Here is a 71,031-nt window from a genome sequence, read left to right on the forward strand (position 1 = left end):
CTTCGGCGGTAGAAAGAGCTACGGAATTTTGCTTCTTTGAAGCCCAAGACACCAAGGATCTTCCCAAGAACTGGCAAGTCCCCGATGTGCTCTTTCTATTAATCTTACACCTCGCCCAATCGGCATCCGAATAACCAATTAAATCAAAAGTGGAACCCCTAGGATACCAAAGCCCAAACTTAGGAGTATGAACTAAATATCTCAAGATTCGTTTTACGGCCGTAAGGTGAGCTTCCTTAGGGTCGGCTTGGAATCTTGCACACATGCATACGGAAAGCATAATATCCGGTCGAGATGCACATAAATAGAGTAAAGAGCCTATCATCGACCGGTAAACCTTTTGATCGACGGATTTACCTCCCGTGTCGAGGTCGAGATGCCCATTGGTTCCCATGGGTGTCTTGATGGGCTTGGCATCCTTCATCCCAAACTTGTTTAGAACGTCTTGAATATATTTCGTTTGGCTAATGAAGGTGCCCTCTTGGAGTTGCTTCACTTGAAATCCCAAGAAGTACTTCAACTCCCCCATCATCGACATCTCAAATTTCTTTGTCATGATCCTACTAAATTCCTCACATGTAGATTCGTTAGTGGACCCAAATATAATATCATCAACATAAATTTGGCATACAAACAAATCATTGTCAAGAGTTTTAGTGAATAGAGTAGGATCGGCCTTTCCGACTTTGAAGCCATTAGTGATAAGGAAATCTCTTAGGCATTCATACCATGCTCTCAGGGCTTGCTTGAGCCCATAAAGCGCCTTAGAGAGTTTATAAACATGGTTAGGATACTCACTATCTTTAAAGTCGAGAGGTTGCTCAACATAGACCTCTTCCTTGATTGGTCCATTGAGAAAGGCACTTTTCACGTCCATTTGGTAAAGCTTAAAGCCATGGTAAGTAGCATAGGCAAGTAATATGCGAATTGATTCAAGCCTAGCTACGGGTGCATAGGTTTCACCGAAATCCAAACCTTCGACTTGTGAATATCCCTTGGCCACAAGTCGGGCTTTGTTCCTTGTCACCACACCATGCTCGTCTTGCTTGTTGCGGAAGACCCACTTGGTTCCTACAACATTTTGATTAGGGCGTGGAACCAAATGCCATACCTCATTCCTAGTGAATTTGTTGAGCTCCTCTTGCATCGCCACCACCCAATCCGAATCTTGAAGTGCTTCCTCTACCCTGTGTGGCTCAATAGAGGAAACAAAAGAGTAATGGTCACAAAAATGTGCAACACGAGATCTAGTGGTTACCCCCTTATGGATGTCGCCGAGGATGGTGTCGACGGGGTGATCTCGTTGGATTGCTTGGTGGACTCTTGGGTGTGGCGGTCTTGGTTCTTCATCCTCCTTGTCTTGACCATTTGCATCTCCCCCTTGATCATTGCCGTCATCTTGACGTGGCTCATCTTTTTGATCTTCTCCTTCATCAACTTGAGCCTCATCCTTATTTTGAGTTGGTGGAGATGCTTGTGTGGAGGAGGATGGTTGATCTTGTGCATTTGGAGGCTCTTTGGATTCCTTAGGACACACATCCCCAATGGACATGTTCCTTAGCGCGACGCACGGAGCCTCTTCATTACCTATCTCATCAAGATCAACTTGCTCTACTTGAGAGCCGTTAGTCTCATCAAACACAACGTCACAAGAAACTTCAACTAGTCCTGAGGACTTGTTAAAGACTCTATATGCCCTTGTGTTTGAGTCATATCCTAGTAAAAAGCCTTCTACAGTCTTAGGAGCAAATTTAGATTTTCTACCTCTTTTAACAAGAATAAAACATTTGCTACCAAAGACTCTAAAATATGAAATATTGGGCTTTTAACCGGTTAGGAGTTCGTACGATGCTTTCTTGAGGATTCGGTGTAGATACAACCGGTTGATGGCGTAGCGGGCGGTGTTGACCGCCTCAGCCCAAAACCGATCCGAAGTCTTGTACTCATCAAGCATGGTTCTTGCCATGTCCAATAGAGTTCTATTCTTCATCTCCACTACACTATTTTTTTGTGGGGTGTAGGGAGAAGAGAACTCATGCTTGATGCCCTCCTCCTCAAGGAAGCCTTCAATTTGAGAGTTCTTGAACTCCGTCCCGTTGTCGCTTCTAATTTTCTTGATCCTTAAGCCGAACTCATTTTGAGCCCGTCTCAAGAATCCTTTTAAGGTCTCTTGGGTATGAGATTTTTCCTACAAAAAGAACACCCAAGTGAAGCGAGAATAATCATCCACAATAACTAGACAGTACTTACTCCCGCCGATGCTTATGTAAGCTATCGGGCCGAATAGATCCATGTGTAGGAGCTCCAGTGGCCTGTCAGTCGTCATGATGTTCTTGTGTGGATGATGAACACCAACTTGCTTCCTTGCCTGACATGCGCTACAAATCCTGTCTTTCTCAAAATGAACATTTGTTAGTCCCAAAATGTGTTCTCCCTTTAGAAGTTTGTGAAGATTCTTTATTCCAACATGTGCTAGTCGGCGATGCCAGAGCCAGCCCATGTTAGTCTTAGCAATTAAGCAAGTGTCGAGTTCAGCTCTATCAAAATCTACTAAGTATAGCTGACCCTCTAACACTCCCTTAAATGCTATTGAATCATCACTCCTTCTAAAGACAGTAACACCTACATCTGTGAAAAGACAGTTGTAGCCCATTTTGCATAATTGAGATACGGAAAGCAAATTGTAATCTAAAGAATCTACAAGAAAAACATTGGAAATAGAATGGTCAGGAGATATAGCAATTTTACCCAATCCTTTGACCAAACCTTGATTTCCATCCCCGAATGTGATAGCTCGTTGGGGACCTTTGTTTTTCTCATAGGAGGAGAACATCTTATTCTCCCCTGTCATGTGGTTTGTGCACCTGCTATCGATGATCCAACTTGAGCCACCGGATGCATAAACCTACAAAACAAGTTTAGTTCTTGGTTTTAGGTACCCAAACTGTTTTGGGTCCTTTGGCATTAGATACAAGAACTTTGGGTACCCAAACACAAGTCTTTGATCCCTTGTGTTTGCCCCCAACAAACTTGGTAACTACTTTGCCGGATTTGTTAGTTAAAACATAAGATGCATCAAAAGTTTTGAATGAAAAGTTGGAATCATTTGATGCCTTAGGAGTTTTCTTCTTAGGCAATTTTGCATGCGTTGATTGCCTAGAACTAGATGTCTCACCCTTATATATAAAAGCATGATTAGGGACAGAGTGAGACTTCCTAGAATGAATTCTCCTAATTTTGCTCTCGGGATAACCGACAGGGTACAAAATGTAACCCTCGTTATCCTGAGGCATGAGAGCCTTGCCCTTTACAAAATTAGACAATCTTTTAGGAGGGGCATTAAGTTTGACATTGTCCCCCTTTTGGAAGCCAATGCCATCCTTGATGCCAGAGCGTCTCCCACTATAGAGCATGCTTCTAGCAAATTTAAAATTTTCATTTTCTAAGTCATGCTCATTGATCTTAGCATTAAGTTGAGCTATGTGATCATTTTGTTTATTAATTAAAACTAGATGGTCATGGATAGCATCAACATTAATGTCTCTACATCTAGTACAAATGGAAGTATGCTCAACGATAGATGTAGAGGGTTTGCAAGATTTTAATTCAACAACCTTAGCATGTAGTATATCATTTTCACTTCTAAGGTTAGAAATAGTAACATTGCAAACATCAGTCTTGAGCCTTAGCAAGCAATTTTTCATTTTAAATCCTAAGGCTAGCAAGAGAGATGTTCAACTCTTCAATCTTAGCAAGCAAATCAACATTATCATTTCTAAGATTGGGAATTGAAACATCACAAGCATTTGAATCAACCTTAGCAATTAATCTAGCATTCTCATTTCTAAGGTTGGCAATTAAATCATGTGATGTGCTTAGCTCACTAGTTAATTTTTCACATTTTTCAACTTCTAGAGCATAAGCACTTTTAACCTTAACATGCTTTTTGTTTTCCTTGATTAGGAAGTCCTCTTGGGTGTCCAATAGTTCATCCTTTTCATGGATGGCACTAATTAATTCATTTAATTTTTTTTGTTGCATGTTTAGGTTGGCAAAAAGGGTACACAAATTATCCTCCTCATCACTAGCATTATCATCACTAGAGGACTCATATTTAGTGGAGGATTTGGATTTAACCTTCTTCCTTTTGCCGTTCTTTGCCATGAGGCACTTGTGGCCGACGTTGGGGAAGAGAAGACCCTTGGTGACGGTGATGTTTGTGGCGTCCTCGTCGGAGGAGGAGTCGGTGGAGCTCTCGTCGGAGTCCCACTCCCGGCAAACATGGGCATCGCCGCCCTTCTTCTTGTAGTATCTCTTCTTCTCCTTTCTTCTCCCCTTCTTGTCGTCGCCCCTGTCACTATCACTAGATAACGGACATTTAGCAATGAAATGACCGGGCTTACCACACTTGTAGCATACTTTCTTGGAGCGGGGCTTGTAGTCCTTCCCCCTCCTTTGTTTGAGGATTTGGCGGAAGCTCTTGATGATGAGCGTCATTTCCTCGTTGTCGAGCTTGGAGACGTCGATGGGTGTTCTACTTGATGTAGACTCCTCCCTCTTCTCCTCCGTTGCCTTGAATACGACCGGTTGTGCTTCGGACGTGGAGGGGTCATCTAGCTCGTTGATTTTCTTTGAGCCTTTGATCATCAACTCAAAGCTTACAAAGTTTCCTATCACTTTCTCGGGAGTCATTAGTGTATATCTAGGATTACCACGAATTAATTGAACTTGAGTAGGGTTAAGAAAAACAAGTGATCTAAGAATAACCTTAACCACTTCGTGGTCATCCCATTTTTTGCTCCCGAGGTTGCGCACTTGGTTCACCAAGGTTTTGAGCCGGTTGTACATGTCTTGTGGCTCCTCCCCTTGGCGAAGTCGGAAGCGACCGAGCTCCCCCTCGATCATCTCCCGCTTGGTGATCTTGGTCACCTCGTCTCCTTCATGTGCGGTCTTTAGCACGTCCCAAATCTCCTTTGCGCTCTTCAACCCTTGCACCTTATTATACTCCTCTCGACTTAGAGAGGCGAGGAGTATAGTGGTGGCTTGGGAGTTGAAGTGCACAATTTGGGCTACTTCGTCCTCATCATAGTCTTCATACCCTACGGATGGTACATGTACACCAAACTCAACAACATCCCATATACTTTTGTGGAGTGAGGTTAGGTGATATCGCATCATATCACTCCACCTAGCATAATCTTCACCATCAAACGTTGGTGGTTTGCCCAATGGGACGGAAAGTAATGGCGTATGTTTAGGAATGCGAGGGTAGCGTGGGGGATCTTACTAAACTTCTTGCGCTCATGGCGCTTAGAAGTTACGGACGGCATGTCGAAGCTGGAGGTGGATGGCGACGAGGAGTCGGTCTCGTAGTAGACCACCTTCCTCATCTTCTTCTTCTTGTCACCGCTCCGACGCGACTTGTGTGAAGAGGATTCCTTTTCCTTCCTCTTCCCTTTGTTGTAGGACTCTCCCGATGGAGCCTTCCCGTGGCTTGTAATGGGCTTCTCGCCGGTCCCCATCTCTTTCTTGGCGTGATCTCCCGACATCACTTCGAGCGGTTAGGCTCTAATGAAGCACCGGGCTCTGATACCAATTGAAAGTCGCCTAGAGGGGGGGTGAATAGGGCGAATCTAAAATTTACAAACTTAAGCACAACTTCAAGTCGGGTTAGCGTTAGAAATAGAAACGAGTCCGAGAGAGAGGGCGCAAAACAAATCGTGAGCGAATAAATAGTGAGACATGATGATTTGTTTTACCGAGGTTCGGTTCTTGCAAACCTACTCCCCGTTGAGGTGGTCACAAAGACCGGGTCTCTTTCAACCCTTTCCCTCTCTCAAACGGTCACTTAGACCGAGTGAGCTTCTCTTCTCAATCAAACGGAACACGAAGTTCCCGCAAGGACCACCACACAATCGGTGTCTCTTGCCTTGGTTACAATTGAGTTTGATCACAAGAATGAAGAAAGAAAAGAAGCAATCCAAGCACAAGAGCTCAAATGAACACAACAAATCTCTCTCTCTAATCACTAAAGCTTTGTGTGGAGTTGGGAGAGGATTTGATCTCTTTGGTGTGTCTTGTATTGAGTGCTATAGCTCTTGTAAGGTGTAGAAGTGTAGAAACTTGGATGGCATTGAATGTGGGGTGGTTGGGGTATTTATAGCCCCAACCACCAAAAATGGCCATTGGAAGTGTGCTGTCGCATGGCGCACCGAACAGTCTGGTGCGCCACCGGACACTGTCCGGTGCGCCAGCCACGTCAGCGGACCGTTGGGGTTCGACCGTTGGAGCTCTGACTTGTGGGGCCTCTGGGCTGTCCGGTGGTGCACCGGACAAGTCCTGTAGACTGTCCGGTGCGCCTCTCGCGCGTGCTCTGACTCTGGCGCGCACTGTAGCGCATTTAATGCAGTTGCAGTCGACCGTTGCGCGCGAAGTAGCCGTTGCTCCGCTGGCACACCGGACAGTCCGGTGTGCACCGGACAGTCCGGTGAATTATAGCGGAGCGCCCTCTGTCTTTTCCCGAAGGTGAAGAGTTCGGCCTCGAGTCCCCTGGTGCACCGGACACTATCCGGTTTGTTTGAACCCTTTTCTTGGTATTTTTATTGGCTTATTGTGAACCTTTGGCACCTGTAGAACTTATAGACTAGAGCAAACTAGTTAGTCCAATTATTTGTGTTGGGCAATTCAACCACCAAAATCAATTAGGAAATAGGTGTAAGCCTAATTCCCTTTCAGGGTCCTTTGTCATTACCTCATTGGTGTGTCTGCCTTTGCCTCTCTGTCTGCAGGAGATATTGTTCTGCACGACTCAGAAGGCTGTACAGGTCTCTCAAGTTTTTGCATGGCGGAGGTAAATACAACAAAAGGAATATAACCGAGTCAATAGTCACATATGTGAGGTGTGGTCCCTTCTGCTGATAATATGCTATATAGCATGTTGCTTTTCTTCATAATTCTCTTTGCAGTCTTATATAAACCTTGTTTGATGTTTTGAGCAAGGACTATTACAATTTGTTTAAACCTGGAGAGGACTTCATGAAGCAATTTAACATGTGATAGCAGATTTCTCCATGTAGTGTTTTATATGGCCGAGCGAGCATGGAGTCATGCCATGGAGAAGAAAACTTCTGGTACAAATGCAAACACAATGTATCTACATGTTGGATCGATTTCGGAAAGCAGTTAAATGGGCATCACTTTTCACAATTATGTTCTGTAATAGGAGATTCTAGGACATCTCTAGAAGCTGATGTATATTTTCTTTCCCTTTCTATCAACTGCATTTTTAATAGTGTTTAAACTATTTTGAAGACAAATCTAAAATATTTTCACCAAAATGCAATTGTTTCTCAGACATATGCTTCATATATGAAAGGTGCTTTGTTTTCTGAGCAAGACAAGAATATAGATGCTGCAATAATAAATTTCAAGAATACAAGGTTTGTATAATTCTGCTTGTTTTGTCAGAATATATGATCATTGCATCATGTCGTTTTTTATTGTGTGAATATTTTTATTATTGTTCCTTTTTGAATGAGTAATTAGGGTGAGTTTTTTTTAATGATTTTGAGTAATATATTACCTGTTTCTCTATAGGGCTATATATGAGGAGCCTAGGAAGTATGGCAGTATAGAAAATGAACTTTTATGCTATCAGTGCATTGAAGAAGTGGAGCCTATGATTGATTTATGTTCTCATAAACTAGGTGGATCATATTTACAAGCACATGAACTCCTGGATACTGCTAATGATCTTCTCAACGAAGATGGATGTATTTATTTTCTTACTGCTCCTCTGACTTACCTTGATTTCCTTTTAAGAGTTAGTTAGGTAGGGGCTCTCACATATTGCAATGGACCATAAACTTAAATGTTAGTTTGATATGGTTTTATCTTGAAGAGTCATTTTTTGGAATCAATTTTCTTATCGTTCTTTTAGTGGTTCTGCATAGGAGCTACAAGGTTGGAGAGAAGGGATTTTATACTTGCACAGGAGTTGGGTTTTTTTACTTGCAGTTTGAGGATTGCACCCATTTTAGGAGCAAGCTTGCCATATTTATAAGCCCACAACTGGTTTACTATGTATCTAGACATAGTGCATATTTAGCTGCATAACAAAATCTATGAACCTTGAAAAGACAACGACTTACGATTTGGAACATAGAGTACATTTTTGAACCTTTTGAGTTTTATCAGGCCCTGCGATCCACAAAGTTTTATTGGAAGTGCTTTTCTGTATAAGTCATGCTTATGTATATCATGTCTGTTGCAATTTCTTGTTTAGCGAATCATCATGTTACTGTTGTTTTTTTTTCAAAATTGCATGCAACTGCATTTGTAATTTTTTGATATTCAGTCAGCAGATGGGCTCGAGGGCTGTGTGCTTCTTGGACATGTATATCCTCTCCTCTCCCCCTCCCTCGTCTCGCGGTGGTAGCGATTACTCTCCCACACGCACGTACACCATACCTTGGGTGTCTGCCATGTATGTCACCATGAAACTGGCTAAATTGTCTTGTTTGTGGGCCTTTTGTGCCAGCGGTTCAGTTGGCAGTTTTACATCCTCACCAGCTTGCCCTAAAAACGTGTGAGCTGTGACTTGCTATCAGTTGCATGTCTCGTTCAAACTATCTGCCAGTTCTGCTGTCTCCTGGTGTAACTTGACCCAACACCAAAATTCCATCAGCACACTGGCCCAATGTGTTTGACCCACTTTTCCACTTCGGGAAATAGAAAGAAATAGGAAAGTGAACCATTACAAGCTGTAAGGCGCAGAGTGTTAGTTCCTTGGATTCCATATATGCTATCGAACAATTTCTGAATTCATATATGCAACTACACCTGTAAATGACAGGTGCATCCTGCCCCCACGTGTCATTGATACAAGCAATGCCATATATAGATTTCAGGGACTATTCCATGATACACACAGAATTTCACCAAAATAGAAATTCTTCAGCATGTACTTAAACTCTGATGCACTTTAGTGTACTTAGCTTTAGTGTAATGTTTTATCATTGTATTTGAGCCAATAGTTGGTTGGTTTGTGCTGGCTTTCTTCAACATATACTTAAACTTTTGGGAAACCTGTTTTACAGGCCCACAACCTCATTGGGTGTTGCCTTCAGCTATATATGAACCAGAAAGAAGTGGTGGACACCCTATCTCTCTAGGCAAAAAAATGCAGGTGACTTTACCAGAAGGATCCCTTTCCAACCTAAATCTAAGATAAATGGTGTTCAAGAATACTAAGGTGTGTACATGAATGGTTTTACTATTTAGATTGAGTCGTGATTTTTTAAGTCTGATGCACTTCCTCTTTCCCCTTTCTTTTATGTCTACTTTGTTAGCACATGTTTATTCTTAGTTCCTGAGAAGTCAAACAGTTTCAACTTAAATAAAAAAAAATATATAAGAAAATATTAAAATTTATGATGCATAATTAATACCGTTCGGCTGTCACTTAAGTGGCGTCTGTTTTCAAGTGCATCATAGCTTTGTAGCGTAGAAGAAATCGATCACACCATGACTATCTTTGTATCATCCATATTTATCAAGCACAACAAGCTATTAGCATTAGTATACATAATGACTTGTTGTGTTGATATCTTCTGCCTTTCTGCAGATCAACAAAAAAACTCACTATGAACCAAGTTATGTGGCGCCAGACACTAAGAGATATAGAAAAAGCTGTGTTTGATTTTTGCAAATAGGAAACAATTTTCTAGGAGGAGCTCACGGATGCGCTGGGGCCGTCCCCAAGTTCTACATCATCAGCATCTCCCTTGGCTACCATGCCATCTGGGGCGCCCTCAAGTACATCCCCGACAGGTGAGCAACCACATGCATTGTGTGTGTGTGTGGAAGAAAGGAGAAGGTCCAATGTGTGTCCAGTGTCCACCCCCTACTCACAAAGCTCTCTGCGTGTCTCCCTGCATGATCGCCGGCGCGACGATGATGGCGTCGATGGTGAACTACTGTTGGTCGGGGTTCCCGCCGAAGCTCTGGACATTTTCTCGCCATCCTGGAATCTAGATTATGATTCATATGTTAACATTGATACTTATCTGCAACACTGATATATAACACTAACTATATAACCTTTAAGTGTTAATGTACATTTAATGTTAGCATTTATAGTTAGTTGTCTTCTCAATCATGTGATTGTTGCATCCTTCGTAATCTTACACTTCGCTGTTATCTTTGTATTGAACTATTTGACGCATGGCATCTAATAAGATGTTTGCAAAACAATTATTTTTACCATGCTCATATTGGTGTTGGAAGTCTGTAACTCACATGTATTTGCCATTTTTCTCTATAGGATATCCATGCTGAAGCTGTCAAGAAGAGGCGCTGCCCTACCAAGAAGCCATACTCCAGGTCAATTGTGGGTGCTTCCTTGGAAGTGATCTAGAAGAATAGAGCTGAGAAGCCAGATGTTTGCGGTGCTGTTAGAGAAGCTGCTCTTTGGTATGTTTGCCAAATGTTTAATAAAGCCATCATTTGTGCGAGTGATAGTGATAACCATTTGTTTGGTATAACCAATAAAATCGGCTTTGTACTCTCATATTATTTTTTACATAAATGCAATAGATACAGATGCTCGATACCTCTCAACTCATTTGAAATGTCATGACCTTGCAACAAGATCAAGAAGTGTGTCAAGAAGACCAAGGATGAGAAGAAAGCGAAGAAGGCAAAGGTGACCAATTCCCTGAAGACGCAAACAAATGGCACAATCCAGAAGGGTTCCAAGGCCCCAAGTCGGGTGATGGTGTAGGAAGCACTATTTTCATTGTTACTGTGTTTTTTTATCCAATGTTGTGATTTGACTACCTCAATGCTCGAGTTGGTTTGTGTCCCATGTAATTAGTCAAATTAGTGGAAAATGTGCATAAGTTTTACCTTTTTAATGTAGAAGATAGATTCATTTTTTGAGCTTCTAATGCCACAATACAGTTGCATCTCTGAATTCCTGCAACTGCACTTTGGATTTCAATGTCTGCCTGCATCGGAAAAAAGAAACAACATCCAAATGCTTTGCATTCTACCATTTTATCGATAGATTGGTTTCACATCTGAATTCCTATAACTGCAGTATGGACATGGAAATCCTTCATTGAATCAGACCAATGGTGGTTAATTGTAATCTACTGCTAGATGCTAGAATTTGGACTTTTAAGCATAAGATAAAATACTAGGACAATTTTATATTGTCTCTAAAATTTTATCGAATATCTATGTGTCATAGCAACGCACCGGTATATACATATCATATATAGAAGTCTGTATGGTACTGATGATTGCAATATAGTGGTAAAATAGTCAGACTAAAATAACAAAGTTGTCGGGGACCATAATTAGGGGTACCCTCAAGGCTCCTAATTCTCAGCTGGTAACCCCCATCAGCATAAAGCTGCAAAGGCCTGATGGGTGCGATTAAGTCAGGGATCAGTCCGTACGAGCGACTCGATCATGCCTCGCCCGAGCCTGGCCTCGGACAAGGGCAGCCGACCCCGAGGGATTTCCGTCTCGCCCGAGGCCCCCCTCCAACGGCGGACACATCTCCGGCTCGCCCGAGGCCTTGCCTTCGCTGAGAAGCAACCCTGACTAAATCGCCGCACCGACCGACTGAGTCGCAGGAGCATTTAACGCAAAGGTGGCCAGACACCTTTATCCTGACGCACGCCGCCCGGCAGAGCCGAAGTGACCGCCGTCACTTCGCCGCTTCACTGACCGGCCTGACAGAAGGACAGCGCCGCCTGCGCCACTCCGACTGCAGTGCCACTTGACAGAGTGAGACTGACAGGCAGTCAGGTCCTGTCAAAGGCACCATAGGAAGCTCCGCTCCGCCCGACCCCAGGGCTCGGACTCGGGCTAAGACCCGGAAGACGGCGAACTCCGCTCCGCCCGACCCCAGGGCTCGGACTCGGGCTAAGACCCGGAAGACGGCGAACTCCGCTCCGCCCGACCCCAGGGCTCGGACTCGGGCTAAGACTCGGAAGACGGCGAACTCCGCTCCGCCCGACCCCAGGGCTCGGACTCGGGCTAAGTCCCGGAAGACGGCGAACTCCGCTCCGCCCGACCCCAGGGCTCGGACTCGGGCTAAGACCCGGAAGACGGCGAACTCCGCTCCGCCCGACCCCAGGGCTCGGACTCGGGCTACGACCCGGAAGACGGCGAACTCCGCTCCGCCCGACCCCAGGGCTCGGACTCGGGCTCAGCCCCAGAAGACGACGAACTCCGCTTCGCCCGACCCCAGGGCTCGGACTCCGCCCCGGCCTCTGCCGAACGACCTCCGCCTCGGCCGACCAGGGGCTCGGACTCGGCCTCGGCCACGGAAGACAGACTCGACCTCGGCTTCGGAGGAGCCTCCACGTCGCCCAACCTAGGGCGCAGGCCAGCCACGTCGACAGGAAGCGCCATCATCACCCTACCCCGAGCCGACTCGGGCCGCAGGGAACAAGACCGGTGTCCCATCTGGCTAGCTCCGCCGGATAGGCAATGATGGCGCCCCGCAAGCCCTATGACGACGGCGGCTCTCAGCTCTCTTACGGAAGCAGAAGGACGTCAGCAAGGACTCAACCACTCCGGCAGCTGTTCCTCCGCCAGGCTCCGTCGCTCCTCCGACAGCCACGACATCACACCAGCTGGGTGCCAAGATCTCTCCGGCTGCCACATCGGCATGTACTCAGGGCGCTAGCTCTCCCCCGCTAGACACGTAGCACTCTGCTACACCCCCATTGTACACCTGGATCCTCTCCTTGTGCCTATAAAAGGAAGGACCAGGGCCCTCTTAGAGAAGGTTGGCCGCGCGGGGACGAGGACGAGACAGGCGCTCTCTTGGGGCCGCTCGCTTCCCTCACCCGCGTGGACGCTTGTAACCCCCTACTGCAAGCGCACCCGACCTGGGCGCGGGACGAACACGAAGGCCGTGGGATTTCCACCTCTCTCGCGCCCGTCTCCGGCCACCTCGCTTCCCCCCTTCGCGCTCGCCCACGCGCTCGACCCATCTGGGCTGGGGCACGCGGCACATTCACTCGTCGGCTTAGGGACCCCCCGGTCTCGAAACGCCGACAGTTGGCGCGCCAGGTAGGGGCCTGATGCGTGTTGACGAACAGCTTCCCGTCAAGCTCCAGATGGGCAGTCTCCAGCAACCTCTCCGACCTGGGACGGTGCTCCGTTTCGGGAGCCTCGAGTTCATGTCCTTCGACGGCAGCTACGACATGATACTCCTTCCACTGCCGCGCGACAACGACAATGGCGGTCGACAGCCCGCCCACCGGTGGCGGGATCGACGACGTCTTCCCCGCGTAGTGGAAGAACAACATTCGAGCTCGCCCCGTCCTCTCCCCCGCCAAAGGAGGAGGAGGCGGGGCAACCAAGGCCAAGCAGGAGGCCACGCCTCGTCGGCTGTCGAGCGAGTCGACATCCCCGGCGCCCCAACGGGGGGCGCGTCGGGCGTCGACCTCGCGTTTGCGACGAAGGCGAGCGCCGTCTCCCCGCGACACGCCAATCCTGAGCAAGTGGACGACGCCAGCGCGCTCGCGGAGAGCTTGCAGGACGTTGCCCTCGTACCTAAGACGACGGAGCAATCAGTCCCCGACGTGACTATGTCGCTGCTCGTCGACCAAAAGGTACCGACCGATTCCCATCCCACGTCATTTCGACTCAGCCTCAACCCGCCTAGCGACCTTGCTTTGGCGGGCGCTCTCGTAGAGGCGAGTGCAACCCCTCTGGGGTTTCGCATGCGGTCGCCTTGGGACCGGCTGACGGACGTCTCGACCTACGGACCCTCTGGGTCCGAGGAAGATGACGATCCCAGCATCTGTTGGGATTTCTCTGGATTTTGGCAACCCCAGTGCCATGCGGGACTTCATGGCCGCATGTGACTACTGCCTCTCCGACTGTTCCGACGGTAGCCGCAGCCTCGACGACGAGGACTGCGGCCCAAGCCGCGAATGTTTCCACGTCGAGCTAGGGGATCCCACCGAAGGCAATCATCTCGGCATGCCGGAGGACGGTGATCTCCCTAGGCCCGTGCCTCGCGCTGACATCCCGCGGGAGCTAGCTGTGGTCCCCGTTCCGGCGGGGGGTCACGACCCATAGCTCGAGCAAGTCCGCAGGGCGCAGGCCAGGCTCGACGAGGGAGCAGGAGCGCTTGAGCCGATCCGCCGGGACGTCGGGCAGGTATGGGCGGGCCAACCCCCGGCCGAAGAAATACGTCACCTGCCCCAGGGTCTCCAGCACCGCGTCGCCAACGACGTCAGGGTCAGGCCGCCACCCGCATCCAGTGGGGTCGGTCAGAACCTGGCTGCCGCAGCGATGCTTCTCCGCGTGATGTCGGAGCCATCAACCACCGAGGGTCGGCGAATCCAGGGAGAGCTCAAGAATCTCCTGGAAGGCGCTGCGGTTCGACGGGCCGAGAGCTCTGCCTCCCGAAGGCAGGGATACCCCTCGGAACCTCATGCCGCGACTTCCCGATTCATGCGGGAAGCCTCGGTCTACACCGGGCGCACGCGCAACACCGCGCCTGCGGCCACGGGTCACCTCGACAACGAGCACCGTCATCGCGACCGTCGGGCCCACCTCGACGAGAGGGTGCGCCGAGGTTACCACCCCAGGCGTGGGGGACGCTACGACAGCGGGGAGGATCGGAGTCCCTCGCCCGAACCACCCGGTCCGCAGGCCTTCAGTCGGGCCATCCGACGGGCACCGTTCCCGACCCGGTTCTGACCCCCGACTACTATCACAAAGTACTCGGGGGAAACGAGACCAGAACTGTGGCTCGCGGACTACCGCCTGGCCTGCCAACTGGGTGGAACGGACGACGACAACCTCATCATTCGCAACCTCCCCCTGTTTCTCTCCGACACCGCTCGCGCCTGGTTGGAGCACCTGCCTCCGGGGCAGATCTCCAACTGGGATGACCTGGTCCAAGCCTTCGCCGGCAATTTCCAGGGCACGTACGTGCGCCCCGGGAATTCCTGGGACCTCCGAAGCTGCCGGCAACAGCCGGGAGAGTCTCTCCGGGACTACATCCGGCGATTCTCGAAGCAGCGCACCGAGCTGCCCAACATCACCGACTCGGATGTCATCGGCGCGTTCCTTGCCGGCACCACCTGCCGCGACCTGGTGAGTAAGTTGGGTCGCAAGACCCCCATCAGGGCGAGCGAGCTGATGGACATCGCCACCAAGTTCGCCTCTGGCCAGGAGGCGGTCGAGGCTATCTTCCGAAAGGACAAGCAGCCCCAGGGCCGCCCATCGGAAGAGGCTCCCGAGGCGTCTACTCCGCGCGGTGCCAAGAAGAAAGGCAAGAAGAAGTCGCAAGCGAAACGCGACGCCGCCGACGCGGACCTTGTCGCCGCCGCCGAGTATAAGAACCCTCGGAAGCCCCCCGGAGGTGCTAACCTCTTCGACAAGATGCTCAAGGAGCCATGCCCCTACCATCAGGGGCCCGTCAAGCACACCCTTGAGGAGTGCGTCATGCTTCGGTGCCACTTCCACAGGGCCGGGCCACCCGCGGAGGGTGGCGGGGCCCGCAACGACGACAAGAAGGAAGATCGCCAAGCAGGAGAGTTCCCCGAGGTCCGCGACTGCTTCATGATCTACGGTGGGCATGCGGCGAATGCCTCGGCTCGGCATCGCAAGCAAGAGCGCCGGGAGGTCTGCTCGGTGAAGGTGGCGGCGCCAGTCTACCTAGACTGGTCCGACAAGCCCATCACCTTCGACCAAGCTGACCACCCCGACCACGTGCCGAGCCCGGGGAAATACTCGCTCGTCGTCGACCCCATCGTCGGTGACGTCAGGCTCACCAAGGTCCTGATGGACGGGGGCAGCTGCCTCAACATCATCTACGCCGAGACCCTAAAGCTCCTGCGCGTCGATCTGTCCTCCGTCCGAGCAGGCGCTGCGCCCTTCCACGGGATCATTCCCGGGAAGCGCGTCCAGCCCCTCGGACGACTCGACCTTCCCGTCTGCTTCGGAACGCCCTCCAACTTCCGAAGGGAGACTCTGACGTTCGAGGTGGTCGGGTTCCGAGGAACCTACCACGCGGTACTGGGGAGGCCATGCTACGTGAAGTTCATGGCCGTCCCCAACTACACCTACCTGAAGCTCAAGATGTCGGGCCCCAACGGGGTCATCACCGTCGGCCCCACGTACAAACACGCGTTCGAATGCGACGTGGAGTGCGTGGAGTACGCCGAGGCCCTCGCCGAGTCCGAGGCCCTCATCGCCGACCTGGAAAGCCTCTCCAAAGAGGTGCCAGACGTGAAGCGCCATGCCGGCAACTTCGAGCCAGTGGAGACGGTCAAGGCCGTCCCTCTCGACCCCAGTGGCGACACCTCCAAGCAGATCCGGATCGGTTCCGGGCTCGACCCCAAATAGGAAGCAGTGCTCGTCGACTTTCTCCACGCAAACGCCGACGTCTTTGCGTGGAGTCCCTCGGACATGCCCGGCATACCGAGGGATGTCGCCGAGCACTCGCTGGATATTCGGGCCGGAGCCCGACCCGTCAAGCAGCCTCTGCGCCGGTTCGACGAGGAGAAGCGCAGAGCGATAGGCGAGGAGATCCACAAGCTAATGGCAGCAGGGTTCATCAAAGAGGTATTCCATCCCGAATGGCTTGCCAACCCTATGCTTGTGAGAAAGAAAGGGGGGAAATGGCGGATGTGTGTAGACTACACTGGTCTCAACAAAGCATGTCCGAAGGTTCCCTACCCTCTGCCTCGCATCGATCAAATCGTGGATTCCACTGCTGGGTGCGAAACTCTATCCTTCCTCGATGCCTACTTGGGGTATCACCAAATCAGGATGAAAGAGTCCGACCAGCTCGCGACTTCTTTCATCACGCCCTTCAGCATGTACTGCTATGTCACCATGCCGTTCGGCTTGAGGAATGCGGGCGTGACGTATCACCGGTGCATGAACCATGTGTTCGGCGAACACATCGGTCGCACGGTCGAGGCCTACGTCGACGACATCGTAGTCAAGACGAGGAAGGCTTCCGACCTCCTCTCCGACCTTGAAGTGACATTCCGATGTCTCAAGGCGAAAGGCGTCAAGCTCAATCCCGAGAAGTGTGTCTTCGGGGTGCCCCGGGGCATGCTCTTGGGGTTCATCGTCTCCGAGCGGGGCATTGAAGCCAACCCGGAGAAGATCGCAGCCATCACCAGCATGGGGCCCATCAAGGACTTAAAAGACGTACAGAGGGTCATGGGATGTCTCGCGGCCCTGAGCCGCTTCATCTCACGCCTCGGCGAAAGAGGTCTGCCTCTGTACCGCCTCTTAAGGAAGGCCGAGTGTTTCGCTTGGACCCCTGAGGCCGAGGAAGATCTCGGGAACCTGAAGGCGCTACTCACAAAGGCGCCTATCTTGGTGCCTCTAGCTGATGGAGAAGCCCTCTTGGTCTACGTCGCCGCGACCACTCAGGTGGTTAGCGCCGCGATTGTGGTTGAGAGGCAAGAAGAGGGGCATGCATTGCCCGTTCAGAGGCCAGTTTACTTCGTCAGCGAGGTACTCTCCGAGACCAAGATCCGCTACCCACAAGTTCAGAAGCTGTTGTATGCGGTGATCCTGATGAGGCGGAAGTTGCGACACTACTTCGAGTCTCATCCGGTAACTGTGGTGTCATCCTTCCCCCTGGGGGAGATCATCCAGTGCCGAGAGGCCTCGGGCAGGATTGCAAAGTGGGCGGTGGAAATTATGGGCGAGACAATCTCGTTCGCCCCTCGGAAGGCCATCAAGTCCCAGGTCGCTGATGAAGACGGGAGCCGGCGCGGGCCTACTCTTCATCTCGCCCCTCGGGAAACACCTACGCTATGTGCTACGCCTCAATTTCCCGGCGTCCAACAATGTGGCTGAGTACGAGGCTCTGGTCAACGGGTTGCGGATCGCCATCGAGCTAGGGGTCAGACGCCTCGACGCCCGCGGTGACTCGCAGCTCGTCATCGACCAAGTCATGAAGAACTCCCACTGCTGCGACCCGAAGATGGAGGCCTACTGCGATGAGGTTCGGCGCCTGGAAGACAAGTTCTACGGGCTTGAGCTTAACCACATCGCTCGGCGCTACAACGAGACTGCGGACGAGCTGGCAAAAATAGCCTCGGGGCGAACAACGGTTCCCCCGGACGTCTTCTCCCGGGATCTGCATCAACCCTCCGTCAAGATTGACGACTCGCCCGAGCCTGAGGCGCCCTCGGTCCAGCCCGAGGTACCCTCGGCACAGCCCGAGGCACCCTCAGCTCGGCCCGAGGCGCCCTCGGTTCAGCCCGAGGTACCCTCGGCCTCCGAGGGCGAGGCGCTGCGCATCGAGGAGGAGCGGAGCGGGGCCACGCCTGATCAAAATTGGCAGACCCCGTACCTGCAATATCTCCGCCAAGGAGAGCTACCCCTCGACCGAGCTGAGGCTCGGCGGGTAGCGCGACGCGCCAAGTCGTTCGTCTTACTGGGCGATGAGAAGGAGCTCTACCACCGCAGCCCCTCGGGCATCCTCCAGCGATGCATCTCCATCGCCGAAGAAGGCGCCCGGGGGCTACACGCACCTGCTGGTCGCCATCGACAAATTCTCTAAGTGGGTCGAGGTCCGACCTCTAAACAGCATCAGATCCGAGCAGGCGGTGGCGTTCTTCACCAACATCATCCATCGCTTCGGGGTCCCGAACTCCATCATCACCGACAACGGGACCCAGTTCACCGGCAGAAAATTCTTGGATTTTTGCGAGGATCACCACATCCGGGTGGACTGGGTCGCCGTGGCTCATCCCATGTCGAATGGGCAAGTAGAGCGTGCCAACGGCATGATTCTACAAGGGCTCAAGCCTCGGATTTACAACGACCTCAACAAGTTCGGCAAGCGATGGATGAAGGAACTCCCCTCGGTGGTCTGGAGCCTGAGGACAACGCCGAGCCGAGCCACGGGTTTTACGCCGTTCTTCCTGGTCTACGGGGCCGAGGCCGTCTTGCCCACTGACCTGGAATACGGCTCCCCGAGGACGAGGGCCTACAACGATCAAAGCAACCAAGCTAGCCGAGAAGATTCGCTGGACCAGCTGGAAGAGGCTCGGGACAAGGCCTTACTACACTCGGCGCGGTACCAGCAGTCCCTGCGACGCTACCACGCCCGAGGGGTCCGGCCCCGAGACCTCCAGGCGGGCGACCTGGTGCTTCGGCTGCGGCAAGACGCCCGAGGGAGGCACAAGCTCACGCCCCCCTGGGAGGGGCCATTCGTCATCGCCAAAGTTCTGAAGCCCGGAACGTACAAGCTGGCCAACAATCAAGGCGAGGTCTACGGCAACGCTTAGAATATCCAACAGCTACGTCGCTTCTACCCTTAAGATATTTTCAAGTTGTTCATATACCTCGCACCCACGCAAAGTTTAGTCATCAAGGAAGGGTCGGCCTCGCCTCGGCAAAGCCCGACCCTCCCTCGGGGGCTAAAAGGGGGGGAACCCCCTCTGCGTAGAAATTTTCCTCGAAAAAAGATCTCTTTTGCCAGAATCTTTCGTGCTTTTTGACTACTTCGAAAAGTGGATCCTGAAAACGACGGAGTACACGTAAGCAGCCAAGGCTGACCGAGCCGAGGGACTCCTACGCCTCCGGGATACGGATACCTCACTCATCACCTTCTGCGATAAGTAACTCGCGTTCGGATGAAGCGATTCCGCGGACCGAACAAGTCTTCACGTTCGGAAGCTCTTCTGCCAAAGCGATCCTTCGAGCCTTCTCGACTGAGTCGGTGACAGGGCCTCATGGACGGGTGAAAGTACGCGTAAGCGGCAAGGCCGACCGAGCCGAGGGACTCCCACGCCTCCGGGATACGGATACCTCACTCATCACCTTCCGCGAGAAGCAACTCTCGCTCGCACAAACATCCCTGTTACCGACAAAAAGTCCAGATACTCGAAACAAGAGGAAAAGAGACGCAGCTTTACAACACAGCGAGGGTGTGTGTTCTGGCCTCGGCGGCCGCACAAGGCACACGCTACAAGACAATCTGATCCTGCAGGCTCGGGTCTTGACGCTGGAAGGGGGCAGCAGCACCCTCGGCATCGATGACAACTTCGGCGAGGTTCGACCTAGCCTCGGACGGCGACGCGGTCCGAAGACCTCCACTCCGAAGGACGATGTCATCACCACGCCCGGGCCATCACCGCCAGGGTCTTCTCCGGGAATCCGGCCCGAGCAGGCGGTTCGGCCGGTCACCTCTGGGGCCTCGGCCGACCATCTTCCAAGGGCGCCAGCCCGACCCGAGGCCTCGGCTGGTCAACTCCGGCGTCGGTCCCGCTAACGGACAACCCGGCTAGGCTCCGGCCAACCAGGTTTTCATTTTCGAGCCAACTCCGCCTCTGTTCATGCTGATATCGCTACCCCTGGCCTCGTCTCGACGAAGAGCGGCCAAGGGGTCTCTTTAACTAAGCTAGAGGAGCCTCAGACAACAAGGCCGACCGAGCCGAGGGACTCCTACGCCTCCGGGATACGGATACCTCACTCATCACCTAGACACGGGGCGACTCATGCTTGGTGAAGCGGTTCAGATAATCAACAGGTGAGTCTTAATGCTCGAAAATGAGGAAAAAACACGGCTCCGTGCCAAAATTACATACATGTTCAGGCCTCGACAGCCACAATGAACAAAAAACCCTGGCATTCAAAGTGCCGTTACAAACGGAACTCCGGTTCCCCTCCGCAGGTACGAACAACCCCACTCCATGGGGGAAGGCCTGCGGAGCAACAGAAGACTGACGAGCGGCTCGCCGCCGCCCGCTCTGACTACGACGACAACGACCCCCGCTCCGGATGGCCGAGCTGCAGCAGCGCAGGCCTCAGGGTGGGTGCTGCTGCAATCTTGCCCTTGCCCACACCGACGCTCGAGGGGCGAGGACAAGTACGAAGAACCGGAGGCCCGAAGCGCGGATGGTGGCGGTGATCCCGTCGGTGACGGGGACTTCTCGAGCCGCCTCCGCCTCGGCACCGATGGCAGGGGCCATCAGCCCCCCGGCAGATCCCCACTCAAATCCTCCCGGGCGAGTGGGGCACGGACCTCCGCGTGAGGGCGCCATCCCGGTGCAAAGGCAGGACCACCCCAGAACACGAACGTCGCCCTAGCAGCACGCGGCATCTTGGGTGGTCCTCCCGTGCACACGGCGCGGCAGCCGCCCTCCGGCAGGAGGGGCCGCCGGGAGCCAAGCCGACGAGCTCGACATGCTGGAGGTGACGACGCCCGCCGTCGACCAGCCCTGCGTTGTCGAAGTCCGGGCCGCCCGCAGGGCCAGTGAGCGCCCTCTCCCTCGAACGCCGCGGGAGAGGGTGACCCACGAACCCGCGCGGGAGATAGAGCGCCGGCTCAGCCCGGCCCCCACCCCAGCGAGGATGATGAACATCCTTGAAGCTGAGGGTGGGACCAAGATCGCAGCCCGGCTTGCTTCTCCCCACCCAGGAACTGGTGGTCACCGTCTGGGGTGACCACCGCGGGGGGGGGGGGGGGGGGTACAGCCGGGCTGCATGATGAAAATCCTTGAAGCCGAACGATGGCTGAAAGGTACCAACTCCCACGGAGTTGCGTTCCTCCAATGATGAGGTGAAAAGACGACGGGTATCCCCCATCCGGGGGCTTGGAAGGTGGAAAGACGCAATGCATAAGGGAGAGAGAAGACATGGTCGCCTTCCGAAAGGGGTCGCCCTCCCTTTAAAGGCAACTCTCCCTACGTGCGCCCCCAACCGTCACGGGCTGAGTCTTCTCCAACACGCTCCAAGGCCCTCCCCTGCGGCGCGGGGGCTGGGTCCCGCATGTCATGCAAACCGGCTCAGAGCAGAAGAAGCCAAACCGCCGCGCGTGGTGCACACAACCGCCCAGCGGTTGCAACTGACCCCTCACTTTTGCCCAGACCAACGGGTGGAAGGGGCGGGCAGCCATGCAGGCGGCATGCAACCACTCCAAGTGGACGCGCTTCTCCGACTCCCAACACGCCAGCATGGAGGCCCAGGCCCACGCGTCACACAACCGGCGCGCCGGATGCTGCATGCAAGCAACCGCACCGCCACTTGCGCCACCACCACACCTCCTCAATTGCGGAACCAATGCCGCGACTCGAGGCGACCCAGCGCACGACTCAGCAGCGCCAGCCTGACGCGGCGGTCAACGCGGCCAAGAGTGGGCCGGCAGTAATGACGGTGGCAGGCGGGCGGGAGCAGCGGTCACGTCATCAGCCAAGCTCATGTCCCATCCGGGGGCAGCAAGAGAACCCCCTCTCACGGCGTGAAGACAGCGCGCCCGTGATCCATTCCTCGAACGGCTCGCGCACGCGCAACGACCGCCCCGCCAACCACTCGCCCCGTCGCATTAACTCCGCGGCAGGACAGGCGGCGCTTCTGGCGGGAGAGGCGGGCGACGCTTCGCCTTCGCCGTAATAACCGCGCCAAAAAAGGTACGCCGCGTCGTTCGATTTCGTACCCTTTTCCGTTTTTTCCTCTTTCTCTATCTCTTGCAACAGGGACCGGGAAAGGGGGATACCCCGAAAAGGGCCCTTCCCCGTGAAGGAACCAGGCTCCGAGCCTCCTTACTGATCAGGGGTTCGAAGGCTAGCCCCCTGAAGGGTTCCAACAGCCGTCTCAGATCGCGTGGGCCCTACACCCACTACTGGTCAAAGGTTCGAAGGCCGCCCCCCCGAAGGGTTCCACGGCCGCCTCAGGCTACTCGGGCTCCGCGCCCATTACTGATCAGGGGTTCGAAGGCTGGCCCCCGAAGGGTTCACAGTCGCCTCAGACGCCGAGCGAGGGATGACCAGGGGTACGTTCGATACATAACCAAGGCTCGGGCTGCGCTCCCGAGGTACCCTAGGACATTTCCGAGACCAGCGGGAGCGATCTTGTAACGGAATCCCATCGGAGGGAGGCATCGAGCCCTCGGACCCCGTCGCCAGGGGACCGGGTCCGGCAGATCACCCGCAGGTACTTTTGGGCGTGCCTCTGGGCCCCTAGCCGACCCCTAACGAACGGGGCACGGACGTCCACTCGGATTACCCGCTTGCAGCTCACCGGAGACACCATGTTCGGTGCCCATCGAGGGTAACATGGCGCTCTCCCCCCTCCTCCTTGCGGAAAGGCGACGTAGGGGCGTATGTAAAAAAGCCGAGTCTGTCCCTGATCGCCCTCTCGCCCTGTGCGGAGGCTCAGGGGCTGCTCTCGCAAACCCGGCTCCGGCCGAACCGTTGACAGCGTCAACGTACCAGCCCGAGAACTTGGGCCCCGACCGTACACCCGGGCTACAGCCAGTTCGCATGAGGGAACGACCAGACCAGCCGAAGCATTACGCGAGACATTAAGACCTCGAAGGAGTGAAACCACTCCTCCGAGGCCTCGGGGGCTACACCCGGCGGGTGCGCTCGCGCGCACCCACCAGAACAAAATGCAACCGAGAAAGGCTGGTCCCCTTGCAAAAAAGTGCGACGAAAGCCTCCAAGCGAGTGCTAACACTCCCTTCGAGGCTCGGGGGCTATTGTCGGGGACCATAATTAGGGGTACCCTCAAGGCTCCTAATTCTCAGCTGGTAACCCCCATCAGCATAAAGCTGCAAAGGCCTGATGGGTGCGATTAAGTCAGGGATCAGTCCGTACAAGCGACTCGATCATGCCTCGCCCGAGCCTGGCCTCGGACAAGGGCAGCCGACCCCGAGGGATTTCCGTCTCGCCCGAGGCCCCCCTCCAACGGCGGACACATCTCCGGCTCGCCCGAGGCCTTGCCTTCACTGAGAAGCAACCCTGACTAAATCGCCGCACCGACCGACCGAGTCGCAGGAGCATTTAACGCAAAGGTGGCCTGACACCTTTATCCTGACGCACGCCGCCCGACAGAGCCGAAGTGACCGCCGTCACTTCGCCGCTTCACTGACCGGCCTGACAGAAGGACAGCGCCGCCTGCGCCACTCCGACTGCAGTGCCACTTGACAGAGTGAGACTGACAGGCAGTCAGGTCCTGTCAAAGGCACCATAGGAAGCTCCGCTCCGCCCGACCCCAGGGCTCGGACTCGGGCTAAGACCCGGAAGACGGCGAACTCCGCTCCGCCCGACCCCAGGGCTCGGACTCGGGCTAAGACCCGGAAGACGGCGAACTCCGCTCCGCCCGACCCCAGGGCTCGGACTCGGGCTAAGACCCGGAAGACGGCGAACTCCGCTCCGCCCGACCCCAGGGCTCGGACTCGGGCTAAGTCCCGGAAGACGGCGAACTCCGCTCCGCCCGACCCCAGGGCTCGGACTCGGGCTAAGACCCGGAAGACGGCGAACTCCGCTCTGCCCGACCCCAGGGCTCGGACTCGGGCTAAGACCCGGAAGACGGCGAACTCCGCTCCGTCCGACCCCAGGGCTCGGACTCGGGCTCAGCCCCAGAAGACTACGAACTCCGCTTCGCCCGACCCAAGGGCTCGGACTCCGCCCCGGCCTCTGCCGAACGACCTCCGCCTCGCCCGACCAGGGGCTCGGACTCGGCCTCGGCCACGGAAGACAGACTCGACCTCGGCTTCGGAGGAGCCTCCACGTCGCCCAACCTAGGGCGCAGGCCAGCCACGTCGACAGGAAGCGCCATCATCACCCTACCCCGAGCCGACTCGGGCCGCAGGGAACAAGACCGGTGTCCCATCTGGCTAGCTCCGCCAGATAGGCAATGATGGCGCCCCGCAAGCCCTGTGACGACGGCGGCTCTCAGCTCTCTTACGGAAGCAGAAGGACGTCAGCAAGGACTCAACCACTCCGACAGCTGTCCCTCTGCCAGGCTCCGTCGCTCCTCCGACAGCCACGACATCACACCAGCTGGGTGCCAAGATCTCTCCGGCTGCCACATCGGCATGTACTCAGGGCGCTAGCTCTCCCCCGCTAGACACGTAGCACTCTGCTACACCCCCATTGTACACCTGGATCCTCTCCTTGTGCCTATAAAAGGAAGGACCAGGGCCCTCTTAGAGAAGGTTGGCCGCGCGGGGACGAGGACGAGACAGGCGCTCTCTTGGGGCCGCTCGCTTCCCTCACCCGCGTGGACGCTTGTAACCCCCTACTGCAAGCGCACCCGACCTGGGCGCGGGACGAACACGAAGGCCGCGGGATTTCCACCTCTCTCACGCCCGTCTCCGGCCACCTCGCTTCCCCCCTTCGCGCTCGCCCACGCGCTCGACCCATCTGGGCTGGGGCACGCGGCACATTCACTCGTCGGCTTAGGGACCCCCCGGTCTCGAAACGCCGACAAAAGTTTATGTATAGCTAGGATTATAAATGGATTATAAAACATTTTCTCGTGACAGTGTAACACATTTGTACATAAGTTGTTGTGGTAATATGTTTATGTTGCAACGCACGGTCACTCACCTAGTTAAAATATAAGGCTCAATTTAGAGAAAAAAGTCCCAACAGTAAACTATAGGACACCTCTTAAAGTGTCACAAATATACTACACGTTATTGTACTGCCCTATACCTTGAAGTACCACAAATATACTACACCTTGTTGTATTGCCCCATATGCCATAGTAAACCTAGCTGGTGAGGACATAACACCAACCTCTTCCCCATGTTCCATGGCTATGGCTTTCCTCCGATTGTAAAGTGTCGCATGTCTTTGTTTCATCTTAACTATTTATTGTTGTCTTAAATCCTTGAAACATGACAGTTTTAAATTTATAGAATATTTTTTATAGAAAACCTCTTAGAGATACTCGATATATATAAATTTTAGGGAACCGATTGGAGATGCTCGATATATCTGAATTTTAGGGAACCGAAGAGTTGGAGAATCTTTTTATATTTATTTTTACGAATCTTGGGAGCTGTCCGGATTCCGGAACAACCGCTTCCGGCCCCGACCCGACCTTCCCGATCTGAGCCGCTACGAAACCAACCAATCCAATACCGCCACGCGTCCCCTCCCCGCCTTCGGCCTCGGAGCCCCGCGTCCCCCGCGCCGCTGGCAGTATAATAACTCCCGCGCCGCGTAACTGCACGAGCTCGCCCGAGCAAACCGTCGCCGGTGCCTACCGTTCCCGTCGCCGGTGCCTACCGTTCCCGTCGCCGCCCGTCCTCTCTACGGAGGTACGTGATTCCGGCTCCTCAATCCCGTTGTCTTCTCCCTCCTCTGCCGCGGTTTTCTTTCCCGCTTGGTCAGGTTCGCGCTTCCCGATTAGTAGATGTTTCCTTTTCGCGTCATCTTTTCCCGTTTTTTTTCACCTGAAAACTCTGTTTCGCTAACCATCCGTGGGGGTGGTGCGCGCTACATCTCCTGCGATCTGGTTTTGTGTCAGGATTCGTCTGGGTAATTGGAGCTGTAGGGATTTATTCTTCCACCATACCATGGATCTGCTAGAGACCATACCAGGGGCTGTGGATTTGAGGATTTACCGTGTGGGTGGGAAGGGAGGGTATTTTTTATCGTAGTATGTATATGCCTAAATTTGTGTAATTTAGGTTATGGAGTGTAATTCTGTGTGTAGCCTACCGGAATATTTATCGATGTGCTCCTAGGTGATACAGATTCGTTGCAGATGAATAAGAATGCCAGTGCTGATTGGGCCCAACTTTAATTGACAGGTCCTTTTTCAGATATCGCTAGGGATTGGTGAGTTGTACGGTTCAGAGCGCTTCTACCTGAGTTTTCTGGTCTTTGATCAGCTGTGTGTAAGGGACTAAAATTTGGAAAGTGTCATCCTTCGAAGTTGACAACCAACCAATGTAGCATGTTTGACAGGTTGACAAAAAAATATTTCACAGTTTCAATCTTTGATCAATTGTTCTACAGTCTCAATTGTACCTTTCTTGCACTTACGATGTTACCATAATTTGTCATTTGGGCATTTCCCTCTATAGAATCTGAATACATATTAAATACTCCCTATGTTCGTTTTGATTTGTCATATTTTAGTTAAAAATGAACTAGTGGACGATAAATATTCGATAACAGAGGTCATACATGTCTAGCATCATTCTCGCGCGTGTGTGTGTGAATTCCTCCTTATCATGTGAATACGCTTAACCATATACTCTACTTTATGCTCATGCATAATTGTTATCAGTTTGTTCGACTAATCACGATTAGTTGGGCTGATTGATGGCATGGCGATCATCAATTAGTCATGATTAATCACGACTAATCTTGATTAGTTGGGCTGATCAGTGCCATGACAACTAGGATCTATCGGACGAATTGATAACATTAGTCTACTTGCCATAGCTCCCACAAAATCAAAATACATCAAAGTTTATGAGAACGTAAGTTGCTTCCATTTTTTTGGGGTGAAATGGTAAGTTGTTTCCAGTTAAACGTGAGGTTGTAGGCTCACTATATGAACATTTACTGTATGTTATAATAATCGTATGGTTTGTGTGTTTTGAACTGAAAACTGAGACCAATTTTATGCCTAAGCATTATCCAATAATCATCCTAGCCTGAAGCTATTATTTACTGATGTACCCTCTTCAATGTTCATCAAGCAAGCTGCCCATTCTGTAAAATAAAAATATTATTATTCTGCCTGCTGCCCATAGAAAAGTTAATCTCATGAATTCAGGAATTGTTTTGTACTGAAGACTGTCACCAATTTTATGCCCAAGAATTATGCAACAATCATCCTAGCCTGAAGTTATTAACTGATGTACCCTCCTCATTGTTAATTTAAGTAAGCTGCCCATTTTGTAAAATAACAATACTATTATTCTGCCTGCAGCCCATATAAAAGTTGATCTCATGAATTCGGGAAGAACAGCGGCATCCAACGTTTCCTGTTCAGCGGGAAACAGCGGCAGCTTCCCTCCCTGCCTCCTTCCAGGATTTCTTGGGTTCCCAATTGTTTTCGTCAATTTCCACTTGTTCAAGGCCATTGTTCGCAGCCCTGCATCTTCCGTTGTCTTGGGAATGTGTGGAAGGAGCCTTCCTTAAATTGTGGCCCAAGACTTCCTAGTCATCTTGCGGAATCTCATAGGTTCTCGAAGATGGTTTCCTCTGAGATGACCTCTGTCACAGTGACGCGTGCACAGGGCTCCAAGCTTTTTAGAGGGAAGATCCTTCTGCCAGGGGGATCCTCAGATGTTGTGCCTTCTGAAAATGTTGAGTTCGATTTTTCTGATGTTTTTGGGCCTAGTGCTGTCCATACACACACAGAAGTGAGTGTTCTCACTCTGGGCAGTCCAGCACCTGTGGCTGAGTCCAACGATGAGGTTTACAATGACCCTGATGTCATTGTCAAACGATCCCATTCCCTTGTTGGTCCATCATCTCTTGTTAGTCAATCTTTGCCATTTAGCAAGCTTACATTACACAAGAAAGACAGCTCATTGGAAATTTCAGAGTGCCTTTCCAAAGAAAAACAAATCAACCAAGGGTCCTTTAGTGATGATGAGTTTGATGATGTAAAAAAGGAGAATGAGGGTGTTGGACTTGACGACTTCGAAGTTCTGAAGCTCGTTGGCCGAGGGGCATTTGGCAAAGTATATCAGGTGAGAAAGAAAGGTACTTCTGAAATATATGCAATGAAAGTTATGAGGAAGGACAAGGTTGTGGAGAAGAATCACACTGAGTACATGAAAGCTGAGAGAGATATACTGACAAAGGTTGACCATCCTTTCGTCGTGCAGCTGAGGTACTCCTTTCAGGTAGGCCATGTTCAGATGCTATACATTTTGTAAAATATTGTCATTTACGCGCTTCTGAAATATTGTCATTTATCCTTCTGAAATATTGTCATTTATGCGCTTATTCTTTGTTGCCATGTTCAGATGCTATACATTTTGTAGTATCCTTTTGGCCAGTATTAATCACTCACCTATTTTGGCAGACAAAGTACCGACTTTACCTTGTCCTGGACTTCATAAACGGGGGTCATCTCTTCTTCCAGCTTTACCACCAGGGTTTATTTAGGTAGTTAGTTTCATCTACTTTGTGCCTATCAAGATTTTACTGGTTTTAGTTTTATTAAGTTACCACTTATCTTGTAGGGAGGAGCTTGCACGCATCTACGCTGCTGAAATTGTATCTGCCGTAGCCCACCTCCATGCCAATGGTATTATGCATAGAGATTTGAAGCCTGAGAACATCTTACTGGATGCTGATGGTCATGTAAGGATCTGTTAATATACCCTCTCCCCATCCTATATCACATTCTGCTCATACACTAATTGGAATTTCCGCCCTTCTTGACATGTCGACGGTTTAGGCTATGCTGACCGACTTTGGCATGGCAAAAGAATTTGATGAAAACACTAGATCAAACTCAATGTGTGGTACTGTTGAGTACATGGCCCCAGAAATTTTTCAGGGCCGAGGTCATGATAAGGCTGCAGACTGGTGGAGTGTGGGAATCCTTCTTTTTGAAATGCTTACGGGAAAGGTGATTTTTTTTTTTTTGAGCTGGAAGGTTTAGGTACAGATGAGATTTTTTTTAGTCTCATCTTTTACATCCTTATTCTTTTGCTACGTGTTGCAGCCACCGTTTGTTGGTGGAAACAGATGCAAGATTCAACAGAAGATAGTAAAGGAGAAGATAAAGCTGCCAACTTATTTATCTAGTGAAGTTCACTCTCTGTTGAAAGGAGTAAGTTGCTGCTGTGTCTACCTTGCTTCTATGTATTTTGTTCAGCCAGCTTTGTAATTTTTGTTAGAACCTACTGTTTGGTAAACTTAAAAATTCTGAAATCTTAATAAGAGCGATGATGTATGATGTGCTTGTGGAGCCCCAGATTTAGGTGGATTGATCTAAAGATGCCCATCACGCTACCATTCCATCTCAGGATGTTTCCCTTTTTCGGGTATTCATCTGATTGTTGGCAACCGAGTCTATAGGTGCAGCAAACTGAGTTTCTTTTCATTTTCCAAGCCAACTGGTTACAACTCTAGTTTCTAGCTAGCCACCAGCTGCAGGGTACACTAGTACACTACTTTTACTGTAACTACTTGCTACAGTTACCTACTATTGGGCTGAGATCAGCCACTATTTGGCACCATTGCCATGCTGCAACAGTAGATAGAGGGACAACAGAATTGGCCTATTGTGTAAAACTCCTGCTGCAGCAAAACAATCAAGGACAGCAGCAGATTGTCTTACAATGATCACGTCATATTTCTCAACACCGTGTTATTTATTTCAGTTACTGCACAAAGAAGCTGGCAGGCGGCTGGGAAGCGGACCAGGCGGCAGTGATGAAATCCAGAAGCACAAGTGGTTCAAGTCTGTAAACTGGAAGAGACTCGAGGCCCGGCAGATCGAGCCAAGCTTCCGGCCGAATGTTGCTGGCAAGACCTGCATCGCAAACTTTGACAAGTGCTGGACGAACATGTCCGTGCTTGACTCTCCAGTGGCCAGCCCTGTTGCAGCCAACAGCAACTTTGTGGGGTACAGTTATGTGAGGCCCGCACCGTTCCTCCAAAAGCCGAGCCCACTTGGCTGAGGAACTGCTTCCGTGGTCTGAGATCTGCCCCGGAGTTCAAATATTTATCTTTTTGACTCCGAATCCTATGTATTTCATCAAGACACTAGTGTTGGAGATCTAACCTTATTGAGGACAACAACTTGGTTGGTGATTCCCAAAAAGTTCCTATTGAAGTGCCATGGTTATTATCCTCTGTTTTTGCTTATTGCCATTCCTTGTTTGTGTATCTTCACTGGTGAATATTGTGATAACTAGACACCGTCAAGCTGATCCACACTTTCGGTGTGCGGGGCATGCGTTGGTTCTACTTCCCGTGGCGCTGTTTGCCATTTGTGACGGGTTGATATGTAAGTTTAGCATCTAGTTAAAAATATTAAATATAATTAATTATAAAACTTATTATATAGATAAAAACTAAATGATAAGATGAATTTATCAAACTTAATTATTTTATGATTTACTAATGTGATGCTACAGTAAATATTTGATAATCATAGATTAATAATTTAAAAAAGCTCTTTTTAGTTTTTACCTATATAATTATTTTTATAATTAGACTATATTTAATATTTATATTTGACATCAAATATTCGATGTAACATGTACTGAACTTTAGTCCCTAGAACTAAACACTATGTAAGGCCGAGCTAGGTAAGATATGTTAAGGGCTACTAAGCTAGTTTGGTGACAAGGTAATTGGAGGCTATTCATAAGGAGGAAGAAATCTTTTGAATAACAAGGGATTTTCTCTCCTATGGATCACCTTCAAATCCTTTGTCATCAAATTAGCTCTAAAACCATATGTGGTGATCCATCTTCGATAAATCGTGTAAAACAGGGGATGTGATACTGTAGATAACACTATTTGAGAGTGAAGTTTAAAATAGAAGATGATATAGAGACAGTCTAAAGGTGAGAGTGGCGGAGATCATTGGATTCCATGGGATTTAGGCTATCTTCAGCACCGTACCTCCCCTATTATATCTCCTATCTCATTCACTATTTAAAATTTCACTCTACAAATCTAGTATTTTACATGGACCATAGCACCATTTTGTTTGATTGGCGTAAAAGAACACAAGAAAACGCGCATTGGCAACGCGAAAAAGAAGCAAGAATGTCAGCCACCGGGACGGACGATGGACATATCTCCCAGACTCATCCATGAGTGTTCTCACCGCCATGTCATTGTCAGCTTGATACAAGATGTGACCGAAAGTCGCAAACTCAGCTCAAAAGCTCGGTAACTTTTTACTCCACAGTCACAACACACGCTCCCAGCCGCGAAAACAACGACGACGAATGCATCGCAGTAGTTACAAAAACAAAATGGTAGCGTTGTCGCCGAGCTGGGCACTCGCGTTCCTGCAACGGGCCAGCTTCGCTGGGATTTGGCCTACCTGCCCCGTTGGAGCGCCTTCTCGGCGGTGTCCATCTCCTCGAGGATGCGGGCGCGGCGCTTGGCCGGGATGGGCGCCGTGGGGCCGAAGCTGATGTAGTGGCCCGACACGGCGTTGAGCGCCGAGTACATCTCCCGGAACGACGGACGCCCCAGCAGCGACTTCTCCCGCCGGTACTTGGCCACCCACGAGTTGGACAGGTCCCGGAGCTCCGCCACCGCGTCGGCCACGCTCGGGTCCGACTTGTCCAGCCCGATCGTCGACCGCACCTTCCCGATCACCTCCTTCGTCTCGCTCACGTACTCCTCGTCCGCCGCGCGCGCCGGCCCCAGCGCCAGCAGCAGCGCCGCGCCCAGCCCGGTACCGGCGGCAAGCACGTCGCGCCTGCCTGCTGTGCTGCCTCCGCCGCCACTCGCTGCGGCACGAGGTTTCACTGCTACGGCGGCGGAGGAGGGGGCGACGAGGACGGCGGCGGGCACTGGGGACGATGTGGCCCTCATCTCTACTGGCGTGGGGTCGGCGGAACAAGAGAGGGGAGGACTGAGCAGTGAGATTATCACTTTGGTTTGTGGGAGGGCGACACGTCAGCTTATCCCCTTATCCCGACTACTCTTCTTGGCAGGCTTTGTATGGGCTCGCAAGATTTCGGGGGATAGGGCGGCGGCCATAGTGCATGCATGGCAGCAAAACACGTCTCGTCCAACTCAGGAAGCTCCCATAAAACACAAATCCTCTCATCGCATGTAAATTCACAGCACAAATCCAGTAAACGGTGGAGGAACAACAACTTTGGTGAGAACGGCAAACTAGTTGGCGTTGTCATGATCGGGAAGCGGGTCCATACGCTAGCAGGTTCCTTAAGATCCAGCCTTACGAACCCAGCCTTGATGGGAGCAACAGCTAACAGAGCGACCGTTTGCCAAACAGCCTTGATGGGAGCTGACCAAACAATGTAGGCAACTCCAGAAGAGTTGAACGAATGTACCAGCAGCGTCCAAGCTCTGCAACTACTATGTGCTCACTTGGAAATGAAAATGCACACATGAAGATAAATTACGACCATGTTTGAAGCCTCAGCTCTTGCAATTATTATCATACAGGTCATCACAGGCAAAGTTTATAAACAAAAGACTAATGCGCTTTTGGGTTTTGGTTGCCTTTTGTCTGAACTGAACCACGGGAATTCAGTACAACTGGCAGTAAGGTGATGCCTCAGATCATGCAAGTCATCAGAGGCAAGATCTATAGCAATCACAATGCAATAGATATAAAGTAGGTGGTAGCAATGCACATGCAAAGTCAGTCCATGGTTACCCCTTCTGTAGATGTACATAATCTCTAATTCCCCTGGCTGAAAAAACCAAAATCAAATATTACATCCGTTCTCAAATATTTGCCGTCCACTATTCATTTTTAACTAAAACACGACAAATAAAAAAACGAAGGGAGTAGCAGGGAAAAATTAAAAGTCAGAAACAGTGACTCCCATGAACTATCACCAATATTATGCCTTAGGCTGGTGCCAGTGCGGGCGGCAGCGCGGGCGAGAAGAGGCCGCTGCCGCCCGCGCGCGGGCGATAGGCGGGCGAGAGGCCGGCGCCGGGCGATGGCGCTGGCGCCCGGCGAGAGCGGGCGATATCGCCTCGCTCTCGCCCGCGCTGGAGCGCCCGCCCGGGCGAGAGGCGGGCGAGAGGGAGGCGAGGCACTGGCGGGGCGAGAGCGCGGGCGAGAGCGACGTGGCGCGATCTGACTGGTCCACGTGTCGCGATCTGATTGGTCCACGTGTGCTAGCCGTTGCAACTAGCCGTTTTTGACCGTTTGGAGTCCAAAAAATTCGAAAAAAATTGCAAAAAATTACAAATTTCATCCCCAATCCCTCTATATATATCCCTACCCGGGTGGAGCTCATTTCACACACCATTTCATCTCATTTCTCTCTTCCAAACTCGCCTTTTCTACTCATCTTCACGTCATGTCTTCCTCGAGCACAAACTCAAGTGAAGGAGCCGAAGGGGCAATCTGCAATGCATTGCAAGCAGCCATGGAGGAGGCTATGCTCAACCTCAATGAAGAGTCGTCGAGCAGGCCCAAGCGTCGTTGACGCTACATCAACCGACGGCATCTACCCTTCCTGGCCGGTGTTCATCAAGGGTATTCCGCTTCCACAAAGTGAGAAACATCAGTTATTCACAAATGCTCAAGCAGCATGGCGCAAAGATGTTGAGTGCGCTTTTGGAGTGTTGAAATCTCGGTTCAACATTATAGCAGTTCCTGGACGTTCTTACTCTCAACGTACTCTTGGTTTGATCATGCGTGCATGTGTCATTTTGCACAATATGATCATCGATGACGAGCGTGATGCCGATTTAGACGAGACATATGAGACAGTTGATTCTACAGTCGACCCGTCGATCTACTACAATGCAACCCCGAGCCTAGCAGCTAGGATTCAAATGGACAACGAGATGACGGACACATCGATGTATACACAACTACTAAATGATTTGGTTGAACATGTATGGGACATAATAATCATTAGATTTATGTAATTTTCTATTAATTATTATGTATTTTTAAATCGTCATGTAATTTTATTTTAATTATTACGCAATTTGTAATTTTTAATTCAATAAAAATATTATGTTGTGTGTTTTCTGAGCGTTGAAATAAATCCGCGTGAATTACTTAATTCTGAAATAGAAAAGCTGATGTGGCTATAGCCTGAGGCTGTAGGCTGCTGCAGCCTGTGCACTGGAGCAGCAGAGGCGAGAGTGGAGGCGAGAGCTGACGTGGCAGGGGCGAGAGGGGGGCTGTGCACTGGACTCAGCCTTAGGGGTAGACTATATCCATTCCAGAGTACTGTTCAGTACTGTTCCAGTTTTCAACTTCTCATTGAAGCAAGCTTTTGCCAAGGACACTAAGCCATGCCGATCAGGCAAGAACGCACATAGGCAGTGTTTAATCTAGAAGCACTTCAGATAATAGGACAATGATATTACGCGACAAATAATCACATGACGAAACCAGAGAGAATTGGGAATGCTAACATTATGAAACAATTTACCTGCTCGCATCGGAGGAAGAACAGTCTGTTCTCTTTAGAAAGAATGGTATCCGGACTCTTGCAGCCATTGCATATGACATATTCATCTAACAAGTGAAATTACACACACACACAAATAAAAAAGAACTTTTTTAGCAAGCTTAGAAAAAATATATTAAAAATGGTAAGCCATTCTTGTTGATTCTCCACAAAGAACAAGGGCAGTAACAACTATCTAATACAAATTCTAACCTACCATTCATTTTAAGTTCGCGGACACCTGCTTTTTTTTTAAAAAAAAAATATGGAGTTGAAGAAACATATAGCAGTACGTCGGGGATGATCGAATAAGGAGGCTATAGTCGAGGGAGCTACGGAGGTAGCGTAGAATCCACTTGGACGGTAAGATGGGCTCTCGCGGGGTGTGCATATACAAACACAACTGCTGGACGGCGTAGACGATGTCGGGCCAGAAGATAAGTTACTGGAGCGTGTCGATCAGGCTCCGGTATTATTATTTAACACCGAATCTTTGGACATACTTCATCATCACCAATCTTTTTTTTCCTTTTTAAAGATGCGGTCTAATCGCTTGACTTTAATTTGTACCTATTTTTACTGTTTTTATAATTTTTTTTGTTTCTATATATTAGAGCTGCAGTAGTCGGCTAATCTAAAGCGAATAGTCCGACGACTTGCTCATCACAACGTTAGGCGCATAACTGATGCAGATTGCAGAGTAACACTGACACACGTCGTTTGTTATTACTCATGATTCCAAGCTGGATATCAGGATGCCGACGCAGTCTTATCGGAAGGATAATGGGAGCTGGCGGAGCTTCTTGCTGGAATTTGAAATAGCCAGGCCGTACCGCTTGGGTGCGGCCAGAAGGCGGAAGAAGAAACAGCTCACAGATGGGAGTAGAGATGGGAGTAGAGCACGATCATTGGGCACATGACTGATACATGAGCGGACGCGAACACGGGAATCAACAACGCAATCATATCGAGCTATCTAGAGAAACAGCCATATGGTTCTGAAACCAAAACTGTTCGTCGCCTCTGTTCCGGGCCCGAGACCGAAACTGTGGGGTCTCTCCCGTCACCTCGGCAGCGTTTCTCGACTGCACCGAAACAACCGTCTCAACAACCTCCCAGCTCAGATGGGTCCAAGGACCGAGCTTGCGAAAGAGAAGTGCCAACTGCCAGTGAGTGCCAAGACAGTGGAACTAAAAGGGCACGATCCAGTGCGTCATCAGCATTGGTTACATGATCTTTCCCAAATACAGCACGAAACAAGAGGTATATGAAGCATAACCCGCCATATTTTGTTAGTCACCATCACACAACCAATGAACACCCACTACACACACACACACAAAACTACTCCCTCCATTTTTTTATTTGACGTTTTGCAGTTCATTTTTATACAAATAAAAAGGATGGAGGTAGTAGTATATTAGTGTCCATAACACCTTAACGTGAACCGCCTACAATCCGATGTGAAATGTCCACAGCTTTCTAAGAATCACTTTGTCTAAAGGAAGAATATCTCAGCTGCCAGCTCGATTAGTCGTCAGAAACGGTCTATAAAAATTGTTTGACAGTTGGAATTCATCTGGAGGGCAAAGACCGACACAATCTCAGTTCTGACAACGATCTATCAGCTCTCGCAACCCATTCAGATTGAAAACTGATTATCAAGTGTGCATGTCGAATTCAGAGTCGAGACTCCTTCCTAACAGCACGTCACACGACCACTCATAACAATAGTTCGTGCACATCACTTTCTCATAAAGTAAAATACTAGTTGGGTCAATAGCAGCGGTACAATACAAGCCAACAGATGTACAGTCGTTGCAATACTGGGGAAGAAGTACAGGGCAAGGCAGAATATCTAGTATGAAACAATTCTCGGACGTCTGGTTCTTAATTCGAGAGAACCGTAACAGCACGAACTCGTGAAAAAAACATGCTGAATGAATGCAAGGTAACGAATGGGACCAGCTTTACCTCACCGCCCCTTGGGGTTCATGATCTGTGAGAAGACGGCGCTAGGCGTCAGCCCATCCGAGTCCATACTCGCGACGCTCTGATCGCCCATGCTCAAAGAAGTGGTGGTTGTGGTGGTGGTGCTCGATTCGATCGACGGGTCATTTGGATCCTTCTTCCCGACCATCACAAGGGGAGTGCCCTCGTCCGACATCCCACAACCGAGGCTTCCGCTCTCTTCCGCGCTCTCCTGCATCTGAAGGGCAAACTCCAAGTTCCAGAGCACATCGCCCATCGAAGGGCGGTCAATACTCTGATCAGAAACACACTTCTCGGCTGTCTCAGCAAACTTCTTGAAGCATTGTGGAGCTATCTTTCCCTTCAGGTAGGGGTCAACAATCTGATCAAGAACGCCCTTCTTCTGGCAGTGCAACGCCCACTCCGCCAAGCTAACTTCCTCTTTTGGAAGAGTAGGGTTCAAGGCAGGCCGTGCACAGAGGACCTCAAACAGCACAACACCAAAAGAGTATACATCAGACTTCTCTGTGAGCTGCTGCCTGCGAAAGTATTCAGGATCAAGGTATCCGAAACTGCCTTTGACAACTGTGCTCACATGAGTATGGTCCATAGATGGGCCAGTCTTGGACAGACCAAAATCTGAAACCTTGGCAACCCATTTCTCATCCAGAAGGATGTTTGTTGTCTTCACATCCCGGTGGATGATGGTGTGCTTTGCACCAGTGTGAAGGTAGTGAAGCCCACGAGCTGCACCAATGCAGATATCCAAACGCTGCCTCCAGGTAAGAGGTGGCTTCTGGGTCTTGTACAGGTGCTCGCGGAGAGTACCATGAGCCATGTAATCATAGACCAGGATCATTTCATTCTTCTCCTCGCAGTACCCAATCAGTGACACCAAATGACGGTGGCGGAGCTTGGACAGCATTTCAATCTCAGTCTGGAACTCATGCACACCCTGCTCAGACAAGGGATTGCCACGCTTGATAGCCACCTTAGTCGTTCCCCCATCAACCTCACCACGGTAAACTTTGCCAAATCCACCCACACCGAGGATGAGGGACTCATCAAAGTTGTTTGTTGCAGCCTTGATCTCAGCAAAAGAGAAATGGCGGCACAGGTTGGATGGCAAAGATGAAGCATAGCTACCAGTAGTGTGTGACTTGGCCGAACTGGAAGTGTGTGAATTGCCATAAAGAGACAGGGGCAGCCAACCAGAATGTCCATCACTCATGCCTGCATCCTTCCCAGCACTCCTCTTCCGCTTGCAGATCACAAAGAAGCAGCAATACCCAAGTGCAAGAACCACCAAACCTCCGATCACTCCACCGACGATAGGCCCAACAGTTGACTTCTTCTTAGCTGTCCCACCAGTCATCGGGGCAACACTTGGGATAGGGTTGAGCCCTGCAAGGCTACCATTTGTAAGCGGTAACTTGAACACCTCCATTCCATTGAGGATAGCATCATATATTTGTGGCTTTGAGTCAGGATTCGGATGGAGAGCTATCCACAAATCCATGGCCCCTAAACCCGATGTGGTCACCACATAGTCCTGATACACTGGAGTGCCAATAAGGGTGGTAGCACCACTCATGGTCGCCCACGCGTTCACATCAGCATCCTTGACTGCAGTCTGGTTGTTAATGTAAATACTGAAGACCCGCTGATTGATCTTTGTGATCGGGTACTGGATCTCACAGAAATGCAGCCTGATAAGGTACATGAATCCAGCATCAACCTGCAACATCCATGTGAGATTGTAGTTCATGTTCACATTCTTATCTGGCCCCATGGAGCGCGCTGTGCCGTAGACATCCTCTGGCGCCACATACTCCGGCACATTGCTTGGATATGTGATGGTGACATTGTTATCCTTCGGGTAGCTGACCCCGAAGCCAGCGCCAAAGATGTATGCTGTGTCGTCGTCCCAGGACCGGTACCCACCCGTGTCCTTGGAGGGCGAAATCGCCTGGCCTCCCACGTTGAGCCGGTACATAGTCTGCACCGCAGTGCCAGCATCGATTGGGAACGGCTGGAGGTTGCCATCGCCGGTGACCATGTTGGGAGTGGAGATGTCGAAGAGGTCTGGGGACGACACGACCTCGATGCCGTTGACGAACGCGTAGGCGTTCGGGTGGCCTTTCTCCGGGGTGAAGGTGAGGTCGAGCGTCGCGGATGAGACGTTGACGGAGAACTCCCGGATGAGGTACGAGTAGGTGATCGCGGCAGCCGTCTGGTAGGCGCTGAAGTTGGAGAGAAGGGTGAGCTTGCCCCCCGGGACGGCGACGGAGACGGAGAAGAGGCCGTCGGCGGCGTCGTGGTTGCTGTAGTTGGCCGGGTAGAAGTGAAGCCTGAGGAACTTGCGGCCCGGGCCAAGCGGGAAGGAGTAGGTGAAGGGCGAGGCCGAGACCCGCGCGGTGAGGTACGGCACCTGCGGGACCGAGGGATCCTGGCCAGAGGCGGAGGCCACGGAGGCGAGGTTGTCGGGCGGGGCGAACTTGGAGCCCGCGTCCCCGGTCCAGACCCGGCCGTCCGTGTCGTTGCCCTGCCCCTTCGCGCCGCAGTCCAGCAGGATGTCATCCCGCGGCACGAACGCCGTAGAGTTGGCCGCTTGCGCCGCCGCCGCGGCGCAAGTGGCCAGGAGAAGCGCCAGCAGCAGCAAGGCCCTCATGGTGGCAAGCCCCTCTTACAGATCGGGCATCAAGCGGCGCGCCGAGGCCGATCTGCGGTGGATTCGCGGCCGGGGTTGGCGGCGGAGGTGAGCCTTGTGGGGAGGAGAAGGTGGCAGCAGCAGCCCGCGGGTGGGGGAAGGAAGGGGGAGGGGGAAGCCTCCGGATTACGGGCGGTGCGGCATTAAGTGGGAGGGGGCGAGCGAGGCCAGGCCAGCAACGGCGACCAACCCTGCTCCGCTGTGCTCTTTGCTCGCTAGTTTCACTCCCGTCTGTTGATTACAGCCGTCGCGTCGGCGCGATGGTCGCGTTTCGGTGGTGACTCGCTGGTAGGTGGGGACGCCACCGGGTGGACCCGACGTGCATTGGCGTGGGCGCCAGTTCCGTGTGGTGCGGACCATGCGGTGCGATGGGGGACGGTGGCGCCGGGTGGTGGTGGTGGTGGACAGGAGTACAGGACAGCTCGCACTGCCGTGCTCGGTTGAGCCTGCTCGGTAGCGGCGACGCGGTGGTGGGAATCGCGGCCATGTGCGTGTGCGGGGGCGGGACTGCCGGGTGGGTCCCGCGTGCCAGTGCTGTTCAGATTTAATGAGGTCGTACTAACGTCGGACGGTTTGCTAATGCTAGTGTCACAGTCACAACTCACACTGAAAACTCGCAACACAGCCAGATTTCTCGACTGTGTTCCACTGACACGTGGGCACGGTATCCGGGGCCGAAACCGCGGGCAGTAGCCAGCAGCCAGCTTGAGTGGCCAAACGCGAGCCAACCGGCGGCTGGCGGGCCCCGCGCGGGCGCGTTGTTGCCCTCCGCTTAATATAGAGACGGCGATTCTCCGGTCATGTGCGCTGGCGCAATCAGGGCCGTCGAATGAGGATCACACGGAATGTGGCCCCGCACTTGGGCCCTACCTACTGCTGGCAATCTGGCATGCGGGTTGTTCGTGGCGTCGTGATGGCCACCGCCGCCCTCTCGTCTCGTCGCCTAATCGTGTTTCGTGAATACGGGGTGTCCCACACAACTATAGTAGTCCTCAGTATTAAATATAATTTAATTATAAAACTAATTACACATAAAGTCTAGAAGACAAGATCAATTATTAAACGTAATTAAGTATATATTTAACACTCATAATTGATATTTAGATATTAAATGTGACATAAACTAAACTTTTAGTCACTAAGTCGTCCGTCTCCGGTCTACAGCCTGAGCTTTGACCTGCAATGTCTTGGCAAGCTGTTTGCCGCCATTACCAAGCTGTTTGGCGCCATGACGATGGCCATACTGATCATCATTCAGCTAAGCGTATTATCTCATCAGCAAAATCGTCAGGTATTGGTCACTTGAGCCTTGACCTTGAGCCATACCACTAGTATTTTGTTTGGTGCAGTGCTTTGCTTGTCCGGAGTTTCTTTAATCTTTCCACTTATCCCGAGCCCAAAATTCAGTAAGACCATTAAGGTGTGACCTATTAAATAAGACCACTCATATCTGCACATAGCACTCATTTAAGACCTAGTTTGGTTTTTGGTTATTCTAGTATTGAGCTCAATCCACGTGTATTGAGGTGGATTAGGTGTAACTTAAATTAATTTATACCTCAATTTACCTCAACACATGTAGATTAGGGTCAATACTAAAATAACCAAACAAAGCCTCACCGGGAGAAGAAAGGTAATGACGTGTTTTTGTTTGAGAAAATAACTTACCTCAAGATTGAGTGATACATTATGAGTTTCTTCCTAAAATTTAGAGAAATGATCTCATTGCCCACACTAGTACTAACCAATAGCTTGTGAAGGATGTGGTGGTCGGTTGAGTGTGTATGTTTTTATGCTTTCACAGTAATCCGTCGTATACCATAGATGGACAAACTTATTTATCAGAGTATACAGAGTCATCCAGTCAAAATGAAGGAGATAGGGCAAACACATCCTCCCTCACGCTCACGCCGATGTAGCATTTTCTCATACATGTACTCGTTTGCTGCAGACATGCACTTGCACCGTCGTTTAGGAAGCAGACAGCAGTGCTAAAAGCACATGCCAGACACTAATTGCCGAAGACATGTCCTTTTTATAGTCGGTACCAGTAACGAAACGTCCACAGCAGGCAGCAGAGTATCACAGCTCCACAGGAACATTCGGTTACCTAAGGTAGTATACACTCCAAATTCTAAATTCTGGCTACCAATTCATTTGGGAGCTCACATGTGATTGCCTAACATTCAGACAATACTTCCACAATTTGCCCTTCTCCGCCCAGAGCAGTGCGGGTAAAGCTGAATCCAGGTCCTGAATATGACCTTTCCATGCTTCTCCGCCCAGATGGGCATCAGCGCAACTTTCAGAAATCAGAACTCACCATCTAGAAAGACTGTGGCACATGTTCTGCAGAAGAGAACAGTGCCATGGTTGCTGCTGGGTTCCTGGTGCACGTATCCCTTCTTCGCCTCGTTGCTGCTTCTCTTCTTTGCCTGCAAGGATACAAGAAAATCATGAGCAATATGCAGAATAATGGCTGACGATAGAACTGGCAGCTGCGCGATTGAGGCATTGCCTATGCATAAAAAAAACGCCATGACTGAGTGGCATGGCTGGCGTTGCATTGGTTTTTTTTCTTTTTATATAAACTATAAAGGGTTGCCAAGTCACTAAAACAGTTATACATAAAAAAACGCCATGACTGAGTGACATGGCTGGCACTACCAGTTTTTCCCTATTTAAAGGGCGATCCAATTGTTGAACCAAACGCGACTGTCGAGACTTTAAGTCCATCCTTTTTTTTATAAGAGCAGGCGAGGGCACCGTATCGTTGCCAAATTTATGTTTTTTAATAGATATATAAACAGAGTAAATAACGTTTGGAAAAAAATGCAACAAAATGGACAAACTGTCGGCAACCAGCGTACTTGATCATTCAAACTCAAGAATGAATTACAATCAGAACCAAAAAGCACAACGACTTGTCACGAGATTTCATATTGTTGCTCCAAAAATTTAATGTGATCTATATAATCGAGGGTCAAATATACTCGATGGCAAAACGACGGTACAACATTTTTGCTTAAAAACCTCTCCCTTCACAATACCATTTTAACGCCAATCCTTTTCTTCATATAGGTCAAGCCAAAAAGGGAAAAAAAACCAGTATCAACACAGCATGCTCTGCTTTATAAGTTATAACCGGCGCACTCTACTCCTGCAACCAAGTCTCATGCCATGTAGTGTGGTAGCTTCATAGTAGCTTCTCGTTTCCGCACTCTCCGCGCCCTCGAAAGACTATGCGCCATATGGCTCTCCAAGAAGAATCTGAAGCAGGAAAAAGGGTCAGTGAACATATAGGTAGTTCTGTGCACGAAAAAATACACAGATATATGCCAACCTGTGCTTCCTCATTAGTCATCGAGGTAGTAGTAGGACCCGGCCGACTTCTGTTCCCTGTCCTTTGTAGAGTCCAACTTGTTTATACGTGGCCTATAGTTGGTCGGGTCTCTTCTAAAAGTAATGTCAAGATGCTACCACAAGAATGGCAAGTGAAGTTAGTGCAGGGAAATAGATAAGCCAATGATGAAGAAATCAAAGCAATGACACAGATACAGCAACAGGTTTTTTATGTGCAAATATATTCGAGTTCTCAAATCCTACTGAAGATTTTTGTTAGACATCAAGCTGTTAGTAAGGTCTTGAAGAGCCTGGTCTGTCACAGTCCTGTTCGTTTATAAACAGCCTGTAGTTGGTTGGATCTTTTTTGGAAACCAACATGGAGATACTACACCAAAATCAAAAGAAAACTAGTGCATCTTTTTTGGAAACCAACATGGAGATACTACACCAAAATCAAAAGAAAACTAGTGCACGTAATTCTATGTTTTTGTACAACCCATGAAATCCTAGGTTAATACTATAGGAACCAATGTAAAGGGTAATAAGCTAGACTCCAGGCCAATAAAAGTTGGGTTAATTAGAAATATACAACTCCAATTTTGAAAAGTTAGAAACTAGTGCATTTTCATGCCACTCCATAGCATCAAAATGAACTAACCATCTAAATTTGCAAAAGTTTAGTGGCATGCATACAATTAACCCATAAAAGTTTGAAGTGCAGATATATAGTATGACTGAAGATTAAATTATGAGAACTGCATAAGGCTGGACCAACAAAGAGCACGCTATGTTATTGGTAACAGTCCATATTTTGTTATCATGCACTTACCGATAAGAATTTATTCATCCCGGATACTAAAGACTGTGGTGCATTGGCAGAACAGTCAATAGAAGGTCGCCCCTCATAAACAATGACCTTGTCAGCCAAGTATGTTGCCATGATGAAATCATGCTCAACAATAAATGCAGTTTTCTTAGCGTGAAGAATGAATCTCTTGATAACCTTTGAGGCCACAATACGCTGCTCCGAATCAAGATAAGCACTTGGTTCATCAATCAGATAGATATCTGCAGGCTGAACATATACCACAATGTAAGTGTGCAGAAGCTGACAATCAATCCAAATGATATAAGGTTAGTGGTATCTAGAGGCTGAGCGTCATTAAAGTATTAGGGATATATGGTTCCAGGCATCATCAATAACTGGAGCACTGGACTGTACCATAGTATCCAAGATGTGCAAAAATGAGAAGTAGCAGAAATGAAAAGGTGTCATGCTTGTTATATAGGGACTATACTGTTAGCCAACAAATCTTTGCATTATCACAACTTGTAGCACACACATCACTATATTTTCCATGCATGGACGGCGACCAATATGCAAATATAGATACACGAAATGAGTACAACTATACAATTATAGAACGTTACAAATACACCGTATATTGAATTGGATCGCTAATAAAACATTATTTATAATGATATATTATATACCATATACATAATATATAATATATCCTATAGTATAATATATAATATAAAGCAAAATTCCATATAGTATATAATATACCATATAGTATAAGTACCCTACTATGAGCAAAACACAGGGGAATAAAACATTATTTATATGGTATATTAGGCCAATCAAGTACACTAGCAACGTATAAAACAGAACAACAATATTACCTTTCCAAGGCAGAGGCATATAGCAACTCTTTGGAGCTCTCCACCAGATAAATTAACAACCTCCTGGTCCATGAGTTGTTCAATTTGCAGTGGCTTCATTACATCAGACACAAACTGAGGGTGCATATAGGAATCCCGAATTTTCTGGTGTAGCAAATGCCTCACGGTGTTCTTGAATTTCGGGCTAATCTTTTGGGGCTTGTAAGACACATTGAATTCAGGAATTTCAATATCAGTTCCTTCCACTGTGTCTGGCTTCAACAACCCAGCCTGTCCGTACATAACAAATTAGGAAAGTGACAAAAGCACCACAGACCTTGTGCATTTTTTCTAGTAATCAAAGGAATGCAGGGGTAAAATCTTGATAGCACAATACAATCAAAGAAAAATGAAGTCTTTAGCCCCTCAACATGATCCATCTGAATAGGAGATTTGCACTCTTGTATAGCAAGCAAATATTAAACTAAGCCCCACACAAGAATAACACTACAGATCAAAACACAATCACATAAGATTTTGCAGCACCAACAAATTCCCACATTAGGAAAAAAATAACAATGACATATTCAAGTGGGCGGCATTTGCCGGGGGGAGGGGGCAGGCTCTCTGCATTTGCGCGCACAGAAGGTCTACCCTTGACGTGTTCATGTGGCAATTAGCAGTCGAGCACAGCGATAACCGCATCTCACTACTGTAAAGCAACCAAACAGTATAAAGCCAGTGATATATGCCTGCCAAATAACAAGAATGTTCTTCTGAACAGTATGGGAGGTTGAAAAAACTTTCTAGTATTACATACAAGACAACACAAGATTTTTTTCCAGAACTTAAAATTATAAACATATCAGAGAGGGAGGCCAGGAGGGATGGCATTACCAGCATTCTAATGAAGGTAGTTTTCCCTGTCCCGTTTTCACCAAGCATAACAACAATCTGAGAATCGGTAAATTCACCCTCAACAACAGTAAGCTTGAAATTCCCCTGTGTTTTGCTCATAGTAGGGTACTTATACCGCTGATATGTCTCAATCTCCTCAGCACTTTCTTGAGTCTCTGCAATCTTAAAGTACAACAGTAATGTAAGGCAAAATTCCAAGATAACATAAGGAGCTCAAGTTCCATCACGAAATTTCAAGTAGCATGTGCATAAGTTACCTTAAATGTAAGAGATTCGTCTCGGAACCGAAGATTTTCTGTTGGAACAAATCCAGCCAAGAAAATATTGATACCCTCTCGGACCGAGAATGGCAAGGTAACCACACCATAAGCACCTGGCTTGCCATATAAACAACAAATGAAGTCGGACAAGTAATCCAAGACACTCAAGTCATGTTCCACAACGATGACATAGCTGAAACAGAACAGGCTGATGTTGACAACGAATTTCAATGAAAAAACTATTGAAAAATCATGATAGCAAATGTGTTACCTGTTGGGCCTAAGCAAGGACCTGATGACTTGTGCAGCTTTCAGCCTCTGCTTCACATCAAGGTAACTTGATGGCTCATCGAACATGTAGATTTCCGCATTTTGCACTGCAACAACTGCTATTGCAAATCTCTGGAGCTCACCGCCAGAAAGATCTCCTACATTTCGGTCAATAACTTGGTTTAATTCAAGATCAACACACAGTTCAGCTTTCATATCCCTCTCGTCCTTCTGTTCAAGCACTTGTCCTACATTCCCTTGAACAGCCTTTGGGATGTGGTCAACATACTGCGGTTTGATGATTGCCTGAGGAAATAAAGAGTCCAAAGAAGTCAGAACAATTAAACATTAAAAAAACTTACATGAAACTTCCCTATGTTGTGCTATCAGGTTCTTGGTATGTTATAAACTGAGGTATAGCAACAATCAAGGAACAAATATGCATGACTGTTCAAATTTATTAAGCGACAACTATTCTTATCTTTATAGTGTTGTAATCATCCATTGCTTGCAACTTCAGATGTAATACAAACATTGTAAAAATATGCACATCATTGCACATGTTGTAGGGATAGAAAACAGGCAATACCAAAGAGAGCATATGAAAATACCCAGAGCATAGTGGTAGTCAACAAGAAGTATGTAAGAATTTCCTGAAGTGGAAAAACAGGACCTTCAAGTTATCTTCCAATATGCGTGTGAAGTAGTTCTGAAGTTCAGACCCACGGAAGTATGTAAGAATTTCCTGCCAATCAGGCGGGTTCTGCACAATAGCACAGGTAAAATGTCATCTTTTCTGAGGTCTATAATTCTATATTGAAGGAAAGAAAAAAAGAGACCTCAAAGAAAAAACATTAATATAGAATCAACAAACAAGAAAATGGAATTAGGTATGGAGCAGATATCAAAATATACTTTGAAGCGCCCCAAGTTAGGTTTCAGCTTGCCAGCCAACACTTTAAGAGCTGTCGACTTTCCAATTCCATTTGTTCCAACAAGGCCCAAAACCTGACCAGGTCTCGGGACAGGCAACCTGCAGGCGGCTAGATCAGTAGTGCTCCAAAACGGCCAAGCTTCAAGCCAGATTAGTAGAAAACATACTAATGAACAATAGTGCAAAAAAATATTACAAATACACCCAGCACTAAAATGAGATGAGTGTATGTACCTGTGCAGCTTGAAGGTATTAGGCCCATACCGGTGAGTGGTATCCTTTTCCAAGTCTTTTGGAAGGTTGATGATTTCAATGGCATCAAATGGGCATTTCTGCAACAGAGATTACAGAAGCAAGAAGTGCATTACATCAAATAGGCACATCATACACAGTTACCTGGAGTAAGTTAGAAATCTACCTTTACACAGATACCACAACCGATGCACAGTTCCTCAGAAATGAAAGCGAGTTTCGACGCCGAAGTCACTTCAATGCAAAGCTTCCCTAAACAGTAAAACAGAATATTGTCATAAAAGTGATCCATGCCAAGCCAGAAACTAGATGATGTGCAGAACAACAAAGGGAAGAGAACAATATACTGTATCTATTTCAGCGAAATGGATGATGTTGTATTTGGACACGAGACCTTCACAAGTTACAGTACGAACTATACATCCAGCAGCATGTGCCAGAATTCTATTCAATTCACTAAACAAGAGATATTAACCAAATTTCTACAGCTGAAAAATTGACGCTTCAGCTGCTAGTGGTTCCGATTCCTCGGACCTTGCAAGGGGAACAACGAATTACGAATCAACAAAAAACCTTTGTAACATTGAATTCACCATGCGTGAACAGGTTCCCTGATGGTAAAGCCCTCCCATATCAAAATTTTCTGGTTGGTCAGGTACTGACGTACTGTCATGGCGTACCATACGACCCTGGAGTTCATGATGCTAAATACCATACTGAAGGTAGCATTTGGTTGTTTAGGCTGGCTGTATATTTTTGAGCCAGGGTCTTGGTTGTATGAAGGAATGATCACGGAGCACGGTAACTTCTCTAGTGCTCGACATAACTGATGAGTTGCACTATGGTTGTCTGACTTCCCTCGTCCTTGATGTCAAAGAAGGATTTGGGGATGCACTTTGATTGTTGGGCAAGAACTGTGGTGAAGATGCAGTAGCTATACGGATTATGCATCTGTGGCCACCACCTAAAATTGTTGAGGTGAAGCAGTGTGATGGAGCTATCGTCAGTAAATTGGCCAACCTTTAGAGATTGTTAGTGTCATAACAGACTATGATTGTGTTAGGACATTTCTTATGCGAGAAGTCACTCAGCCTCGCATTCAGTCAATACTGTATGTTGAAAAGCCCTATGTTTTTTACAGTGAACATTGATGTGAAGCTTCTTCCTGGGAAACGGCTGGAACCATATTTTAATGTGAGATGTTGCTGATCTTCTACTCAAAGGCTATTGCAATTTTCTGATATGAATTTACAAGGGAATGCTGTCCTCGCACTAAACAAAAGTCAACTGTGCAATATATATGAAGAATGTACTTCTGCAGTTCGGGTGTTCCATTCAGTGTGGATCATACTTCAGGTTTCTTACTTAGTCAATTATCAACTACAGATGAGAACCTAGTATTAGCCTTCTATTTTCCTTCAACTGTATGTGCATATGCATGCATGCCCTTATGTGTATGCGTACGTATGACTTGGTGCAAACCTGGACCGGAAGTAGCAGGGGTGTTTTAACCCCATTGCGCCGGATGGATAGGGACAAGAAGTCCAGAACAGACTAATCAGATTTACTTCTCTCTATGTTCCTTCTCTCAACCCGAACCCTACCCCACCTCCTCCCAAAATTCCTACTGATCTCCCCTATTATCATCGGATTCCTCGTGGGATCCTGAGATAGTCGTCAGGATCTAAACCTAAAGTCCGAATCGCCGAATCTACGGAGCGGGGAAAGGGATTTTACCAGTCTTGACGACGGGGCAGCTCTTCTTGCACTCCTGGCGGCACTTCTTGGGCTTGCACTTGTCCTCGCTAACTATGGCGATACGGGTCAAACGCTCTGCCATCTCTTCTTACGACGCCGGCGAAGAGAGGGGCTCCGAATGAGCGAGTGATGCAGGCAAAGGCGCAAAGCCTAGCGGCGGCGTCGGGAGACAGACGAAACCCTAGGTTCGACGCCCCTTTTCTGGTTTTTATGTCCGACTTTTTTCCCTTATTCTCTATTCCTACGAGACTTTTTGATAGATAGAACTCACGACTCAGAGTTTAGTTGATAATAAAAAAATGAATATGAATCTAAGGCCCTTTGGTAGAGCTAAGAGTATACATGTCCAAATGGGTGTGCCGGGCTAACCCAGCCCGGGCACGATTAGGCCCAGCACGCAGACAGCAACGAGCCGGGTCGGGCCCGCCCACGGGCCGGACTTAGAGCCCAAGCACGGCACGGGGACCCTCTAAACGGGTCGTGCCGCCCATTAGCCCAGATACCAGTAAAAATCAATTACACAAATTCACAATTACACACATAATCTGCCAGCAATTACAAGATCACAAATTCACAATTACACACATAATCTGCCAGCAATTACAATATCACAAATTCACAATTACACACATAATCTGCCAGCAATTACACTTGTTTTTCATAGGAATAACAGCTTCTCTGAACAGATGGTCATTCTCAAAAGCATTTAGATGTCTACCAATTTTTAGTATATGATGCAACATTAATGAAGATGTAGGGTAGTAAAGGCCAGACAGTGCAACAGTTGAGTCATAGAACAATTCAAGGAAAGACAACAACTTATCAGCAATGTACCAATGGTTATCAGTTAACAAAGGAGAACCATCTGAACTGAGTGGATGGTTGTTTTGGATAAAGACAGATAATGTGCTTTTATATGGAACAATATGCTTAAGCATCAAGTAAGTAGAATTTCATCTAACATCCATGTCAACACCAAATTTACGAGGGCGAAAACCCTGACTCAAACAAACCATTTTGTATGCAGCAATACGTTGATTAGAAGCATTCAAGAAAGTAATAGCAGTTCTAAAATCATTAAGATAAGGCTTCAAGCGCTTTAAACCAGATTTAACAATAAGATTAATAATGTGGCAAGCACATCTTTGATGCAAAAATATAGAGCTCAAACCATCACCATCATCTAAGTCAAGTATATCATTGCAGGCAAAGTCAAGGTAACCAGTAAACATAGGTTGAAGAAGAGACATAGCAGTTTTGTTTGAAGAAGCATTGTCCAAGGTAATTGCAAAAATTTTATTTACTATTCCATAATCATCTACTACCATAGAAATATGCTCAGCAATATTAGAACCAGTATGTGCAGACTCAATAGGCCTAAGACCCAGTAGTCGTTTTTCCAAACCCCAATTAGAATTCACATAATGGGCAACAACGCTAATATAATCTTCTTTGGCTTTACCATACCAAATATCAGAAGTTAGCGCCACAGATGATCAAGATCCCAGTGGCAGTGCCAATCCCAAACAAGGCCAACTCATCCAAACGCTCGTTGTGATCCTCAAGCTCACGCTCCGCCGCCTCGGCGTCCTGATCAAGATCCATGGAGATGGAGGGATACTTGACCGTCTCCTCAACGACGTCACCGGTTCCTCAACGACCTTCAAATCGTGTAAATAAAATACAAAATATCAAAATCAAGAGCACAAAGGTAGTAGATCTAGGAAAATAGAACTTCACCTGAGTGGTCGGAGCACCGGAGTCGTCGACGAGGGGCAACCAGAGGGGCAGAGCTGATGTTGCTTGAGGTCAAGGAGGATTGGACGAGTGTAGACAGAGCAGATTAGAACAAAGAAGCGAGACGGAGAGCCGAAGAGGCACGCACAGTCGCACAGATTCGGGGAGGCACAAACCCTAAACCCTAAGCGAAGAAGCGAGACGGAGAAGGCGAGAGGAAACAAGAGATCTAGTAACAAATCGTAAGAGCAAGAGCACCGAAAAGTCACCGACGACCACCACTCACCAGTTTAGGTTTAGGGTTAGGAGAAGCCGAGAAGTAGTCGAACTTACAGACAGGGGCTATGTCGGCTCAACGGAGCAAGAGGAACACGACAATCGACGGCCGACGAGCGCAAAGCACGGATCCACGGAGCCACTCCACGAAGGAGATCCAGAGAGGGCGAGTCCGCGAGTGTGACGGAGACGGAGAGGGCGAGGGCGAGAGAGGAGACGAAAATGTGGAAGACTGGAATGTGTGCGGCGGACGCGGAGTCGGGGACGGGATATTTTGATGTGAGCCGGGCTTGGAACGGGCCGAAAGCTTAAACGGGCTGTGCTCGGGCTCCGCCCGACGTGCCCCGACTCAGGCCCAAGCACGACCCGGGTGTCGTGCCGGGCCGGCCCGAGCCCGTCGCCTACCGTGCCGTGCCGGGTACAGGTCGGGCCTAACCTGTGCCGTGCTTCGGGCTACCCGTTAGGTCCGACTCGTTTGGACATGTATAGCTAAGAGCGGGCTAACTAATTTAACTAGTATCAATAAAATTAGAAAAATAACGGTTAAAACTAGATCCAACAGACTCTCATTCTTTTTTTTTATCTCGCTCGGTAGTCATCTTTTCCTAGCTCGGCCGGCTCGCTATCTCCCTTCTCACGTGCATGCACTGTACTTTTCATGCATATTTCTCCCGCTATCGCGTCCGTGCTAGTATCTGCGTCTTCCTGCTATCGCGTCGAGCGACACCGACACAGAACGCAAATCTAGCAATCTTGCGTTAGCTGCCTAGGCTTCGAGACTGTTTGATTTTGTTTAAGGCGATATAATATGTCTAACCTTAGTAACCCAAATTAAAGAATTAATCTTAGCCATAAAAATTAGACAAGTTGTGGCGCAACCACTTTAGTCTACTTCTCTATTTAAACAGGAAAAAAGCAAATTAGGCTATGTTTGGTTTCTTTAGTCTAGGGACTAAAGTTTAGTTAGGGGACTAAAGTTTAGGGTCTGTTTGGTTCGTGGCTAACTATGCCACACTTTGTCTAAGGTTAGTCGTTCGAATTGAAGAACTAACCTTAGTCAGAAAAGTTAGGCAAAATGTGGCAAGTGAGGCTGCGATCCAAACATGCCTAACATGTTTGGTTTTATGGGCTAAAAATAGTAAGAATATACTAAATGACTCATAAGAAGACTAAAATGGCCTTTAACATTTTTCTGCTATTAGTACAATTGAACTAAATAAGGGATAAATGTGGAATTAATATGGTTTAGTCTCTTTTAGCACATATGTGAATGACTAAAGACTAAATCATTTTAGTCCATATTTTAGTCCTAGTGTTTGGCAAAAAAGGAACTAAATGAGACTAAAAACTAGAGACTAATCTTTAGTCCCTCTAACCAAACACCAAAAAAAGCTGTCATCGAACCTGTCGGTTCTCTGTTATGTAAGAAACTATGTTATTGAAACCCCAAATTTAAAAACAAAATCAAACTGAATTTTCGGTTCAAACGGTCAAACCGATTGTCTAGCTAGACGCTAGTCATAGTCTTCAGCGAAGATTTTGTAACTCCAAACTACTGACCAACGCCGTATTGACGAAAAATACCAAATACTGGGTCTCGAACTCCTGTCATATAGTATAGGTCTAAGTTTGTCGCTCGGGTCTCAACCCCAAACTGTAATTGGACGAGGAACGAACTTTCAGCGTTCTGTCACATATGTGTAGACGGATCGAAGGATGGAAGGGTAGGTGACGAGTCGAGAGAGAGCGAAAGAAATTTAGGACTAGTTTGAGAGCGAGAAAATCGAAGGGGTTGAGGGGACTACATTTCCTTATTTAAAATTGAATTAGAAGGAAATCTAGTCCCTACAATCATCTACAGTTTTATAGCTCTTAAACTTTTACTTAGGTGCCATTCGAGTAATGAAATATAACGTAAATGATAATGATTTCATATTTGAATACCGACGGTAACAAGTATCAATATGCCGGTACTTTTAGTGTGATATTTAATTAGATTGGACTTAAACAATCATAATATAGCATTATATCAACTACCCATTACTTTATATGTGAATCAAACGAAAATACTAGATAGCAGAAGTTCCTAGCTGCTTTCTCGCGCTATACCTACCGCTACCGGCTGCCGGCGGCGGAGGAGGCTAGATTTCAGCCAGTCGGGGGATCCGTCTTTTTGTTACCCATTTCTGCGTATAGGAAAACGTATGCGCCATGCGGGTTCTTCCGGAATGCTGTTAGCGCGCGCTTTGGAGTTCGGAGCTGTGTCTAGAAGTTGATGTGGTGCACATCGACAGCGAGCGAGCGAGCGATTGATAACGCGGCCAACTTTTTTGCAAATTGGCCCCTTTTGGGTTTTTTTGCACAACTATGTGTCTGGCAGTTTTATTTCAAAAAATAGACCTTTAGCTCGGCGTCGTTATTATTGGCGCCGAGCTTGTGTGTGCCGACGCCAATATTATTGGCGCCTGTCTGCCTGACGTGGATTCTTGGATGGCAGTGACGTGTCAGGGGGTCGCCGCCAAGATCTATGGCGCCGACCCCCGTGTCGGCGGCGGTACACGTGTCAGGGGGGTCGGCGCCTGGCGCCGACCCCCTGTATTCAACGTGGGTCAAATTTCTGACCCTAATTTTTGACAAGTCGCGCCGCCATCTTTGTTAGCCAGCCGCGCCGCCGGAGACCGTGCCGCCCTCCGCCGCCAACGGATCCCGTGCCACCCTCCGTCGCCGCCTCCCCGCCCGCGGTCCTCCCCCGGCCCGCGCTCCTCCCCGCCCGGCGCCGCCCCGCCCGCGCTCTCCCCCCGGCCGCACGCGCCACCCCCGGCCGCCCCTTTCGCCCGGTCATGCCGCCCGCCCCGCCAGCCCTGCCCGCCCCGCCACGGCCGGCGCCCCACAAGCGCCGCCGCCCTGACCCGGCCGGACGCCTCCCACGGCCGCCGCCCCAGAAGGCTCGTCGCCCAGTCCCGGCCGCGCCCCTACCACGGTCGGTGTCCCGTCCCAGCCGCTCCTCTCTCGGCCGCACCCGCTCCTCGCCCGCGTCGTCGTCGTTCATCCCCGACCCCGACCGTATAGGTAAATTTTATATGATTTTTGTTATTGTGTAAGCATTTTGTGTTAAATATGTTAGATTGTATTACTATAATTTGTTGTTTTTTGAATGTAATGAATGTTAGTTATTGTGATAAATGCTAATTTGATTGAATATTATGAATGTGAGTCAAATGTGCATGTTTTTATCCTCCCCGTGCAGGGGAGGTGCTGTCAAAATTTGCAATTATTATATAGGAGTAATTTATAAGGTGGTTAGTATATTAGTGGGTTGTGGTTATATTTATACTTATTTAGGTAGTAATTAGTGGTTTGTGGTTAGGTAATAACCATCCACAGTTTATATTGAATGTTTAATTGGTGTTTCAAATAGATGGACAATTTTTTGAGCTTGTGTCATGGAGGCAATGTGGAACAAGATCCGTATGGAAATGCCAAGTTCATTGACATGCGACACGTGCCAGTACTATTCGATGGTAGACCCTCCTTGAGAGATGTGTTTACAAAGGCTAAACAAAAGTTAGGTTACCATGAAGCTGATGACATTGCGGTTGACGGAGTGCTTAATATTGGTCATCCACCAAATGTCATAAGACGAGTCATCCCAATTGATTGTCAACTGGATTGGGATAATTATATTACTTCGGTTATGAAGATCCATTTGCAACTCATGGAGGTTGTGGTGCGTCCGGTTGTAGTAGACCGTCCCCCTGAAGGCTTTGATCGTGCTATCGATGACGTGCCAACTGTTCCTGATGCTCAATCTGGCCCCAATTTGATCCCATTAAGTCAGCCAGGAGATGGTCTGCAGACAGATTTAGCTGTGTGTATCCCTTTGGCACAAACCAATTGCAGTAAGTCTTATTGGCATTACATCTTCATTTTGGACCATGAGCACTTTGCTCATTCCATTTGACGTGGGACTGATCATCTTGTACATGTTGCAGGAGAGACCCCTACTCTTGTGGTTGATCCTCAGACCGAGGCACGTGGCTGCTTCGGTGATGGTTTTATTGCCTCCAACAGTCCTGAGTTTAGGAATGAAGAGGAGCCATATGCCTTTGCTATGGCTGCCGATTCAGATGATGATCGCCCGGTTGGTGAACTCACAGAGAGTGACATTGAGATGTTGCAACGTGTTTTTCCAGACGGTCGGGATCCTAGAGTGCATGAGTTCAGCGATCTTAGTCTTTCTCATCAGGCAAATGCAGAAGGAAGGGATGATGAGCTGCTAGACGCTCCTGAGGCCGGTCCTAGCATGATGATTGAAAAGGGTAGGGTCTTCAAGGACCTAACTGCCTTGAAGAGGTGGTTGCAGCATTACGCAGTCTTACGTAAGAGGCCGTATAGAGTACTTCATTCGTACGAGAAACATCGTTACACGGTTGTATGCGACAAGGATAACTATTCATGGAGGGTTTGTGCTAGGATACAAAAGATCACTGCAAAGTGGAAGATAACAAAAGTAGTGGGGCCACACACATGTGCTGAACACGAGTTAACGATGAAACATCGCCAATTGACATCAACCCTCATTGGGAAGCGACTTATGGGAATACTGCAATCGGAACCAAATATGAAGGTTAGGACAATCATGAGGATCGTGGAGAATGTGTTTGATGGGTACAAGATTACATATGGTAAAGCTTGGAGGGCTAAGCAGTGTGCGTGGAAGATGATATATGGGGACTGGGAATCTGGGTACGAGCAGCTACCTGTTCTTTTAAATGCAATGAAGGCGGTCAATCCAGGCATGCATTATGAGTACATCCCTAAACCAAATGCATGGATTGATGGGAGACAGATATTCTTCCGTGCGTTCTGGTGCTTTCCCCGGTGTGTGGATGCCTTCCGGCATTGTCGTCCTGTCTTTTCAATTGACGGCACGTTTCTTCTTGGCAAGTACCAGGGCACTCTTCTAATTGCCATATCCGTTGATGCAAACAACAAGCTAGTTCCCCTAGCATTTGCTCTGGTTGAGAAAGAGAACAAAGACAGTTGGGAGTGGTTCCTGTGACTGGTCCGGATACATGTGGTTGTCCCAGGACGGGAAGTTGGTGTAATATCAGATCGGCACCAGGGAATACTCAACGCGGTCCGTGAGCAGATCGATGGGTACCCTCCTTTGCATCACATGTGGTGTACTCGACACCTTGCTTAGAATCTTCTGCGTAAGGATGGTGTCAAGGATAACTTTGAGCTTTTCCAGGAGACATGTCGCCAGCTGGAAGACAAGTTCTTTAGAGAAAAGTTAGAAAAGCTCAAAGTCGCAACAAATGCCGAAGGCAGAGATTGGTTGAATGGATTGATGCCGGATTTGGAGAAGTGGACGAGAGCTCACGACTTAGGTGGATGGAGATATGAGTTCCAATGTAGTAACATGGCCGAGTCATTCAACAAATTATTGTTGGGCATACTGAAAGGGAATTAGGCTTACACCTAGTTCCTAAATAATTTTGGTGGTTGAATTGCCCAACACAAATCTTTGGACTAACTAGTTTGCTCCAGTGTATAAGTTATACAGGTGCAAAAGGTTCACACTTAGCCAATAAAAAGACCAAGTGTTGGGTTCAACAAAAGGGCAAAGGAGCAACCAAAGGCTCCTCTGGTCTGGCGCACCGGACTGTCCGGTGTGCCACCGGACAGTGTCCGGTGCACCAGAGGACCTCAGCTCTAACTCGTCGCCCTCGGGAATTTCCAGAGCCAGCGCGCTAAAATTCACCGGACTGTCCGGTATACACCCGACAGTGTCCGGTGCTCCGAAGAAAGACGCGGCTCAGGAACTCGCCAGCCTCGGGTTTTCACTCCAGCCGCTCCGCTATAATTCACCGGACTGTCCGGTGTGCACCGGACTGTCCGATGCTTCTACGGGGCAACGACTACTTCAGGCGCCAACGGCTACCTGCAGCACATTTATTGCGCGCCAGCGCGCGCAGAGGTCAGGCACGCCCATGCTGGCGCACCGGACACTCTACAGTACATGTCCGGTGCGCCACCGGACATCAAGGCGGGCCCAGAAGTCAGAACTCCAACGGTCAATTTCCAACGGCACTGATGACGTGGCGGGGGCACCGGACATGTCCGGTGTGCACCGGACTGTCCGGTGCGCCATCGAACAGACGGCCTCCACCAACGGTCAAGTTGGTGGTTGGGGCTATAAATACCCCAACCACCCCACCATTCATTGCATCCAAGTTTTCCAGCTTCCAACCACTATACAAGAGCTAGCATTCATTGCAAAGCACACCAAAAGAGATCAAATCCTCTCCCAACTCCATACAAAGCCTTAGTGACCAAAAGAGAGTGATTTGTAGTGGTCATTTGAGCTCTTGCGCTTGGATCGCTTCTTTTCTTTCGCATTCTTTCTTGTGATCAAACACTCACTTGTAATTGAGGCAAGAGACACCAATTGTGTGGTGGTCCTTGTGGGAAGTTTGATTCCCAAGTAATTTGAGAAGAGAAGCTCACTCGGTCCGAGGGACCGTTTGAGAGAGGGAAGGGTTGAAAGAGACCCGGCCTTTGTGGCCTCCTCAACGGGGAGTAGGTTTGCGAGAACCGAACCTCGGTAAAACAAATCCGTGTGTCTCACCTTTTATTTGCTTGAGATTTGTTTTACACCCTCTCGCGGACTCGGTTTTTATTTCTAACGCTAACCCGGCTTGTAGTTGTGTTTATATTTGTAAATTTCAGTTTCGCCCTATTCACCCCCCCCTCTAGGCGACTATCAATTGGTATCAGAGCCCGGTGCTTCATTAGAGCCTAACCGCTCGAAGTGATGTCGGGAGATCACACCAAGAGGGAGATGGAGACCGGCGACAAGCCCACTACGAGCCAAGGGAGCACTTCATCGGAAGAGTCCCGCACCAAGAGGAAGGAGAAGAAGAAGGACTCCTCCAAACGGAAGGAAAAAAATCTTCTTCCTCACACCACAAGGAGAAGAAGGAAAAATCTTCTTCCCACAAGTCGCGTCGGAAAGGCGACAAGCACAAGAGGATGAGGAAGGTGGTCTACTACGAGACCGACACTTCATCAACATCTACCTCCAACTCCGATGCGCCGTCCGTAACTTCTAAGCGCCAAGAGTGCAAGAAGTTTAGTAAGATCCCCTTACACTATCCCCGTACATCTAGACATACTCCATTACTTTCCGTTCCATTAGGCAAACCGCCAACTTTTGATGGCGAAGATTATGCTAGGTGGAGTGATTTAATGAAATTTCATCTAACCTCACTCCACAAAAGTATATGGAATGTTGTTGAGTTTGGAGCACAGGTACCATCCATAGGGGATGAGGATTATGATACGGACGAAGTGGCCCAAATCGAGCACTTCAACTCTCAAGCCACAACCATACTCCTCGCCTCTCTAAGCAAGGAGGAATACAACAAAGTGCAAGGGTTGAAGAATGCAAAGGAGATTTGGGACCTACTCAAGACCGCGCACGAGGGTGATGAACTCACCAAGATCACCAAGCGGGAAACGATCGAGGGGGAGCTCGGTCGCTTCCGTCTTCGCCAAGGGGAGGAGCCACAAGATATGTACAACCAGCTCAAAACCTTGGTGAACCAAGTGCGCAACCTCGGAAGCAAAAAGTGGGACGACCACGAGGTGGTTAAGGTTATTCTAAGAGCTCTCATTTTTCTTAACCCCACTCAAGTTCAATTAATTCGTGGTAATCCTAGATACCCACTAATGACACCCGAGGAAGTTATCGGGAATTTTGTGAGCTTTGAATGTATGATTAAAGGTTCAAAGAAGATCAACGAGCTTGACGAACCATCCACGTCCGAGGTGCGACCAGTGGCATTTAAGGCGACGGAGGAGAAGAAGGAGTCTACACCAAGTAGACAACCAATTGACGCCTCCAAGCTCGACAATGAGGAGATGGCCTTAATCATCAAAAGCTTTCGGCAAATCCTCAAGCAACGGAAGGGGAAGGATTACAAATCCCGTTCCAAGAAGGTTTGCTACAAGTGTGGTAAGCCCGGTCACTTTATTGCTAAATGTCCATTATCAAGTGACAGTGACAGGGATAACGACAAGAAGGGAAAGAGGAGAGAAAAGAAGAAGTACTACAAGAAGAAGGGCGGCGATGCCCATGTTTGCCGGGAGTGGGACTCGGACGAGAGCTCCACCGACTCCTCCTCCGACGAGGACGCCGCCAATATCGTCGTCACCAAGGGACTCCTCTTCCCCAACGTCGGCCACAAGTGCCTCATGGCAAAGGACGGCAAAAGAAAGAAGGTTAAATCTAAATCCTCCACTAAATATGAGTCCTCTAGTGATGATAATGCTAGTGATGAGGAAAATAATTTGCGTACCCTTTTTGCCAACCTAAACATGCAACAAAAAGAAAAATTAAATGAATTAATTAGTGCCATCCATGAGAAGGATGATCTCTTGGACTCCCAAGAGGACTTCCTAATCAAGGAAAATAAAAAGCATGTTAAGGTTAAGAATGCTTATGCTCTAGAGGTAGAAAAATGTGAAAATTTGTCTAGTGAGCTAAGCACTTGCCATGAGACCATTAACAACCTTAGAAATGAAAATGCTAGATTAATTGCTAAGGTTGATTCCCATGTTTGTAATGCTTCAATTCCCAATCTTAGAAATGATAATGATGATTTGCTTGCTAAGATTAAGGAATTGAATGATTCTCTTGCTAGCCTTAGAGTAGAAAATGAAAATTTGATTGCTAAGGCTAAAGATTTTGATGTTTGCAATACTACTATTTCCGACCTTAGAACTAAGAATGATATTTTGCGTGCTAAGATTGTTGAACTTAATTCTTGCAAACCATCTACATCCACTATTGAGCATGTTTCTATTTGCACTAGATGTAGAGATATTGATATTGATGCTATTCATGATCACATGACTTTAATTAAACAACAAAATGATCATATAGCAAAATTAGATGCTAAAATTGCCGAGCATAACTTAGAAAATGAAAAGTTTAAATTTGCTAGAAGTATGCTCTATAATGGGAGACGCCCTGGCCTCAAGGATGGCATTGACTTCCATAGGGGAGACAATGTCAAAATTAATGCCCCTCCTAAGAACTTGTCTAACTTTGTTAAGGGCAAGGCTCCCATGCCTCAGGATAACGAGGGTTACATTTTGTACCCTGCCGGTTATCCTGAGAACAAAATTAGGAGAATTCATTCTAGGAAGTCTCACTCTGGCCCCAACCATGCTTTTATGTATAAGGGTGAGACATCTAGCTCTAGGCAACCAACCCGCGCTAAGTTGCCTAGAAAGAAAACTCCTAGTGCATCAAATGATCATGGCATTTCATTTAAGACTTTTGATGCATCTTATGTTTTGACTAACAAATCCGGCAAGGTAGTTGCCAAGTTTGTTGGGGGCAAACACAAGAGTTCCAAGACTTGTGTTTGGGTACCCAAAGTTCTTGTATCTAACGCCAAAGGACCCAAAACCGTTTGGGTACCTAAAGTCAAGAACTAAAATTGTTTTGTAGGTTTATGCATCCGGGGGCTCAAGTTGGATACTCGACAGCGGGTGCACAAACCACATGACAGGGGAGAAGAAGATGTTCTCCTCATATGAAAAGAACCAAGATCCCCAACGAGCTATCACATTCGGGGATGGAAATCAAGGTTTGGTCAAAGGATTGGGTAAAATTGCTATATCACCTGACCATACTATTTCCAATGTTTTTCTTGTAGACTCTTTAGATTACAATTTGCTTTCTGTATCTCAATTATGTCAAATGGGCTACAATTGTCTCTTTACTGATATAGGTGTCACTGTCTTTAGAAGAAGTGATGATTCAATAGCATTTAAGGGTGTGTTAGAGGGTCAGCTATACTTGGTAGATTTTGATAGAGCTGAACTCGACACATGCTTAATTGCTAAGACTAACTTGGGTTGGCTTTGGCACCGCCGACTAGCCCATGTTGGAATGAAGAATCTTCATAAGCTTCTAAAGGGAGAGCACATTTTAGGACTAACAAATGTTCATTTTGAGAAAGACAAGATTTGTAGCGCATGCCAAGCAGGAAAGCAAGTTGGCACTCATCATCCACACAAGAACATCATGACTAGTGACAGGTGAAAGTCGCCTAGAGGGGGGTGAATAGGGCGAAACTGAAATTCTCAAAAATAATCACAACTACAAGCTGGGTTAGCGTTAGAAATATAAACGAGTCCGCGAGGGAGGGAGCAAAACAAATCGCAAGCAAATGAAGAGTGTGACACGCGGATTTGTTTTACCGAGGTTCGGTTCTTGCAAACCTACTCCCCGTTGAGGAGGCCACAAAGGCTGGGTCTCTTTCAACCCTTCCCTCTCTCAAACGATCCCTCGGACCGAGTGAGCTTCTCTTCTCAAATCACTTGGGAATCAAACTTCCCGCAAGGGCCACCACACAATTGGTGCCTCTTGCCTCAATTACAAGTGAGTGTTTGATCACAAGAAGGAATCAAGAAAGAAGGAAGCAATCCAAGCGCAAGAGCTCGAAAGAACACAAGCAAATCACTCTCTCTAGTCACTATGGCGTTGTGTGGAATTTGGAGAGGATTTGATCTCTTTGGTGTGTCTAGAATTGAATACTAGAGCTCTTGTAGTAGTTGGGAAGTAGAGAACTTGGATGCAATGAATGGTGGGGTGGTTGGGGTATTTATAGCCCCAACCACCAAAAGTGGTCGTTGGGAGGCTGTCTGTTCAATGGCGCACCGGACAGTCTGGTGCACACCGGACAGTCCGGTGCCCCCTGCCACGTCATCACTGCCGTTGGATTCTGACCGTTGGAGCTTCTGACTTGTGGGCCCACCTGGGTGTCCGGTGCACACCGGACATGTATTGTTTGATGTCCGGTGTGCCAACATGGCCGATTCTGACTCCTGCGCGCGCTGCGCGCGCATTAAATGCCGTTGCAGGTAGCCGTTGGCGCGAAGTAGCCGTTGCTCCGAGGTTGCACCGGACAGTCCGGTGCACACCGGACAGTCCGGTGAATTATAGCAAAGCGGCGAGGGAGAAAACCCGAGGCTGGCGAGTTCCTGAGGCCGACCTTCCTTGGAGCACCGGACATGTCCGGTGTACACCGGACAGTCCGGTGAATTATAGCCGAGTCGCCTCTGGAAATTCCCGAAGGTGGCGAGTTTGAGTCTGAGTCCCCCTGGTGCACCGGACATGTCCGGTGGCACACCGGACAGTCCGGTGCGCCAGACCAGGGGTGCCTTCGATTGCCCCTTTGCTCCTTTGTTGAATCCAAAACTTGGTCTTTTTATTGGCTGAGTGTGAACCTTTTACACCTGTATAATCTATACACTTGGGCAAACTAGTTAGTCCAATTATTTGTGTTGGGCAATTCAACCACCAAAATTATTTAGGAACTAGGTGTAAGCCTAATTCCCTTTCAATCTCCCCCTTTTTGGTGATTGATGCCAACACAAACCAAAGCAAATATAGAAGTGCATACTTGAACTAGTTTGCATAATGTAAGTGTAAAGGTTGCTTGGAATTGAGCCAATATAAATACTTACAAGATATGCATGGATTGTTTCTTTTATATAACATTTTGGACCACGTTTGCACCACATGTTTTGTTTTTGCAAACTCTTTTGTAAATCCTTTTCAAAGTTCTTTTGCAAATGGTCAAAGATAAATGAATAGGATTTTGCAAAGCATTTTCAAGATTTGAAATTTTCTCCCCCTGTTTCAAATGCTTTTCCTTTGACCAAACATAACTCCCCCTAAAGGAGATCCTCCTCTTAGTGTTCAAGAGGGTTTTGATATATCATTTTTGAAATACTACTTTCTCCCTCTTTTGAACACAATAGGATACCAATTGATAAATACTCTTGGAAAACACTAAGTTTTTGAAATTGGTGGTGGTGCGGTCCTTTTGCTTTGGGCTCATACTCTCTCCCCCTTTGGCATGAATCGCCAAAAACGAAATTATTAGAGCCCTCGAAGTAATGTCTTCCTCTTTGGTCATAAACAAATGAGTTAAGATTATACCAAAGATGAAGTCCTTTTGTTCTCTCCCCCAAAGATGGAGAGTGGCTTGGAGCGACGGCAAAGGATGGGTTGCGGAGTGGAAGCCTTTGTCTTCGCCTAAAACTCCAATTCCCTTTCAATATACCTATGACTTGATTTGAAATAGACTTGGAAACACATTAGTCATAGCATATAAAAGAGATATGATCAAAGGTATATAAATGAGCTATGTGTGCAATCTAACAAAAGAAGTTGCGGGAATCAAGAATATTGAGCTCATGCCTAAGTTTGGTAAAAGTTTGTTCATCAAGAGGCTTGGTAAAGATATCGGCTAATTGATCTTTAGTGTTAATGTAAGAAATCTCGATATCCCCCTTTTGTTGGTGATCCCTAAGAAAATGATACCGAATGGCTATGTGCTTAGTGCGGCTATGCTCGACGGGATTGTCGGCCATTTTGATTGCACTCTCATTATCACATAGCAAAGGAACTTTGGTTAATTTGTAACCGTAGTCCCGCAGGGTTTGCCTCATCCAAAGTAATTGCGCGCAACAATGGCCTGCGGCAATGTACTCGGCTTCGGCGGTAGAAAGAGCGACCGAATTTTGCTTCTTTGAAGCCCATGACACCAAGGATCTTCCCAAGAACTGGCAAGTCCCCGATGTGCTCTTCCTGTTAATTTTACACCCTGCCCAATCGGCATCCGAATAACCAATCAAATCAAATGTGGATCCCCGAGGGTACCAAAGCCCAAACTTAGGAGTATAAGCCAAATATCTCAAGATTCGTTTTACGGCCGTAAGGTGGGATTCCTTAGGGTCGGATTGGAATCTTGCACACATGCAAACAGAAAGCATAATGTCCGGTCGAGAAGCACATAAATAGAGTAAGGAACCTATCATCGACCGGTATACCTTTTGATCCACGGACTTACCTCCCGTGTCGAGGTCGAGATGCCCATTGGTTCCCATGGGTGTCTTGATGGGCTTGGCATCCTTCATCCCAAACTTGCTTAGAATATCTTGAGTATACTTCGTTTGGCTAAGTAAGGTGCCCTCTTGGAGTTGCTTCACTTGAAATCCTAAGAAGTATTTCAACTCCCCCATCATAGACATCTCGAATTTCTGTGTCATGATCCTACTAAATTCCTCACAAGTCGATTCGTTAGTAGACCCAAATATGATATCATCAACATAAATTTGGCATACGAACAAATCATTTTCAAGAGTTTTAGTAAAGAGAGTAGGATCGGCCTTGCCGACTTTGAAGCCATTTGCAATAAGGAAATCTCTAAGGCATTCATACCATGCTCTTGGGGCTTGCTTGAGCCCATAAAGCGCCTTAGAGAGCCTATAAACATGGTTAGGGTACTCATTGTCTTCAAAGCTGGGAGGTTGCTCAACATAGACCTCTTCCTTGATTGGTCCATTGAGGAAGACACTTTTCACGTCCATTTGATAAAGCTTAAAGCCATGGTAAGTAGCATAGGCCAATAATATGCGAATTGACTCAAGCCTAGCTACGGGTGCATAGGTTTCACCGAAATCCAAACCTTCGACTTGGGAGTATCCTTTGGCCACAAGTCGAGCTTTGTTCCTTGTCACCACACCATGCTCATCTTGCTTGTTGCGGAAGACCCATTTGGTTCCTACAACATTTTGGTTAGGACGTGGAACTAAGTGCCATACCTCGTTCCTTGTGAAATTGTTGAGCTCCTCTTGCATCGCCATCACCCAATCCGAATCTTGAAGTGCTTCCTCTACCCTGTGTGGCTCAATAGAGGAAACAAAAGAGTAATGTTCACAAAAATGTGCAACACGAGATCGAGTGGTTACCCCCTTATGAATGTCGCCGAGGATGGTGTCGACGGGGTGATCTCGTTGGATTGCTTGGTGGACTCTTGGGTGTGGCGGCCTTGGTTCTTGCTCATCCTCCTTTTCTTGATCATTTGCATCTCCCCCTTGATCATTGCCATCATCTTGAGGTGACTCATCTTCTTGATCTTGTCCTTCATCCAATTGAGCTTCATCCTCATTTTGAGTCGGTGGAGATGCTTGCATGGAGGAGGATGGTTGATCTTGTGCATGTGGAGGCTCTTCGGATTCCTTAGGACACACATCCCCAATGGACATGTTCCTTAGCGTTATGCATGGAGCCTGTTCTTCACCTTTCTCATCAAGATCAACTTGCTCTACTTGAGAGCCGTTAGTCTCATCAAACACAACGTCACAAGATACTTCAACAAGTCCTGAGGACTTGTTGAAGACTCTATATGCCCTTGTGTTTGAGTCATATCCTAGTAAAAAGCCTTCTACAGTTTTAGGTGCAAATTTAGATTTTCTACCTCTTTTAACAAGAATAAAGCATTTGCTACCAAAAACTCTAAAATATGAAATATTGGGCTTTTTACCGGTTAGGAGTTCATAGGATGTCTTCTTGAGGATTCGGTGAAGATATAACCGGTTGATGGCGTAGCAGGCGGTGTTGACTGCCTCGGCCCAAAACCGATCCGAAGTCTTGTACTCATCAAGCATGGTCCTTGCCATGTCCAATAGAGTTCGATTCTTCCTCTCCACTACACCATTTTGTTGAGGGGTGTAGGGAGAAGAGAACTCATGCTTGATGCCCTCTTCCTCAAGAAAGCCTTCAATTTGAGAGTTCTTGAACTCCGTCCCGTTGTCGCTTCTTATTTTCTTGATCCTTAAGCCGAACTCATTTTGAGCCTGTCTTAAGAATCCCTTTAAGGTCTCTTGGGTTTGAGATTTTTCCTGTAAAAAGAATACCCAAGTGAAGCGAGAATAATCATCCACAATAACTAGACAGTACTTACTCCCGCCGATGCTTATGTAAGCGATCGGGCCGAATAGATCCATGTGTAGGAGCTCCAGTGGCCTGTCGGTCGTCATGATGTTCTTGTGTGGATGATGGATTCCAACTTGCTTCCCTGCCTGGCATGCGCTACAAATCCTGTCTTTCTCAAAATGAACATTTGTTAATCCTAAAATGTGTTCTCCCTTTAGAAGCTTATGAAGATTCTTCATTCCAACATGGGCTAGTCGACGGTGCCAGAGCCAACCCATGTTAGTCTTAGCAATTAAGCATGTGTCGAGTTCAGCTCTATCAAAATCTACCAAGTATAGCTGACCCTCCAACACACCCTTAAATGCTATTGAATCATCACTTCTTATAAAGACAGTGACACCTACATCAGTAAATAGACAGTTGTAGCCCATTTGACATAATTGTGAAACGGAAAGCAAATTGTAATCTAAAGAATCTACAAGAAAAACATTGGAAATAGTATGGTCAGGTGATATAGCAATTTTACCCAATCCTTTGACCAAACCTTGATTTCCATCCCCGAATGTGATAGCTCGTTGGGGATCTTGGTTTTTCTCATATGAGGAGAACATCTTTTTCTCCCCTGTCATGTGGTTTGTGCACCCGCTGTCGAGTATCCAACTTGAGCCCCCGGATGCATAAACCTACAAAACAATTTTAGTTCTTGACTTTATTTACCCAAACTGTTTTGGGTCCTTTGGCATTAGACACAAGAACTTTGGGTACCCAAACACAAGTCTTTGACCCCTTGTGTTTGCCCCCAACAAATTTGGCAACTACCTTGCCGGATTTGCTAGTAAGCACATATGATGCATCAAAAGTTTTAAATGAAATAGCATGATCATTTGATGCATTAGGAATTTTCCTTTTGGGCAACTTAGCACGGGTTGGTTGCCTAGAACTAGATGTCTCACTCTTATACATAAAAGCATGATTAGGACCAGAGTGAGACTTCCTAGAATGAATTTTCCTAATTTTGTCATCGGGATAACCGGCAGGGTATAAAATGTAACCCTTGTTATCCTGAGGCATGGGAGCCTTGCCCTTAACAAAATTTGACAACCTTTTAGGAGGGGCACTAATTTTGACATTGTCTCCCCTTTGGAAGCCAATGCCATCCTTAATGCCAGGGCGTCTCCCATTATAAAGCATGCTACGAGCAAATTTAAATTTCTCATCTTCTAAGTTGTGCTCGGCAATTTTAGCATCTAGTTTTGCTATATGATCATTTTGTTGTTTAATTAAAGACATGTGATCATGAATAGCATTAACATCAATATCTCTACATCTATCACAAATAGACACATGCTCAATAGTAGATGTAGACGGTTTGCAAGAATTAAGTTCAACAATCTTAGCATGAAGAATATCATTTTTATCTCTAAGATCGGAAATTGTAACTTTGCAAACATCATAATCTTTAGCCTTAGTAATTAAATTTTTATTTTCTACTCTAAGGCTATCAAGAGAAATATTCAATTCTTCAATCCTAGCAAGCAAATCATCATTATTATCTTTAGGATTGGAAGTTGAAACAATGCAAACATGAGAATCAACCTTAGCATTTAAACTAGCATTTTCATTCCTAAGGTTGTCAATCATCTCACGGCAAGTGCTTAGCTCACTAGATAATTTTTCACATTTTTCTACTTCTAGAGCATAAGCCTTTTTAGCCTTAACATGTTTCTTGTTTTCTTTAATTAGATAATCCTCTTGGGAGTCCAAAAGGTCATCCTTTTCATGAATAGCACTAATCAATTCATTTAATTTTTCTTTTTGCTCCATGTTAAGATTGGCAAAGAGAACACGCAAATTATCCTCCTCATCACTATTATTATCATCACTAGAAGACTCATATTTAGTGGAGGAGTTAGATTTAACCTTCTTTCGTTTGCCGTCCTTTGCCATGAGGCACTTGTGGCCGACGTTGGGGAAGAGAAGTCCCTTGGTGACGGCGATGTTGGCGGCGTCCTCGTCGTCGGAGGAGTCGCTTGAGCTTTCATCGGAATCCCACTCCCGACAAACATGGGCATCGCCGCCCTTCTTCTTGTAGTACTTCTTTTTCTCCTTTCTTCTCCCCTTCTTGTCGTCGCCTCGGTCACTGTCACTTGATATAGGACATTTAGCAATAAAATGACCGGGCTTACCACATTTGTAGCAAACCTTCTTGGAGCGGGACTTGTAGTCTTTCCCTCTCCTTTGCTTGAGGATTTGGCGGAAGCTCTTGATGACGAGCGCCATTTCCTCATTGTCGAGTTTGGAGGCGTCTATAGGTTGTCGACTTGGTGTAGCCTCCTCCTTCTTTTCCTCCGTCGCCTTGAATGCGACGGGTTGAGCTTCGGATGTGGATGGATCATCAAGCTCGTTGATCTTCCTCGAGCCTTCGATCATGCACTCAAAACTTACAAAATTCCCGATAACTTCCTCGGGGGTCATTTTAGTATATCTAGGATTACCACGAATTAATTGAACTTGAGTGGGGTTAAGGAAAATGAGAGATCTTAGAATAACCTTAACCATTTCGTGGTCGTCCCACTTCGTGCTCCCGAGGTTGCGCACTTGGTTCACCAAAGTCTTGAGCCGGTTGTACATGTGTTGTGGCTCCTCCCCTTTGCGAAGGCGGAACCGACCGAGCTCCCCCTCGATCGTTTCCCACTTGGTGATCTTTGTGAGCTCATCTCCCTCGTGTGCGGTTTTGAGCACATCCCAAACCTCCTTTGCGCTCTTCAACCCTTGAACTTTGTTATACTCCTCTCTACTTAAAGATGCGAGGAGTATTGTTGTCGCTTGAGAGTTGAAGTGCTCGATTTGGGCCACCTCATCCTCATCATAGTCTTTATCCCCTACGGATGGTACCTGTGCACCAAACTCAACAACATCCCATATACTTTTGTGGAGTGAGGTTAGATGAAATCGCATTAAATCACTCCACCTAGCATAATCTTCACCATCAAAAGTTGGTGGTTTGCCTAATGGGACGGAAAGTAAAGGTGCATTTTTAGAAATGCGAGGGTAATGTAGGGGGATCTTACTAAACTTCTTACGCTCTTGGCGTTTAGAAGTTACGGAGGGCGCATCGGAGTCGGAGGTCGATGTTGATGAAGTGTCGGTCTCGTAGTAGACCACTTTCCTCATCCTTTTGTGCTTGTCCCCTCTCCGATGTGGCTTGTGGGAGGAAGATCTCTCCTTCTTCTCTTTGTGGTGCGAAGAAGATTTCTTCTCCTTTCCTTTGTTGGAGGAGCTCTTCTTCTTGTCCCTCCTCTTGGTGCGTGACTCTTCCGATGAAGTGCTCCCGTGGCTTGTAGTGGGCTTTTCGTCGGTCTCCATCTCCTTCTTGGCGTGATCTCCCGACATCACTTCGAGCGGTTAGGCTCTAATGAAGCACCGGGCTCTGATACCAATTGAAAGTCGCCTAGAGGGGGGTGAATAGGGCGAAACTGAAATTCTCAAAAATAATCACAACTACAAGCCGGGTTAGCGTTAGAAATATAAACGAGTCCGCGAGAGAGGGAGCAAAACAAATCGCAAGCAAATGAAGAGTGTGACACACGGATTTGTTTTACCGAGGTTCGGTTCTTGCAAACCTACTCCCCGTTGAGGAGGCCACAAAGGCCGGGTCTCTTTCAACCCTTCCCTCTCTCAAACGATCCCTCGGACCGAGTGAGCTTCTCTTCTCAAATCACTTGGGAATCAAACTTCCCGCAAGGGCCACCACACAATTGGTGCCTCTTGCCTCAATTACAAGTGAGTGTTTGATCACAAGAAGGAATCAAGAAAGAAGGAAGCAATCCAAGCGCAAGAGCTCGAAAGAACACAAGCAAATCACTCTCTCTAGTCACTATGGCGTTGTGTGGAATTTGGAGAGGATTTGATCTCTTTGGTGTGTCTAGAATTGAATACTAGAGCTCTTGTAGTAGTTGGGAAGTAGAGAACTTGGATGCAATGAATGGTGGGGTGGTTGGGGTATTTATAGCCCCAACCACCAAAAGTGGCCGTTGGGAGGCTGTCTGTTCGATGGCGCACCGGACAGTCCGGTGCCCCCTGCCACGTCATCACTGCCGTTGGATTCTGACCGTTGGAGCTTCTGACTTGTGGGCCCACCTGGGTGTCCGGTGCACACCGGACATGTACTGTTTGATGTCCGGTGTGCCAGCATGGCCGATTCTGACTCCTGCGCGCGCTGCGCGCGCATTAAATGCCGTTACAGGTAGCCGTTGGCGCGAAGTAGCCGTTGCTCCGAGGTTGCACCGGACAGTCCGGTGCACACCGGACAGTCCGGTGAATTATAGCGAAGCGGCGAGGGAGAAAACCCGAGGCTGGCGAGTTCCTGAGGCCGACCTTCCTTGGAGCACCGGACATGTCCGGTGTACACCGGACAGTCCGGTGAATTATAGCCGAGTCGCCTCTAGAAATTCCCGAAGGTGGCGAGTTTGAGTCTGAGTCCCCCTGGTGCACCGGACATGTCCGGTGGCACACCGGACAGTCCGGTGCGCCAGACCAGGGGTGCCTTCGGTTGCCCCTTTGCTCCTTTGTTGAATCCAAAACTTGGTCTTTTTATTGGCTGAGTGTGAACCTTTTACACCTGTATAATCTATACACTTGGGCAAACTAGTTAGTCCAATTATTTGTGTTGGGCAATTCAACCACCAAAATTATTTAGGAACTAGGTGTAAGCCTAATTCCCTTTCAACAGGCCACTGGAGCTCCTACACATGGACCTATTCGGCCCGATCGCTTACATAAGCATCGGCGGGAGTAAGTACTGTCTAGTTATTGTGGATGATTATTCTCGCTTCACTTGGGTATTCTTTTTGCAGGACAAGTCTCATACCCAAGAGACCTTGAAGGGATTCTTGAGACGGACTCAAAATGAGTTCGGCTTAAGGATCAAGAAAATTAGAAGCGACAATGGGACGGAGTTCAAGAACTCTCAAATTGAAGGCTTCCTTGAGGAGGAGGGAATCAAGCATGAGTTCTCCTCTCCCTACACACCACAACAAAATGGTGTAGTGGAGAGAAAGAATCGAACTCTATTGGACATGGCAAGAACCATGCTTGATGAGTACAAGACACCGGATCGGTTTTGGGCCGAGGCGATCAACACCGCCTGCTACGCCATCAACCGGTTATATCTACACCGAATCCTCAAGAAGACATCCTATGAACTCCTAACCGGTAAAAAGCCCAATATTTCATATTTTAGGG

General features: G+C 48.3%; 4 protein-coding genes across 7 annotated transcripts; 1 reads left to right on the plus strand and 3 right to left on the minus strand.

Annotated features, from left to right (window-relative positions):
- Positions 1–25,959: 25,959 nt before the first annotated feature.
- LOC100281573 (uncharacterized) lies at positions 25,960–30,732 on the plus strand. 4 transcript variants are annotated; one of them, XM_008660354.4, is made up of 8 exons: positions 25,960–26,074; positions 26,582–26,726; positions 27,703–28,627; positions 28,810–28,892; positions 28,970–29,090; positions 29,188–29,361; positions 29,458–29,565; positions 30,119–30,611. In XM_008660354.4, the coding sequence occupies exons 3-8, from the start codon at positions 27,968–27,970 to the stop codon at positions 30,416–30,418; spliced, it is 1,446 nt and encodes a 481-aa protein (XP_008658576.1). In that variant the 5' UTR covers positions 25,960–26,074; positions 26,582–26,726; positions 27,703–27,967; the 3' UTR covers positions 30,419–30,611. The 4 variants fall into 4 exon arrangements, with proteins under 4 accessions (XP_008658576.1, NP_001398754.1, NP_001147964.1 ...); NM_001411825.1 differs by having other exon boundaries at positions 25,987–26,074; positions 26,570–26,726; positions 30,119–30,732; NM_001154492.3 differs by having other exon boundaries at positions 25,987–26,074; positions 26,570–26,597; positions 30,119–30,732.
- Positions 30,733–31,492: 760 nt separating this feature from the next.
- Positions 31,493–32,339, minus strand: LOC100281235 (photosystem II 11 kD protein). Its single transcript, NM_001154154.3, has one exon. It carries the CDS (start codon positions 32,298–32,300, stop codon positions 31,797–31,799), a length of 504 nt encoding a protein of 167 aa, NP_001147626.1. The 5' UTR covers positions 32,301–32,339; the 3' UTR covers positions 31,493–31,796.
- A 4,167-nt stretch (positions 32,340–36,506) lies between these two features.
- Positions 36,507–40,000, minus strand: LOC103639167 (receptor-like protein kinase FERONIA). Its single transcript, XM_008661958.2, has one exon. It carries the CDS (start codon positions 39,522–39,524, stop codon positions 36,858–36,860), a length of 2,667 nt encoding a protein of 888 aa, XP_008660180.1. The 5' UTR covers positions 39,525–40,000; the 3' UTR covers positions 36,507–36,857.
- A 2,415-nt stretch (positions 40,001–42,415) lies between these two features.
- LOC103639168 (ABC transporter E family member 2) lies at positions 42,416–49,291 on the minus strand. Its single transcript, XM_008661959.3, has 12 exons — positions 48,945–49,291; positions 47,374–47,459; positions 47,190–47,287; positions 46,937–47,054; positions 46,695–46,784; positions 46,023–46,327; positions 45,749–45,944; positions 45,471–45,653; positions 44,595–44,864; positions 43,738–43,983; positions 42,907–43,039; positions 42,416–42,833 (listed from the first exon to the last, which is right to left on the minus strand). The coding sequence occupies exons 1-11, from the start codon at positions 49,045–49,047 to the stop codon at positions 42,920–42,922; spliced, it is 1,815 nt and encodes a 604-aa protein (XP_008660181.1). The 5' UTR covers positions 49,048–49,291; the 3' UTR covers positions 42,416–42,833; positions 42,907–42,919.
- Positions 49,292–71,031: the final 21,740 nt, after the last annotated feature.

The sequence above is a fragment of the Zea mays genome, chromosome 9, assembly GCF_902167145.1.
Source record: "Zea mays cultivar B73 chromosome 9, Zm-B73-REFERENCE-NAM-5.0, whole genome shotgun sequence".
Taxonomy (NCBI): Eukaryota; Viridiplantae; Streptophyta; class Magnoliopsida; order Poales; family Poaceae; genus Zea; species Zea mays.

Excerpts from the sequence above, each read along its gene's own strand:
- LOC100281573 (XM_008660354.4), top strand. The coding sequence starts at position 27,968 with ATGGTTTCCTCTGAGATGACCTCTGTCACAGTGACGCGTGCACAGGGC. Across the intron at positions 28,628-28,809 it reads AGCTGAGGTACTCCTTTCAG|ACAAAGTACCGACTTTACCT; the intron begins GTAGGCCATGTT and ends CTATTTTGGCAG. Across the intron at positions 29,091-29,187 it reads TACTGGATGCTGATGGTCAT|GCTATGCTGACCGACTTTGG; the intron begins GTAAGGATCTGT and ends TCGACGGTTTAG.
- LOC100281235 (NM_001154154.3), bottom strand. The coding sequence starts at position 32,300 with ATGAGGGCCACATCGTCCCCAGTGCCCGCCGCCGTCCTCGTCGCCCCC.
- LOC103639167 (XM_008661958.2), bottom strand. The coding sequence starts at position 39,524 with ATGAGGGCCTTGCTGCTGCTGGCGCTTCTCCTGGCCACTTGCGCCGCG.
- LOC103639168 (XM_008661959.3), bottom strand. The coding sequence starts at position 49,047 with ATGGCAGAGCGTTTGACCCGTATCGCCATAGTTAGCGAGGACAAGTGC. Across the intron at positions 47,288-47,373 it reads GTTGTGGTATCTGTGTAAAG|AAATGCCCATTTGATGCCAT; the intron begins GTAGATTTCTAA and ends TCTCTGTTGCAG. Across the intron at positions 43,984-44,594 it reads TATGCCTCTGCCTTGGAAAG|CCTGCAGATATCTATCTGAT; the intron begins GTAATATTGTTG and ends GTATATGTTCAG.